Raw genomic sequence first — 63,529 nt, 5'->3', positions numbered from 1 at the left:
GATAAAATATAAGGCTGACTTCAGGTATAATAATTACCTCAATTAAATGGAAGAGATAAATAACTGTAAAATTTTAGACATTAAATTTAAAACCCAGTACTCCTGAACCTGGCCTGCCAGATGAATAAAACCAAAACATGGAGACTAATGTGAAAAAAATAAAAAAGGGGCCTGTGGTTGTGGCTCAGCAGTAGAGTGCTCACCTAGCACGTGTGAGGCCCTGGGTTCGAACCTTAGCACCACATATAAATAAATAAAATAAAGGTATTGTGTCCAACTCCAACCAAAAAATAAATATTAAAAAAAAGAAAAGAAAAAGGGCCAAGGAAAATAGCCAATATTTGGTCCTTGCCCTCTGAAGTCAGCTCGGGCCCAGAGAAAGATAGGACTTCTCTAAGGGCTTTACAATTCTGGGCCACATGACTCCCGCATCAGGGGGATCAATGGGACCCTAGAAAATAGGAAGGCAACCAGTGTACATTCTGCAAAGAGGAGGATCATTGGAGAGGGAAATGTCCCTTAATGTTTCCGAAGAAAGCCACATATGATCAGGAAGACCTTGATCTATCCTAGCAGATAGCACTAGAGAAGTTAAGAGGCTTCTTCCAAGTTCCCATCAGCTGATTGTTTTTTTTTGGAGGGGGGGGGGTTACTGGGGATTGAACTCACAGGTACTCGACCACTAAGCCACATCCCCAGCCTTATTTTGCATTTTATTTAGAGACAGGGTCTCACTGAGTTGCTTAGCACCTCAGTTTTTTGCAGATACTGGCCTTGAACTCCTGATCCTCCTGCCTTAGCCTCCCAAGCCACTGGGATTACAGGTGTGCATGACCGCACCCGGCTCAGCAGATTCTCAACAGTAGATAGGGACAAAGTCAATTTTAACCAACTTGTTCTTGAACACTTGCAAGGAGTTATAACCAAAGTACAGAGGCACATGGGCTGGCATTCATGAATAATGTGGTGCAATTGATGTAGAAGGGTTAAATATCACCTAAAAGTTTCAACTTCTGTATCAGGAAAACCACCTAACTCTATCAGAAAAACCACCTACACTGGATCATATGTTGCCAACTGCTTTGTTAATAATTAGTTCTAGCCCTATTATACAGACAGGATTCTCCACTTATGAGATTCTTTATGGGTGCCCTTCTTCCATAATAAGAGTTATATGAGAAGATCTAAAAATTGAAAAACATTTTCCCATCCCTTTAACCAAGGGATGCTATTTTGGTAAAAGAATGGAATGTCCAACCCCTAAACCTCCTCTGGAGGGGTCTATTCACTGTCATTTTATCTACCCCTACTTTTGGCCCCTTGGAGTCATTGCTGCTGGGTAAGACCAACCCCATATGTTTGGGAGTTCATTCCCAATCCAGCTGCACCAGGAAAGTTGACAATTCAAAATAAACAAGCTGCACCCTAAGGGGCCCCGAGGAAAAAAGGGGCCCTACTTTAGTCACTCTGGAAGCTGACTAATCTACACACTGCAAAAACTGGAATACTCTTATTTTCTGTATAGGTCTGTTTTCTGTCATGTACCTCCTGACATTCCTGTTTTGTCCCTGAATCCTTAACATACTGACCTGATTTGTCTCCTACCACCTGGAGGCCATAAAGTTACAAATGGTCCTCCAGAGTTACCAGTGGCTTAACTTAGAGGACATGGACAGAAGTGATGCCTCCTAAAAACATTAAAAACTCATCAAAGGAGAGAATGAGATGGCAAAACAAGACCTGGTTGTAAAATGAAATTACAAGAATGTTATTGTGAGAAACATTGCGTGGGGAAAGGGTCAGTTCCCTTCCCCTTTTGTGAGCTTTTCTCCAGGAAGCCTAATTAACCATGGGTTCCTATTCTGACTTTAGGTTGTAAATAACTGACTGAAGAGTCTGACTTTACCCTTTTTAAATGTAAACACCCCTGTGAGATGCTTTAGACAAAAAGCTAGAGATTCATCCATGCCTATGACAGCTGGTTTCTCATTGCTTTTTGCTTTTGTAAACACACTTCCCACTAGAAACCCTGAGCAAGGCCTTCTGTAATGTAGACTAGAAATTTTATGGCACAAAGTAACCTATAAATATTGTGAGAAACTGGATAAGAGTTCAGGATTTGGGGTTTGTTCTCCTCTGTGACAACTGGCATAAAATAAAGTTCGATTTCTCCTCTCTGAGTTCTGCTTGCTGCTTCTCAACTGGTCTGTTTCCCACAATAGTTTAAGGCTGAAAAATGTGTGTGTGTGTGTGTGTGTGTGTGTGTGTGTGTCCACATGCACATGCTTGTGCATATATATTTGTATCCATATATACACATTCTTATTTTTTTAGATGTTGGGGATACAGGCTTTATGCATGCTCCTCAAGGGCTTTACCACTGAGCTACATTTTTAGCTCTATGTGTTACAAATTCTGTGCTTTCTTGTGTTGAGTATTAGAAGAATCAGGCAGATGCACCAGTGCAACAGGGACAAGACTATTCTTACACTTGAGCACAGGGAGAGAGTATGTGGGGTACAGAAATCCTAGGCTACCTCAAGCAAAAGACAAAGGTGTATAGCTTTTATGGCATTTGTGTTTTATGCAGCAACCTAGTCTCCTGATATCATTGCATAAAAAATAGAATTTTTATTTGTGTCTGTGCTCTCCTTCATCATGCCTTTCCATACAATGAATGTTTCATTACCAACTTAAATCTTTGCCTTTGGTTGTGATTGTTCTATGCTAATAAAATAAAGTGAACTGTAGGTTACTTTAGTGGCTTCTCTATGCGTGGGCTTGTCCCTCACCACCTGGCATATGCCCCTTATCATCTGAGCGAGTCCTTAATATGATTTTCACAACAGAACAGAGTATTTTCTGTTCTCAGTGAGTTTTAGTGACCTTCCATTATCTGTCTTTGGCTTCTTGGTATCTCTTCTGATCACATAGTCTTAGAAGGCTGAGCTGACTTCTCAACTTCCTATCTCCAGGTATATTATCTTAAGTATATAGACTTGAAGACGGGTCACTTTTTACCTCTCAATTTTCTGGAATGCCTATTAAACCCATATGACTGAGATAAGACTGAGGTCTGGCCTTACACACACACACACACACACACACACACACACACACACAGAGAGAGAGAGAGAGAGAGGCATTTTTTCATTATCCATTCATCTGTTGATGGACATGCAAATTGTTACCATATCAGTTATTGTAAATAATGCTGCAGTGAACAAGGGGTTGCTGATGTCTTTATTAAATGATAATTTAATTTCCTTTGGGTGTATATTCTAAAAGGGGTATATGAGTCATATTGTAGGTGTTTTCAATGTGACATCAGAATGCATTACAATTCTTATTACACATATACAGCACAATTTTTCATATCTCCGGTTGTATACAAAGTATTTTCATACCAATTCGTGTCTTCATACCTGTATTTTGGATAATAATGATCGTCACATTCCACCATCATTAATAACCCCATGCCCCCTCCCTTCCCCTCCCACCCCTTTGCCCTATCTAGAGTTCATCTATTCCTTCCATGCTCCCTCTCCCTATCCCACTATGAATCAGCCTCCTTTTTTTTTTTTTTTCCAGTTGCTGATTTTATTTCCTTTGGGTGTGTGCCCAGACAAAGGATTGCTGGTCCTATAGTAAGTAGTTCTACTTTTAATTTTTAAGGATTCTCCATAGTATTTTTCATAAGGGCAGTACATCCTGCTTCAGTGTAGAAGGATCCCTTTTCTTATTCTTACCAACACTTGTTCTCTTTTTTTGTTATTTATTTATTTTTTTTATTATTAGTTGTTCAAAACATTACAAAGCTCTTGACATATTTCATACATTTGATTCAAGCAGATTATGAACTCCCATTTTTATCCCGTATACATATTGCAGATTCACATCGGTTCCACATCCACTTTTTTACATACTGCCATACTAGTGTCTGTTGTATTCTGCCGCCCTTCCTATCCTCTACTATCCTCCTTATATCAGCCTCCTTATATCAAAGAAAACATTCAGCATTTGGTTTTTGGGGGGATTGGATAACTTCACTTAGCATTATCTTCTCCAATGCCATCCATTTACCTGCAAATGCCATGATTTTATTATCTTTTATTGCTGAATAATGTTCCATTGTGTGTGTATGTATGTATGTATGTGTGTATATATATATATATATATATATATATATATATATATATATATATATAGGCATCTAGGTTGGTTCCACAGTTTAGCTATTATGAATTGTGCTGCTATAAACATTGATGTGGCTGTGTCCCTGTAGTATGCTGTTTTCAAGTCCTTTGGGTATATATAGACTGAGGAATGGGATAGCTGGGTCAAATGGTGGTTCCATTCTCAATTTTCCAAGAAATTTCCATACTGATTTCCATATTGGCTGCACCAATTTGCAGTCCCACCAGCAGTGTATGAGTATGCCATTCTGACTGGAGTGAGATGAAACCTTAAAGTGGTTTTGATTTGCATTTCTCTAATTGCTAGTGATGATGAACATTTTTTCATGTATTTGTTGATTGATTGTACATCATCTTCTGAGAAGTGTCTGTTCAGGTCCTTGGCCCATTTGTTGATTGGGTTATTTGTTCTTTTATATACCCTAGAGATTAGAGCTCTATCTGATGTGTGAGGGGTAAAGATATTTGCTCCCAAGATATAGCCTCTCTATTCACCTAACATTGTTTCCTTTTCCTGAGAAGAAACTTTTTAGTTTGAGTCATATGGTAGTTTTGTTTTAACTTTTTAAAGAAAACTCAATACTATTTTCCATTATGGCTGGAAGAATTTATATTCCAACCAGCAGGGTAAGTGTTCCCTTTTATCCACATTGTCTTGTTATTTTCATAAAAGCCATCAAAATAAGTATATATCTCATAATAGTTTTAAATTGTATTTCCCTAACAATTAGTGATGTTGTGCACATTTTCATATACCTGTTGACTCATTTTTATGCATTACTTGAGGAAAATTCTTATGTCCTTTACCAATTTTAAGTATCACATTGGTTTTGATGTTATTTGGTTGTAAGAATTTTTTTTACATTTATCTGATACCTGGTTTGAAATATAATTTCCCAGTCTGTATGTTAATTTTTTCATTTTGTTTATTGTATAATTTGCTGTGCAGAATCTTTTTAGTTGATATTGTCTCATTTATATAGTTTCTTTATTTTTCTAGTCTGAGCTTTGGTGTGACATCCAATATATCAATGACAAGGCAAAAGTCAAGGAGCTATTCCCTGTATTTGTCTTGTTGATATTTTATAGTTTCAGGCTTTATATTAGGATTTAATGCATTTTTGAATTTATTTTTATTTACGGCATATGATTATGGTTTAACTGTTTTAAATAAACTTCCCCCAGAATCATTGAAAATATTATCTTTCTCCAATTACATCATCTTGGTGAAGTTGTCAGTTAGGCAAACATATTTATTTAGATTTATTTCTGGGCCCTCTATTCTGTTCTCTTGTTGTATGTTTTATGCCAGTATCAGACTGTTTTGATTACTACAACTTTGCAATATAATTTAAAATCAGAAAGTGTGAAACCTCCAAATTGTTTCTCAATACAGCTTTGGCTATTAGGGGTTGTGTATGGTTCCAAATGAATTGTAGGAATTTTCTCTATTTTGATGAAGAATTTCATTGAAATTTTGCTAAGAATAATATTAATTTGTGCCATGCATTATAATAGATAAATTGGAAATTTTAACTACTGTTAATTCTTCTGATGCATTAACATGTGATGCATTTATATATATTTGTGTCCTGTCATGGATGTTTTTATTTTCAGGGTAAAAATTTTTATAATTTCTTACATTTATTCTGAAGCAATACTTACTATTTTGATACTACTTAAAAACACTCTTTTCTCTGATATGTGGCTCCCTAATATAAACATATATCATGAATGGAAAGTGTCAAGTTACTTCTGCCAAAACATAAAAAAAATGCAGGAATTATTGTCAACTGGTGGTACTTCACAGGTGTCATCATTTCTAAGATTGTAACTTGAAAAGTTTGTATTACTATTATTTTGATATCCAAAAAAAGTAAAAGCATTCCAGAAGTGTGGGCAATAAGTTGGGCAGATGTCATATTTAATAATTTCCTGAAATTTGGAACTGCCAACCATCAGTCATTGGGAAAATTTCCACAAAACTAACCACAAAATGAGATTTTGGGCTACTGCTGTTGTCATATGGAGGTAAAAATGAGTGTCTGAAACGACTAAAGAACATGGACATATCCCCGTGGCTCAGGAGGCTGAGGCAGGAGGATCACAAGTTCAAAACCAGCCTCAGTAATTTGGCGAGGATTAGAGCAACTTAGTGATAACTTGTATCAAAATAAAAACGAAAATAAATATAATAGGATATAAAAAAGGACTGGGGATGTAGATCAGTGGCTAAGTGTCCATGGGTTCAATCCATGGTAGAAAAAAAAAAGTCATAGATATGGAGGATCTTCTTCCAATTCTGTGAAGGATGTGCTGGGCATCCTGAATGGACTACTCCTTCCACACCAACTGTAGGTGCTAACAGAAGATTCCTAGGAGAGCAGCCTAAGAGGAGAGGGTGGGATAGGCATGTGGGGTAGACAAACGGAAGCTAGGGCAGAGATGCAGAGAGGCCCGATTCCTATTCAGCTGTGCAAAAACAAAAAAACAAACAAAAAACAAAGCTGAACCTGGTATGGTGTATGAAAATCTAAAAATATTAGGAAAGAGAAGTAAAATATGTCAGCCCTCAAGTACCTCCCTATTTTGCTTTGTTCCATGCCTCAATCATTCCTTGTTTCCACAGCCCTCAATAGCCAGAAAGCATCCCTTGAGAAGCCCCCATTGTGACAGGTCACATGGCTGCTTCTGCAGGCCTCCCGGGAGAGCATCGCACAGTCTCACAATCTCCAAATGCCAATCACTAGAAGTAGCATGTGTCTTTTCTCATGAGGATTTAGTCACAAACTGTCTTGGAGCAAGCCTGATGGATCTGCTTAAGAACAGCCAGGGTCTACGGGATGGGAGCGGAGGTGCACAGGGCCTTTCGGTCCTGGCCCTGTTGACTCATGCCTGCATCAGGAGAGAAGAAACCCAGGACACACAGCACACAACATGCAATATCACGCTTTATTGTAAAGATAAACAGCCATCTTTGGTGGGGAAAACACACATAACAACTAGCCATTTGGGAGGTTATGTTACCTGGCCTACAAGTTAACTCTGACTTCTTAGTCAGCCAGACCTGCAACCCCAGCAATGAGCGTGGACTTAAGTTGGTGACAGAAAACTACGATGTACATGAAGAGGAAGATGGCATCCAAGGGCTCCTTTCAGGACATCTGTTTGAAGGCCTCCCCTGGTATCTTTCCCTGGTTCTGGAGGGAAGGGGTCAGGATGTCAGAAGAGGCAGGTGCCCCAAGTTCCATGCCTAGGCCACATGGTCTCTACCTTCCCAATGGCCTAGAGACATCATCTTTCACCCACTTGAACCCCAGGCCTCACCTGGAGCATGGTAAAGACCTGACCCGCTCTGATGTAGTTCCACTGGTTGTCCTCCAGGCACCTGCAGTGGGACAAGAACAGGTGGTCTCCATTACTACCACAGGACAGACACGCTGGCCACAAAATGCCACCTCTTAACCTACGCTGCTCTTTTTCTGGGATGCACGTGCCAGAATGAGGACCACTGTAATGATGAAGAAAGATGTTGTGAAAACAAAAATGTCTGTCATGAACATTCATGCTCACCCAAATTCAAAGCAGAAAAATAGGGGTGTTCAAAAGCATAAAGGAGCTCGATCATACTGATAAAGGAAAGATGCTCAAGAAAATAACAAATTGAAATTCAAAGAGGAAGACTGGCCGATTGTGTCTGAATTGAGATATCAGATATACATTGCAGCACTTACTTTTTTAAGGTACACAATTCAGTGGTCATGTAGCACAGTCATAAGATTGTGCAGCCATGCCACCTACCCGATTCCAAGAGCTTTATATCACTCCCCATTTTCCCTGGCAACCACTATTCTGCTTTTTGTCTCTATGGCTTTGCCTATCCTGGACATTTCATATAAGCGGAACCATACAATATGTGGCCTTTTGTGACTGTTTTCTTCACATAGCATGATGTTGTCAGGATTCATCCTTGACATAGCATGTATCAGCACTATGTTCTTCTTAACGATTGAGTGATATTCTGCTAGATGTAGTACCATATTTACCTATGCGTTCATCAGCAAGAAGGCATCTGAGCTGTTTGTACTTTCTGGCCAATACAAACAATTCTGCTACAAACATTTGAGTAAAATTTTTTTGAATTCACGTTTTTATTGCTCATGGTATATATACTTAGGAGTGGGATTACCAGGCTAATCAGTAACTCCGTGTTTAACTATCTGAGGAACTGCCAAAATGTTTCCCCCAGAGACTGTTCCATTTTATATTCCCACCAGTATAATGGGAGATTTCCAATTTCCCCACATCTTCAGCCAAACTTGTTCACTTTCATTTTATTAATTAAAGCCATCCTAGTGGATGTGAAGAGCCAACTCATTATGGCTTTGCTTGGCATTTCCCTACTGACTAATGATGATGAGAAATTCTTCAAGGGCTCTGTGGCCATGTGTGCATCTTCTTTGGAGAAATGCCTAGTCAAGTCCTCTCCCCATTTTCCCTGGGATGTTTGTCTTTTTATGGTGGAGTTTTAAGAAACGTTCATGTGTTCTTGCCAGATGTGTGATCTGCAAAACTGTCTCTCATTCTGTCAGTTGTCTTTGCACTTTCTTGATAGAATCCAATGATGTACAAAAGCTTTTAAATTCTATGAACTCTAGGAAGTCCAATTTACCTATTCTTCTTTGTTTCCTTGAGCTTCTGCTGTGTACCTAAGAAATAGTTGCCTAATTCAAGGTCATGATGATTTATACCCATGTTTTCTTCTTTGGGTTGTATAGCTGTGGCTCTTTAAGTCCTTCATCACTTTCAGTCACTGTTTGCTTACAGTGTGACTTGGGAGTGTGGGTCAAAATTCATGGCTTTGCAAGTGGACATCCAGTCATCCTAGTGCCCCTTGTTCAAGCCTTTTTGATTTTATAACCCCATGGAACTTTTTCCAACAGCCCAGATGATAGACAATTGGACCGTAAATGTAAAGGTGCATTAGGTAGACTCTCAGTTCTTTTCCATAGAGTCATGTTTGTCTGTATGTTGGTACCACAAGGTCTTGATGGCTACAGCTTTGTAGCAGGTTTTGAAGTTGGTAAGTGTGAGTCTCCTAACATTGTTCTTTTCCTTTGAAACTATTCTGGCTATCCTGCATCTGCTGCATTTCCATATAAACATTAGGATCACCTTGTCAACTCCTGCAAAGGAGCCAATGGGGATTTTGGTAGGGGTTATGTTGAATCTGAAGATTCCTCTGGACAGCACTGGCACCTTACTGACATTACGTCTTCCACCCTGGGAACATGAGGTGTCTTTCCCCTTACTTACATCTTCTTTACTTTTTTCTTCAGCCATGCTTTGCCAAAGATTTCAGCACATGTGATTTTACTTTCTTTGATTACATTTGCTCCTAAGTGTTTTACTCCTTTTAAAAATATTTTTTTTAGTTAGTTGTAAATGATCACAATATCTTTCTTTCTTTCTTTTTATGTGGTGCCAAGGGTCGAACTCAGTGCCTCACCCATGCTGGGCAAGCACTCTACCACTGAGCTACAGGCCCAGCCTTGTTTTACCCTTTTTGATGCTATTGTAAATGGGCTTGTTTTCTTAATTTCATTTTGGATTGTTTACTGCAAGTACATAGAAATACCCATGAAATTTGTGCATTGATGCTGAATACTTGCTGAACTTGTATATTTGTTCTAGTGGCTTGTCATGATGGGTTCTTTTGGACTCTTCATATGGAAGGTGATGACATTTGAGCATTATACTATTTTTGATATACTTTAAATACTTCAGTAAAAAAGTGTGCTACCTTTTTCATGGGCCCACTTTTACTGTGCAACAAATACCCACAGGTTTTTCCCCAAAATATCCTGGGAGTTTCCATTATTCACTCCCCTGCCCCACTCACATTTATACCCAACACTCACTTCTGAGACCACTCAAGTTTCATCCCAGACTGGATGGAGAAAGCCTGCACAGTTTCTTGCTGCTCTTGGGAGAGGGTGGACATGAAGCTGGAGCAGTGTGTGGGCATGGGGATGGAGAAGGCACTTTGGATCTCACCAGGGCTGGCATCCCTCACAATCAGCTGGTCATTTACGATGCACAGGCTGGAGAGAGAAAAAAATAACAAACACTCCCTGAAACAACTGGCCAGGCAGATAACCCCACACTGCCTACCTCCTTAACCACTGCCACACAGCATCTGGATTCCTCCAATATCCCTACTGTAGCTGCCTCCCAGATTCCTAGGCTCCTACCCATAGTGCCCACCTTTGGAGACATTTTGTACCAGCTTCAGTGGTTTTGTAGATTTTTTTTGTGGGGGGGGGGGGTAGTACTGGGAATTGAACTCAGGGGTACTCAACCACTGAGCCACATCCCCAGCCCTATTTTGTATTGTTTTTGTTAGACACAGGGTCTCACTGAGTTACTTAGCACCTCGCTTTTGCTGAGGCTGGCTTTGAACTCGTGATCTTCTTGCCTCAGCCTCCCAAGCTGCTGGGATTACAGGCATGTGCTGCCACGCCCAGTGGACTTGTAGATTTAACACCAATGCATTTTCTCCTACACAGCAGCCCCAGAGCCTGGGTACTCTTGTCCCCATTTTCAGAGGAGGACAGTGAGTCTCACCGAAAGGTCAAGTAATTTGGACCAAGGACATAGTGAGTGTTGGGATCAGGAAGAGAACTGTCATTCCCAGTTAAAAGCCCTTAGTCTTAACCACTAGGCTAGACTGCTCATTGGATCTACCTGTTGGTCTTCCACTATGTGGAGAATATCCTGAGGACTCTGCCACCACATTCCTATACCACTGGTCCCAGGCTGAGAATGGTGCTCTCACCCGCCCCATAGCACTCACCTGGAATTGCTGCCAGGAGTAGCAACGAAGGTCCGGGTAAAGGCATGAACACATCCCTGAGACTTTCCTTCCACTTCAAGGACAACAAACAACACTCCCTTGGAGTTGCACATGCTTTACACATGCTCAAACAGCATCCCCCAGTCGGGCTCTTCCACTGGAGGAGGCCAGACCCAGACAATTGTTCACTTGGAGTCAGGAGGGCACGGCAGGAATGGGGAAGACAACTGGAACAATCCACTCCCAGCGATAGGGCCCCTACCACATGTTGGGCCCTGTGAAAACCTCTTCAAAAGTTCACTTGATCTTCATCTCACATCTGCCCAAGAGATGGGTTCTACTAGCCCCATTTAAAAAATGGCGAAAAAGAGAGGTCAAGTAGTTGGTCCAAGGCCACAGAGTAAGGACCTGGGAGGAGAGCCATGGAACCCCACAGCCTATGTCCCTAACACACACCGGAGCTATGGGACAGACAGGCACAGACCACGCTCAGACCAGAATGCTTTGTGGGCAGAGTGGGAGCACCGAGGGAAGAGCCCCCAGGGAAGAACAGGAAGGAAAGGCCTAGAATCAGGGAAGCTGGGAGAGTTCTGAGAGGGTGCCCACCCAGGGGAGGGAGCAGCAGGCGATCTGAGGGGGTTGTATAGACACTCACCTTCCTTGAACAAACCATTCACAGAGAAGCAGAGCATTGTTTCCTGAAAGGGGGCAATGCAGGAACTCAGGATCTGCTTAACCTCCTACCCACCTCCAGCTTTCTGGTCCCACCCCAGGGAGGAAGCAGGTGCTCACCGTCTGGAACCACATGTCCACCACAAAGGAGCTGAGGTCATGCCGAGTCTTGGGCAGCACGCAGAGGGTATCCAAGATGTCACGTTTTGTGTGCTTCAGTTGCTTCCACTGGTCTGTAGAGGACAGGAGAAGCAAAGATGAGGGGGGCTGCCACACCCTTGCCCTTGACCCCCGTGACTGACCCTTTGACACCCCCTTATGCTGCCGCTGCCCAGTCTTCCCCATCACACACTTACAGGAATTCCTGAGCTTACTCATATTCTTGCTATCCTTGATGAATTTGCACAAGCTGTTCCTAGGAGAAAAAGAGGAGCAAAGGATCGTGGTCCAGCCAGTGCCGGTGTGGCAAGGAGCTGGCATGTGTCTGCGGGGATGTGGGGGGAGTCACAGTGCCCCAGGCCAGGGTCAGAGCTGATCACAGATACTCACTGAGCTGAGTCCTTAGGATGGAAGAGAATGGTCAGAGAGAAGCATGCCTTGTTGTGGTAAGCACTGAGGAGACCCTCTCGATCTCCATGGTCATAGATCAAGTAATACCTGTGAGGGAGCAAAGAGGACAGGCTAACTCTGTGGCTGAGGGCCCACAGGAGACCAGAAAACTCCTATGTGCAGACCTGTGCTATGGTAGTCCACACTGTCCCAGGCCTTCCCTTCCTCAAGGTCTCAGGGGAACTTACTCTTGCAGGAATTGCAGAACTAGATTCTTTAGGGTCTCAGTTCCTTTAGACTCTTCCTGGAATTAAAAGGTCATTCTAGTCTCTGTGGTGGCTAAAGCCTACCCTGCAACACCCCCATCTCTTTTGGTGCTTCTTTCTCACCGTGCAGGGTTTTATTAACTTGGGGGCATCAAGGTTGACGACAATTGGTGTGGGTAACTCCTGGCCATCCTTGAGAAGGGAAGAGGAAGTCAACAGTGCAGCTCAGGGTGCTGGCACTGCAAGAGCAAGGAGTTGAACAGGCCCAAGGGGAAACAAGGTCCAGAGGCCACGTATAAATAGGCCCTGGAAAATCCATGGGTGAGATCACACTTGGTGTCTGCATCATGAGCTCTTGGAAATCTCTACCAGTATATGCACCCTGTGAGTGGGTGTGTATGGGTGTGTGCACGTGTGTTCTCCCTAGGGAAAATGTCCATGCCATGGAGAATCCATGCCCTTTAAGAAGGATGAGGGTCTGGTGCACACGTAATCTAGGCAAGGCCCACAAGGCCTGGGGCCAGCGGGGAGGTCAGGCATGTGAGTAAGGAGACAAGACCGGAAGTGCGTACTTACCAGGCGTAACAAATTGGGGAAACAATCCTGGATAGCACTGTGCAAATGAAAAATCTAATGAAGTGAGGTGACAGTGGAGGGTTGTGCACACTCTCTCCCTCTTGCTCTCTTCCCTCTCCTTTCCCCTGGGTACCTCCCATCTACACTGGCCTGACCCCCCTCCTCCAGGGCCCACCCTGCCTCCCTTACCTTCTTCCAGGTCCCCCCATGGAAGGCTCTGAAGGGAGCAGGGAATGGGGTGGGAGACCAGGGCTCTGCTACTGTGCTGGGTGTCCAGCCTTCCGTGGGGCATGGCCTGGCCAGACCAAGACCAGATCATACTCTCGCCTCCCAGGATAGGATGCTGGGTGGGGTGGGGTTTGGTGAGTGAGACAGGCAGGGGAAGGCAGGGGTATGGCCACAGAAAGGGAATAAAGGTAGGGGAGGGAGAGACGGTGATAGAGGAAGCAAAGCAAAGGGAAGGGGAAGATGCTGCCCTGGTGCTGGAGGTCAAGGTGGAAGTGAGAAGAAACCAGCTCCCCTACTGCAGCCCATTCCTTCACCTGCCCCTGGCTGGCCCTGCGGCCCCAGGCAGGAATGCAAACATGTACCTGCTGGGCTCGGGCCCACAGGATGCAGGTTCAGCCTCTGTCTCCCGTGTGGGCCCAGAGGGGGCCAGGTATGGGAAAAGGAGCTGCCCCCAGGGGAGGTGTCATTCCCAGCACCAGTAGTGAAGAATCAGGCACCAGCTCAGCATGTGACAGAGGGTCTGTGGCCCCCTCTTATGAGCACCAGGTTCCCTCATGGTGGTTCCTGTGCACCGGTGCCTGTCTGAGTCAGTGTCTTGCCCAAGGAAGCATCTTGACTTGGGCTACCAGGGCTGCTCTGAGGGACGAGGTTGGATGTGGGATGTGGAGTGGGGGAGGGAGCAGCAGTGCCCCTGAGCAGCCTGTGCTCCCGCCTCCTCCTCCTGCCCCTCCTTTGCCCTCTGCCTTCCCCTCCTGTCTTGGGAAGGCCTCTGCTTGCTGGCAGTGGCCTACCTCTGGCTCCTTGACTCAGGGAACCCAAGTTTCTCCCCAAGGAGGAAACAGTTTCCACCAATGGCCTAGAGGAACAGATGTTGTGACGGTAGCCACCCAGGGCCCGGGCCCTCACCACGGGGCATGAAATCTCTCCTTGTCAGCCTGGGATAGGAAGGGGAACCTTTTTGGAACATGAGAAGAAGGGCCACTCATAGGACAGGGGAGGGAAGCCCAGCCCCATCTTCGGAGGGCTTGCTGGAGGAGGCCAGTGCAGAGGGGCGGGAAACACACCCCAGTCCAGCTGAAAAAGGGGAGCAGGTCACAAGAAGGAAAGCAGACCTGTGGGCACAGCTGAGGGACACAGATAGAGGAGAGGGCGTGGCCTGTGATCCTTCCAGAGGGCCAAGGTTGCATCCTCCTGCAGAGGTGGACTTCAGGGGGAGCTCAGGCTCCCAAGAGGCAAAGGTCCCCAGGAAGGGTGACAGGTGTTACCAGGCATTATCTACCTTACATAAGCAGACTGGTCTGGGAAGTCACTGCACAGAGGGTTCCCTTCTAGCCACAGCTCTTCCAGCTCCATCCCTTTCAGCTTCTCCAACTCCTTGGAGGTCCTCAGCTGAGAAAGATGGGGAGGGAACCGGTTAAGGAGACCCAGGGAGAGAGGGACACCTGGGAACCTGCACCCAGACTCTGGGACCCTCACTCCAGTTGCCTTTGTCTGCCTCCTGCCAGCACCCTGCTGTGCCCTACCAGCCACCCTCAATGCAATTTTTTTTCATCTGGCTCTCTCTTCTCACCTCATTTTTGGAGAGGTTCAGGATCTTGACATGGGGGGCTTTCTCTACAATGTCAGACAGGCCATCCAGCCGGTACAGTTTGTTGTTTCGCAAGTTCAGGGACAGCAGCTTGTGGGAGGAAGCATAAGAGTGATGGGGACTTTCTAGCACCTGGTGGGCACATCTGCCCTAAATGCCATCCCTTCCACCCCTCTATCTAAATACCGGCCCTGGGCCTAAGGTCTCACCTCTGGGAAATTCCTTTCAATGATCTGCAGGGTAGCAAACATGCAGTTTCTTCGATTCAGGATCATGTCAATGTCACAGCCCATCAGGTCTTTGGGAAGCCAAGACAAGGGAATCAGAAGGGTTAAGAGGGGTCCAGCTGGATCAGTGCCAGCACAAACCCTCCCCACATATGATTGAAGAAGAAGAAGGAGGAGGAGGAGGAGGAGGAGGAGGAGGAGAGCTCAAACTATCCCAATTTGCCGCCGCCGACATGATTCTATATTTAGAAGACCCCCAAAACTCTACTGGTAGGCTCCTGGAACTCATAAACAAATTCAGCAAAGTAGCAGTGTTTAAAATCAACACGAATAAATCAATCATATTCTATACACCAAGGATATTGGCTGAAAGAGAAATCACGCATACTATCCCCGTTACAATAGCCTCAAATAAATAAATAAATAAAATGTGTGGGAATCAACCTAATAAAAGAGGTGAAAGATCCCTATAACAAAAACTACAGAATTTGCTAATGAAAGAAATTGAATTAGACCTCAGAAAATGGGAAGATCTCTCACGTTCCTGGACAGGCAGAATCAATATTATCAAAATGGCCAAAAGCATTATACAGTTTTAATGCAATTCCTATAAAGATCTCAATGACGTTCTTCACAGAAATAGAAAAACAATCATGAAATTCATTTGGAAAAACAAGAGGCCCAGAATAGCCAAAGCAATCCTTAGCATGAAAAGTGACACAGGAGGCATCACAGTAGCAGACATTAAATAATACCAAGGAGTTATAGGAATAAAAACAGTATGGTATTGTCACCAAAACAGACATGAAGACCAATGGAACAGAATAGAAGACACAGAGACACACCCACATAATACAGTTATCTCATCCTAGACAAAGGCACCATTAACTTACATTGGAGAAAGGATAGCCTCTTTAAGGAGTGGTGCTGAGAAAATGAGAAATCCATATGTAATAGAACGAAATTGAACCCCTCTCTCTCTCACCCTGCAAAAGACTCAACTCTAGGTGGATCGAGGACACAGGCATTAGACCGGAGACCCTGCAGTTACAAATAGAAAAAGTAAGCCCAAGTCTCCAACATTTCAACATGTCAGTCCTCAAGAAGACTCCAAAAGTGCAAGGAGTATAAATCAAGAATCAACAAATGGGATGGTATCAAGTGGAAAAGCTTTTTCACAGCACAGGAAACAATCAAGAACGTGTACAGAGATCCTACAGATGGGGAGAAAATCTTCACCACCAGTACCTCAGGTAAGGTGTTAATTTCCACAGTATACAAACAACTCAGAAAAGTGGCACCCCCTTTCTCCACAGAAAAGCCCTCTTCACCATGGCTGATTTTAGGACTGTCAGCAAAAGAGTCCCTGAGAAAGAGTCCAATGTAGATAAACTTCCTATTTTCATGTCGCCCTGTTTACTTGGCCACTGGGCGAGAAGATACCAGCACTCCAGGTGCTGGGCACCCCCTTACTAGTTTTCACAAACGTATCCAGTATAGTACTTTGAAGAAATGTGCAAACAAGGCCTCTGGCCTTGAGCTGGGCTTCACAGAGATGTCTACATTTTTAAGATAAGTTACAATTGGGCTCCATGGTAACAGCTGGCAGGGGGAGGAAAGAAAGGGGAGAAGAAGCTCTCCCCTTCTCAAGTGTTGTCCTTGAAGAGTTAACTTGCCCACTTGCCCAGAACAGTGAAAGAAAAAGCTGCTATTATGTGAACTTCTGCAGACTGTGAACTTCTGAGCCCCTCCCCTTACACACTGGGTATAAAACTCTGAAACTCCCTGAACTCAGGGTTCGGGGGATTAATTGATTTCAGCAAAAGCTGTGCCCTCTGAACCTGGCTGCAGCCAAATAAAACTATTTCCTGCTATATTCGGTGCCTTGCCTCATTTGTCCCTACAACATTACCACTCGAAAAATAAATAAACCAATGCATAAACGGGCAAAGGAACTGAACAAACACTTTACAGAAGAAGAAATATGAATGCTCAAAAGGTATATGAAAACGCGTCCAACATCTATAGCAATTAGAGAAATGCAAATCAAAACTACACCGAGATTCTATCTCCCTCCAGTCAGAATGGCAATTATCAAGAATGCAAGTAACTATAAATGTTAGCGAGGATGTGGGGAGAAACGTACTCTCATACATTGCTGGTGGGACTGCAGATTCGCGCAACCACTATGGAAAGCAGTACGGAGAGTCCTTAGAAACCTTGGAATGGAACCACCATGTGACTCCGTTATCACACTCCTTGGTTTATACCTAAAGGTCTTAAAATTGTTAATAGCATACTACAGTGACAAAGCCACATCCATGTTTATAGCAGCTCAACTCACAACAGCCAAGCTATGGAAGGAACCTAGGTGTCCTTCAACGGATGAATGGATAAAGAAAACATGGTATATATACACACAATGGAATATTACTCAGCCATACAGAATGAAATTATGGCATTTGCCCGTGAATGGATGGAACTGGAGAATATGATGCTAAGTGAAGTAAGCCAATCCCCCTCCCAAAACAAAGGTCAAATGTCATCTTTGATTTCTGGATGCTAACCGCAAACAAGGGAGGTTGGAAGGGGAATAACAGAAATCCCCTGGATTAGACCAAGGGAAACAAAGGGAAGGGAGTGGGGAGCAGAAAAGGAAAGACAGTAGAATTAATAGGACATAACTTCCCTAGCCTTGTATTCGTATATATAACCAAGATAACGCCACATCCTGTATGACCACAAGAGAGGCATCCTAAGTAGAATAAGTTATACTCTATGTACGTATAATCTGTAAAATGCGTTCTACTCTCATATGTATAATTTAAAAGAGCAAATAAGAAAAACCCTCCCCAAGCTGAATCCCTACCTCCTCGTCCCAGGAAAACCCCTCTGCCCTCACCTGCCCTAGAATTACTGTGGTCGGTAATACCTGGATCAAATCGGAGCTTCTGGAGGTCGAGAGCTTGCTGGGAGACATCATATCGTTTTCTCATGGTCAACTGCAGAGGCAGAGATGGAGAAAGTGGCTCTGAGGCTGTGTGGGGGCGTGGTGACAAGAATCATCGTGTCAGGAGGTGAGAGCAGGTAGGATCCGGGGAGTGGGCACATAGCATGCCTTGAATCTGCACTACCTTTAGCTGCTCTACTTGTTCTGCTGAGAACTTATTCTGCACAGAGTAGGGTACAGCAGAAGGGCTGACTAAGACCAATATCTGTGGGAAGGAGAGGTAGGGTCAACAACAGGCCCACTAATCCCAAAGACGACAACCAGCCCCTAGTCCATCCTCCCTCCCCAAGACATGGTGCAGGGACAGCCCCTAGCACACACCTTTACATCATTGTCATCGCAAATCTTGTAGCTGACATCCTTCAATGCCGAGGCCGTTCCTGCATCCTGGACAAAGAACCGGGCCCGATTTCCGATGTAATGGAACTACACAGGCAGTGAGGGCAGAAGCAATGGTATCAGATGACAATGGCCCCTGCTGAGCCAGGCCTCTCCCCCTCCCCTGTGCCCACTCAGCTGGCTTCACCATCCTCTCTTACATCGACCGGGGTGAAGGGGACACTGCAATGGCCCTGGATTGAATTCATTAGCCATGCCTTGTCATACTTTCTCCCATATGGAATCTAAGGATAAAAAGAAAGAGTCAGAGCAGAGGAGACAGCAAGGAATTAGGATGGAGGACAGACCCAGCCAAGTGCTATTTTCTTGCCTAGCATTAAAAGACTTCTAAAGCATGAGTCCATGTTTCTGCACTCAATACTGATTTCCAGAATCCCCTTTCTTTCCATTCAGCTCTCCTGCAAGTGGAGGTGTTTAACAGATGCTGTTTAATGTCATTTTCCTTCTTTCAGGCTCCAGAAGAGCCTACTTAATGCAGACCTTTCCAAGACACTCACTGTCACTTTGAACCATCTCCTCTTCACTCCATCTCGTATCTCCTTCCCCATTTCTCTCCCTCGAGTCTTTTTCTCTCTCCACAGAGTCACATGGGTAGGCTCTTCATCATGCCATTTCCCTCTCCTGTGGTCATGGTGGGCTGAATAAGGTGTGCTGGTGAAGGGGGAGAAGGTGGTTTCCATCAATGCTTAGGAAGGCTTCTACACCCCCGCCCCTCCTCCCTGATGCCAGGGTGAGAATGAGGACTGCTCTACCAGGATATGCCTCATCCACTGTTCTTCAGTTTTCCAGTGAGAGAAGAAAAGGAAGGCCACACAGAGTGGTCCAGGGGCTGCTGCCCACAACCCAGGCTGCCTGGTCACTTACTACCTGACTTGGGATTCATCATGGACATCCCTCATCCCCATGTTCCCATTATCCTCCTGGAGGCATGAAGGTGGAAGCTCATACCCAGTATGCTCATAATGAAGCTTCCTCCTGCCAGAGTTGCTCCAGGACAAACTCCCACATCTCTTCCTTCCTTGAAGGGTACTGCATTTGTCCCTGTATTCTGAAACTGGGAACAAAAACACAGGTATAAAGACACATCAATGGTCCACTTACGATGTACCGCATCTTGGGCTAACACAGGGGAAGGACAAGCAAAGTGTCAGCCTGCCCCAAGAAGCAATCACACCCCCCCCCCCAAAGCAAACTCCTCTGTCTGTTCAGATAGGAGCGCTTTATCTCACAGGTGATGCAATTAGAGGAGACACGGTGGAAGAGGAAGCAGCTCTGTTGGACCTTTTACTACATGGAGCAGGACTGAAAAGGATCAGGGGTGCATCTGCCCTTGGGTTAGGCTTCACACACATCAGGCAGCTGTCCTACCCCTGCCTTCTCTGAGGCTTCTCCGATTGCCACCAATGGCTGGGAGGCAACTTCTGTCACCTGCCCAGATCCAATCAGCCCCCAGAACTAACTGTGAACAATCAGCTAGCTGAGTGAGCTTCCTTTGCTGGTATAGTAAAAGCTTTAATGAGGGTTGGGAGGAATCCACCCTCGCCCTCAACAATACTCCGCTTGACATATTCAGAGCAAGCTTTCCTTCTGCACAGCCTGCAATGCTTTCAGCCCAGGACAGGACTCTTCCTAAACTCTATGCTTCTGTAACAAGGGTCTGAATGAGCAGCTTCAAATACAATCCCCAAATGTGTGGGGACTTTCCTGTTCTCTCTGTTATTGATTCCCAGTTTGACTCCAAATGGGCAGGGAATGTCCTCTGTATGACTTCAGTTGATGTAGATTTGTTGAGGTGTGTTCGGTGGCAGAGAAGATGCTCTCTCTGTGCAGATGGTTCAGGCACTTGAAAAAGATCCCAATTCGCCAATTAAAATTGTAATCATGGTAGAAAGGAGATCAGTAGAGCAGAGCGAGCAGATCAGAGGGAGGGAGGAGGAAAGGGAAAAGGAAGGTACTGGGGAATGAGACAGATCAAATTATGTGCATGTCCAAATATGGCATTCTGAATCCTGGCATCGGGTGATATTTGCACCAATGCACCAATGAAGATATTTCAAAAGGGTACTCTCCCGATGTTGATTACTTACATCCTGTTACTGTATCATATCACGCAGGTCTTGTATATCATACCTGCTTTGCTGCCCAGGAATGCCAGAGTATGGAGTACTGAAGGCCCCAACTCTCGCTGTAGATGTAGCTATTTCTCCATTCAGGTCCATCAGTGTTGTTTTTGTTGTTGCTGCTTTTGCTGTTTCAGGTACTTTGAGGCTCTGTGTCTCGGTACCTACATACCTAGCATCATTATTACATAGTATGTATGTAATACCCCTCTCTGTCTCTCCTTAATTGTCTTTGATCTGATTTTGAGTGTGTTGGACAATGCAGCCTGAGCCTCAAGGTGTGTGGGTGTGTGTGTGTGTGTGTGTGTGTGTGTGTATAAATACACTCATATCATTTGGATTGTATCTGACCCTGGATTTTCTCCTAGGAGTTGCTGTTGCTTTTCAATCCCCACATTCCCCACCCAGATAACGAATTCATCAGGTGGCAAGACTTGAAACATTCTTTTCTTCTTTGTTTGGGGGCAGGGATGGCATCTACAGAAATAAGATACTCTCAATTCCCTCTCCCACAGGTAGACTCACTGGGCTTATTTTACTGATGCCAGAGTTGACTGAAAACATGTACCAGCAGAAGGCAATATTAGTGCTTTGGTGGAGATGGGGATTAAGGTAGCCAGAACGTCAGAAAACAACTTGCTCTTAGGCTCTAACCATGAAGATTCCCTAGGTGTGTGAGTTATACATTTCATGATTTAATGATTCCCATTGCCTCAGGACACAGTTATGGATAGAAACTGGTCCATTCCTGAGCACTCTGCGACATCCTGATGAGGACCAGGCCTCGGGTGAACACCTCCTAGGGGCAGGAGGGAGGGGCGATCATTGCTTTCACACAGTGAAATCCACTGAGTGACCTACTCTCAGCACAGTCCTGTTCAACTTTTCAGACTCTCCCTGTTGGGGGTAAGGCACTGGAGGTGAAATTCCATGTTAGTACACCATTTGACACAGATGTTCCACTTGCCCAGCTGCAGAAGTTTGCATGTATCATGGAATATTCTTTTTCTCTCCCACTCGACAGCAAACAGATCAAGAAATTCTCTTGGCTTTATGTTTAAAATATCCCAGAGTCAGGTATGGTGCTGGATGCCTATAATCCCAGTGACTTGGGAGGATGAGGCAGGAGGACTACAAATTCCAGAGCAACCTCGGCATCTTAGGGAGATCCTGTCTCAAAATTTTAAAAAGGGCTGTGAATGCTGCCCCATTGTAGAGCAGCCCTGGGTTCAATCCCCAATATTGAAAAAAAGAAAACACAAAAATAAAGCAAAGAAAACATCATACCACATGTATATATATTTTATTTTTAATTTTTTTTGTTTTTAGTTGTTGATCAACCTTTATTTACTTATTTATATGCGGTACTGAGAATCGAACCCAGTGTCTCACACATACCAGGCAAGTGCACTACTGCTGAGCCACAATCCCTGCCCCTGTGTGTATGTATGTATGTATGTATATGTATGTATGTGTGTGTGTATGTGTATATATATATATTTTTAAAAAAATATATACATATAACATACAAACACACCCCCTAGCATCTAGTTACTTCTCACTCCCTCCATTGGTCACCATCTATCTCCTAAATTAGACTGCCTCCCATTCCATCTGGTACCTCTGATTTCATGCCTGCTCAATTATCATATGTTACCTACACAGCAGGCAGAGTGAGCTTTTTTTTTTAAAGCACATCTCAAATCATGGTATTCTTCTGCTCAAATCCTACAATAGGGGTTTGGAGACCATTAATATGATAAAGAACCACAAGTCCATGATGAGACTCGAAATAATGACAAAAAGCAACCTTACAGGTGGCATTTGGAGAATGCCATTTTCATGAAAGTTCATAATCAAATAGAAAACATTACATATTAAACATATAGAGTTCTGGCAGAGTCTGAGTCATTTTGAGAAAATGAGTTCATCAATAACAGCACTGAGAGGAAAGTATAAAAGTGAGCTTAAAAATGCCTACAGCTGCAATGTCAGGCAAGGCTCTGTGCTGTGAATCACTGGGGACAGAGGGCATGGGATAAAAAGCCACCATGGGCCCTGACAGTCAGAGATATTGAAGACAAAACACACATAGGTGCACATCCACTTACTGAATTCCCACATCTCAGCCCAGTCCCTGGCTCATGGCCCTGCTGCCATAACCAAAGGCCCTGACAGGAGTATGAGAAAGGAGGTAGAGCCTCTCTGCCTGGGTTGGCCTGTGTCCCCCTCAGGCTCCACCATATATTATCAGAGCCTACTTTTGGGAACTGCCACATGAGCACCCACTAGCTTTGAGCGACAGGAATGTATAGATGTGGCAAGCCAGCCATGGGCTCTGTGTGTGAGCTGTGAGCATCTTTAGCATACAAAGTGGACTGAACTGATGATGGAACTTTCTCTGTGCTGTGCAAGTATGTGTGCCTTTCACTTGATTTGCCTTGGAACATCACATACCACATGAGATGGCATGGCCTTCCAAGATGTCAGTCAACCTGCTTATCTGCAAGACATCACAAGCTAGACTCAATCCCCTGAATCCTGATCCCTTGCCTCATTTGAATGGCTTCTCCCTCAATAAAATTTGGTTCTAGGAGTGCTCTTTATTTTTCTTGCCTGCCTTGCCTCCTTTGTTGGAACTAGGTAGAAGAGCCATCACAGAATCCAAATAAAAAGGTATTTCTTTATCTTTGTGTGATTATTTCATGCCAGCCCAGTTCACCTGGAGTGACTCTGACTGGTTTAGTCTTGTTTGTGACAAATGGTGCCCAAACAGGGATTCCAGGTTGAATTTTAGAAATTTAGTGGGTTTGGAAAATATCTCTCATAGTTAAGCACTCAGCATTTCAAAGTATTATGGGTTAAGTTGTATAAAGTAAGTGAATTAGAAGAAAATGTGTTACGTTAAACTTACAGCATCTGGGGCTTTTTCGTCTTTAGAAAGACTGAAAAATTTCATTTTTTTGCTATTCTAGAGAACCTAATTAATTATAGAGAATCCTCTCCCATGGAAAAAGTGCTTTGATGGATTTTTTTTCGGATTTTTTATGTGAATTTTTATATTTTGAAAATTAAGTAATGATTTTTGGGTTATATGCTAGAAATCTGTGCTTGGAGAGTGAGAGAAAGGAAAGAGACTTTTGTGGTAAGCCTTGATACGTAGAATTCTTTACCTATAGAGAAGTGAATTTTATTTTTCTATTGTTTTTTTGTAAGTACTCAGTTAGTTTATACTGAACCCCCTTTACTACATTCTTGTCCTGCCAATATCAGGAGTAGCTGTGACTCAGCAGCTGTTCTGTGATGAATTCAAGGCTTTAGCCATTATTCCCTATGGTTTCTGTAACTAGATCTACCGCAAGCAATATTCTGCCCTTTAAAAAAACCTAGTTTGACAAGTGTGGTATCCCTTGAGGCCAGCCAGTGCTGGAATCTACCAAGGGGCCCATTTTGGGGGTTGAAAGAGTTTTGAGATGCTAGCAAGAGAGTGTACACTGTGGAGGGAGAATGCAGGTAGATGGTCCTTTGACTGAGAGAATGCTACCCACTTACCCTGGCTCCAGAGCTGCGGGCTACGGGAGACAGGAGCAATGATGTGCAAAGGCATGGATGAATACCAGGGTACAGCGGGATACTGATATGGCCATCCAGCCATAGGACTACCAACACTGGTATAAACTTTTTGAAGCGCCCATGAGAACGTTTGCACTGGGAAGAGGATGGGAGCACAACTGCTCTCTCCAAGGGTGATAGCCGCAACTAGCAGAGACATGGGCCAAACTGGCTTTTGCTCCCGCCCACAGGGATGGAGGCACAGCTGCAGCAGCGCAAGTGGGACCGCCGGCCCACCTATGAATCCAGAGTTCTGGAGGGCCATCCCTGGGAACATCCACGAGGCACTGCACTGGAGGAATTCCAAGCAGGACAAACACAAGCGCGGACTCAGGCACAGACAATGGCTGGGAGTCCAGCCAGGCGGCAGTGGTAGCCACTGGCTCCACCCTTGTTTCATCACCATAGTAACCACCCAGAGCCTAGCTGGGCTGATCCTGACTTCCCGCTTCTGCCTCGGGCAGGCTGGCCCACAACTGGCGAAATGCCCATGCAATGTGGTTGCAAGGAGATTTAGAATGGAGGTACGAACGGACATCTAACATGGGAGCTAGACACCACACGGAACCGCTTTCCACAGGAGAGGAAGGGTGAAGCTAACCAAAGGGTCCTTTGTTGTTCTTAGTGCAAACTGCTATGAAAGCCTAGCCAAGCCAGCCCGGGGCCACACCCAGTGACAACTAGTTCCAATAACCATGATATCCGTTTGTGGGAGCACAGACTGGACCGCACCAAAACACGGACATGTGTCACTGGGCGTGGCAAAGACTCAACCAGAACTGCTAGTAATTGGACATGTGAAATGCACAGGACCTCAGGCAAAACTTTGGATTGCACCTTGGGTCCATCCATGTCGGTCCACGGAGAAACCCTTCAGCTATGAGGCTGCCGGACAAAATGGCGAAAAATCCCGCCTTCTGTGTTTTTTCGGCCTTTCCTTTGGTCCTTCCCTCTGTCAGTCAAGCAGGGCTTCTGGTTCCGCCTCCCAATTACTAAACCAAACCTTGTATTACACAGGTTGGCCAACCAAGCTGCGGAACCTGCCTTTTCACAGTTACCTTAAGGATACACACCTATCAGAATCCTTTTTCCCTCGTGATTTTCAGTAAAAATAATTCCTTTTGAGGTACAATTTGATTTGGCAAACTTCTTTATTACAGCCCTCTACCTGACTTGTTCTTAAAGCTAAACAAGCTAATTTGTTCTCTTTATGGTAATTTTACTGAATAATACTGCATTAATGAAGGACTTCATGCAGGTGCTTCATTATATGATTTTTTAAAGGTTATGTATGGGGACACATTTGATTGCCACAAGATTAAAAACAAAAGGCCAGCAATCTGAGAAAATTTTCTCATAACCTCTTGTGGCAATCAAATATCCTTATTCTTTTTCGTTTCTAACTATGTAAATACAGACTATAGACAGTTATGTTGCACAGAAATTTTGTGACATCACATAGAGGTTAGGGTGCACTCCCAGTTAAAAGTAAGTTAAAATAGATCCAAATATTTTAAGAACCATATGGTTTCATAAGATAATACACCTTTATTCTTAATGCCTATTTTTCCAGGTATTTAATAATCTATATTCTTTTCATAAAATAATTAACATATATATCTAAATTTTTTATTTGCTTCTAATCATTTTCCTTCAACATAAAACACATAATTTATATTTCTTATACATGCATTTATTAGATTCTCTGCCTTTAGAGTTACAGATAATTAAGATAAATGTATTTTACTGTAAAATACCTATTTCAGGAGTAATTTCTAACTCTCATATTATTTTACAAACTTTTATAAGATGATAAACAAATACGATTCTGTCAACAAAAATATCCAAAGGATTTAACTATATTATCATTGAGATTTTTCTTCTTATTAAGGTACAAAAATTTGTTTAGATTTGAAGATTTACAGAAATTGTTCCAAAGTACAACCAAAAGAAAGAATTCTAGAAAGGAAAAGAAGATGCTTCTACAGAGAGGAAACACACTGGAGGTCCTAAGAAGAAGAAAGAAAGAATCTTTGGGTAAAAGAAAAGGTCTTTATATTCTAAATTTTAATAATGAGAGGATTTTCCTAAATAGGGAAATCTTTATATGATTATCTAGAAGATGATAGAGAAAATTAAGAGAATTGAAAAACAGATTTATGTGTAACCGGACTGAATATGAATATAGACTAATCAATTCTAGGATATAAGCTTAATCATATTTTTTAAAAGACAATTAAGAGACACCTATTTAAAGGATATACTTTAAGATATAGATATTTTGAAACCGTCTCTCAGGAAGAGATTGAAGATCCTTTTTAAATTGTCCATTTACATGTAACATCAAAATGAATCTATATACTGAAAAATCACAATGATTAATTAAAAAAATCTCAATTTTATATATAGCCGCAATTACTATTAACAGAGAAGGCCTTAAAAATTATCTACTAGAAAGAAAGATCAAAGGGGACCTCTCAATATAGACCAGAATAAATTCAGGGAGATTTTCAAGAGATCCAGATTCATGTATTGTAATATTTTAAAATTTATGCCAAATGTCTAACCTTATCTAGATAGATATTATGCTATTACTTAGCTAAACTATAGAATAGAGGGCCATCTGAAAAACAGTTTTAAAGGAGATTTATCTTAACCATGTCCCAATAACACAAAATAGAGACAAACCTGATAGTCTGGAGCACAGACAACTCCCCAAATTGATTAATATCCAACAGATAAACAGAATGCCTAAAAAAATAATTTTAATAAGCCTTTAAGAAAATCCTACTATTTTCATAGAGAGACTTAAAGAGACAATATAGCACCTTAAACTTATCGGGGGCCACCCATTTTCAAAAGATAAGTTTATCATCCAGTGAGCCCTAAACATTCCAAGGGATTTATGAGTTAACATAGTTCTAACCAAGTTTGAATGTTACACCATAGTTGAATGGAGACCAAATGAAGGAAAGAAAAGGCAAACATACAGACAGAAAGAGATTAAAATACTAATCTTGCCCCAAGAAAAATAAGCTTCCTGGTTAAAATTTTTACTCCTTTTCTAAGTTATAAGCAGATTTTTGAGGCCTCTAAATATTGAAGCAGGGGCATACTTCAAGCTCCTGTCAACAGCTTACCACTGAGAAAAATGACTCTGGAAATAGTTATCCCTAAAATATTAGACAGATAGCCATAAATAAATCAGCTCAACAGCCTAGAGCTTATTTCAATAAAACATTTACATGATAGACCTTTTCTCAACCTTAATGAGACAATGCCCTAACCTACATTAATATTTTTAAATTGGTAAAGTCTTGGATAATGCATGGTTGTCGGAGCTAATTTTGCTACATTGAGTGGAGTTGTTAAGGATGATCATGCAGCTGTTTCTTTATACATAAAAATTATTTTGACATAAATCCCTCAAAATGTCATTGCTTGCTCAATGTCACATAAAATTATAAATTATATTACTATCTTAGACAATACTATGACTTGTTTTTTCCTATTAATATTTGAGATGCTAACTCCCCCTACTTATGTCAATACTAAGTTTGATAACAATAATAACAGTTTTTCATAGATTATTCATTTTTCTATTTCATTTTTTACTAATGGTAAAAAACATCTTCTCTAGGCTTATTTAGCATGTGAACTTCCTGTTTTGGAGATATATATATATATATATATATATATATATACATATATACATATATATATACATATATATATATACATATTTCTCATACCCCTAGTAAAGGTCACAGTTCCTTAGTTAAAAACTTGTCATAGCCTCATCCCAAATTAAGATAATTATTTAAGTTAATCTAGAGCTAATTTCAAACAAAAATTTTATATACAACTTATTATATTTTCCATTTTTGATAATTCTGTTAAACTCAAAATCAAGTCATACAATTAATTAAAAACTGTTTCTATTTGTCATAGTCCCTTTAAATAACTTTTGTCAAAATTCAAGACCAACTAAAGATATTAAACCTGTTCTTATTATTTAAATACTTGTAATATTGTCTATAACTTAAACTAATGTCTATTATGACTTATGCCAGCCTTTATTCAATGTTAATAAATTTAAAAAGGGGGAAAACTTATAAATCTTATAAAATTAAAGATCTTATAAATATTTCAAAATTTTCTTAAATTGTAATATTGAGTCTTACTGAACATGATTCTGTAAATTAATCAGATTTCAAAGGACAGTTTAAACCTGTCATCATAAAAATGACTGAAAAACCTGGCACAGGAAGGTAAATTCCAGCTGCAGAGTTTACAGCTATGCAGCTTCACAAATTGTCAGGTAAATAAAAAATTATGATGTTCATCATAAGGTAAACAGGCTGTTTGGGAGTATCTTTTGAGAAAAAGACAGCATATGAGAAACCTAAACCATCCAATTATACTGGTCCTTAGAAATTAAGACTATATGTTTGGACAATTGTCAAAATAGATTGTTGAAATAGAATTTTTTATAAAGGCCAGTTATTTACATAAAATTTCCACCAATGTATTATTGCCGTAATCATTTTATAATAGAAATTGGCACCTTTCCTAAGTGGATGGATTGTTCAAATGTCTTGCCAGTATAACAAGGTGTCTAAAAATACTGGATATATTTGAGGCTGGTCTCCTAGAATTATGTGAGGATGCTATAACTCCTAGAAACTTTAACCCTCATGAGAATGCATCCAAAAAGATGTTTGATGTTTGACTTCTGCCTCCAGAATTTATACATTACTGATAGACCTAAAAAACTCCTTAAATGTGAGAACTAAGAGAAAGAGAGAAAGCATGATTAAATATCCTGTAACATATAAAAAATGCAACTTGCCTAATTTTATCACTATTTATAATAGAGGAAAAAGACATTGATCCTTCATCAACATTCCTTTATCCTATTGCCAGCTGGCATGTGTAGTTAGTTCAGGCTTTGAAACAGGTGCATGCCATTGAACCAGACATAGGCAAATTCTTAATTTCATGAGCCTTGAAGTGACTACTTAAAACATTATTCATTGTTACTACAATTTCAGCCTTTGTGGCTATCTCTCAAAACTTACAAAAAAGTGGGTTTTCTTAATAATTTGACTTAAATTACTTCCAAGATCCTTCATAGTCAGATAAGTGCTTACGGAAGGATTTGAACTAAGTTGAACATGCTAGGAGCCACTATAAAGAATAATGCAAATGAGCCCTCTGCTCTATGATTTTAGGAGAAGCTTAAATGACATGCTAAATATAAATGTCTGTATTACTATGACCAAACACAATGCTTCCCAATAAAATTGGGAAAAGATTAAAAATCTTCTGAGTGTTTGGCAGAGTAATAGTAATAATAACCTGGATCTTATGAAGTTAAGTAAATTACTTTAATCCTAAAAATATTGAAACTTTCTATATGATGTTATTGAAATGATATGTTTTCTACTAATTCATTTTGTGTCTCAGTAGCAGATCATGATGACCTTGGACCAAGAATCCAGTGACTAGAAGATATAATTCCCCAATTGCCTCTATATATTAAGAAAGGGGGAATATGTTGGGAGCTGCCACATAGGAGCTGAGTGCCCCCTAGCTTTGAGTGATGGGAATGTGCAGATGTACCAAGCCAGCCATGGGCTCTGTGTGTGAGCCTTGAGTATGTTAAGTGCACAAACTGGACTGGACTGAAAATGGAGCTTTGCCTGGGCTGTGCACATGTGTGCCTTTCAATTGATCTGCCTTCAATCATCACATAGCACATGAGCACATGAGATGGGCATGGCCTTCCAAGATGTCAGTCAACCTGCTTACCTGCAAGACATCACAAAACTAGCTCAACCCCCTGAAACCTGATCCCTTGCCTCATCTGAATGGCTTCTCCCCAATATAACCTGGTACAAGGCATGCTCTTTCTCTTTCTTGCCTGCCTTGCCTCCTTTGTAAGAGCTAGGTCAGAGGAGCCATCACAAAACCCAAAGAAAATGGTATGTCTCTGTCTCTGTGAGATTATTCGGGTGAGCCCAGTTCACCTGGAGTGACCCTCACTAGTTTAGTTGAGTGTCATGACAGCCTCACACACAGAAAGCACTAGTGGGTCTCCTTTATAACATCATGTATAATCTTATGCTACGTCCTGTGTCATTTTGGAATTCTGCCTGAATCTTCCCCATACTTCCTACTCCCTGCCAATACCCCCTGCCCTCCCCCATCACCCCCACCCCCACCCCCAGGAACACAGGAATTTCATCCTGCTGTGGTAAGGAAAACTGGTGCAAGAAGGAAAATAGCACTTGCCCAGTGCCAACCAACATTTTCTCAGTGTTGGGCAGACTCATTGCATTTCCTTAACCTCCTCACAGATATCCCATGAGAATTCTATACACAGTCCCTTTTGGATCATGAATATTAAGCTCACAAACATAGGGAACATTTCCCAGGATTTCTGAGCCCAACAAGAGGCAGAACTCGTATTGTGTACTCAGGACCTATTGGTGTGCTTCCACAGCCTGACAGCTCCTCAACAGCTGCACTGTTTCTCCCTTAATGGTGAACTTCCAAGCCTCAAGGAAAAAAATTCTAGGAGCTGGCCAGGGATTAGGTGTTATGCTGGTTGCTCCTGTTGGGGTGGGAACCAAGTTTCTTGGGCCAGGTGGAGACAGTGGTCTTGGCCCAGATGGGAGGAATCTATTTGGCCTTGGGGTTTGCAAATTAGGAGTCACTTTTGGCTGGGAGTGTCTGGCATACAGTAGGACCCAACTAGTATTTATTTTACCCAGGTGTGTCATGTAGATTTGGGATCATCAACAAACCACTTTTTAAGAACACAGGCCTCTCTACCACTTCTACCCACATCTACTGGTGTATACCAAAGTGGGCTTGACAACTGTTTCATAACCTGTTTGGAAACAGGCCATGCATGGAATCTTTCTTTTGCAAAACTGACATGTTTCAGTAATGTACACATAGAAATTAGAACTAAAACTATGTAGCTCCCTGTAGACTATGCTAAAACTGTATATCTGACGTCAGAGATGGCGGCTTTGGCTAACAGTGCTGACAGAAAGGAAGAAAGGCTTACCTACTGAGTTCAGCACACAGCTTTCTGGACACATGGTGTATGGAGGAAGAATATCCTGGAGTTGTAGGCACGTCTGTGGTCACTCATTTTTGTGACTGACTCGAAAGACTGCCCTTGTTACAGAGGAAGGAATGCACATGTGTGCGTCATGGGACATGTGTGAGTGTGTGGGTATGTGGGCACATGGGTCCACATGATCATATGATGTCCTTCTATACAAGGTTTTGGATAAATATGTTCCAAATCATGGTGGTATCTGCACTGTCACACAGAGCTGGAACTCACTCGTATTTTCTTTCCACGTGTTATGTATTATATATGGCCAAATTTTGTTCCTATTTCCCATTGTTATTGTCAGTGCTTTTATCTTTGATATTGGTGTTTTAATACTTGACTGGATGGCTTCTAATTAAAGTAGAAAGAATTCTTTCAAATACAGTGGGGCACAGTCCATGACTTGGCCAGGGTTAGAGCACATCCCCAATGAAGGAGGACATAGGACGCAGTTGAGAACAGTATGGGCTTCACAGTATGTCCAGGATTTGGGACCCTGCTCTACAGTTTCCTAGGAGAAGCATGTGGATATTTTTAAGCATAAGAGATGTTTCCCTAAGATTTTTATATGAAACTCACATTCCTACACATTCCTTCTCCTCTTGTGTGACTCTAATTTTCTACAATAAGCTTTGCCATCCAGTAGTCATTTTTTATCCTTTGACCTAGATATTTCGGTTTTTCGATTTATCATGTAAAATATTATCTGCCTAAATATGGCCAAATTTTGGCCCCCCTTTTCAGGCTCTTTGGCATGGAAGGATGATGGGTCCTCAGAGTGTCAGGTATTGTTGAGGGGTAGAGAACAACTGCCCTTGGACTCAAGAATAGTTAGGGAAGAAGGGATATAAATACCTGACATAGGGTGTGAAAAGGCCAAGGGATGAAGATATGTGTCAGGAAGATGAGGGTGAGTTGGCAAGATTATGGAACACACAATGAAACAGTCTCTGAGGAAGCAAATTCCTCCTGGAGATATGCACCCTCTGAAAACCTTCCTCTGTTTCCATGCATATCGTGTCTGGCTCTGTGACTTGAGGCTGAACCCCAGAGAAAGGAGTTCCCACACAGTCTGAGAAAGGAGAGTCACTGCAAGGAAACAACATTCATTGACGGGTCTTGTAGACAGAAGTCTGAGGGCCTCAGACATAGATTCCAGCCACCAACCCATCTCTGGCCTCAGGACTCAGAGTGCTCTCTATATGCCAGCATTCATTTCAGTCTCAATACAGAATAAGACATTATTGGTTACAGGCTTAGGGTCTGAGGTCCCATGGATCAGGATTTGAACCCTGGTGCTGAATTCTACGGTCTTGGGCAGGTAACTTTGGATTTAATACCTCTCTACCTCTCAAGGTTGTTATTGTTTTGTTGTTGTTGTTTGGTTTGGTTTGGTTTGGTTTGAGGATTTTTTTTGTCATCATCCTCATGGGGTTATTCTAAAAATGGAATGAGTTAATGTATGGAAATAAAAGGAGAATACCCGGAGAAATGACTGTAATCTAATAAGCACTCTAATTCAGTCGGCTATTACCAGGTCTAGTACTTCTGGTGTTAAGTGGGAGATGCATATGTGCTCCCTGCATTTGTATTTAGTCCTCCTGGCAATGAGAAGGAAAGCAGATAGGGAATGGTGCAGGTTGCCATGTCGGCCATTAATGTACTTTACAAACAGAGTTCTAGACTACATTGGCCCCTGTGGGAAAGAATCTGACATATCAATTGAGGGCATTGCACATATAGAAAATTACAAACTCCAAAATAATGTGGCCTGGAAGAAGGAGTGAGAAAGAAGGCAACGCATTGATAACATTGATCCTTTCCCAAATCATTCTTTCCCATTGACAGGTAATCTCTAGAAAGAAAGCAAACATCCAGTGTCAAGACAATCCCTGGGAAGGAAAGGTCCATCAAGCCTAGAATGGCAGTCTCTAGGAGGAAGCCATAGCATTGATCCTTCCCAAAATAAATTCTTTCCCAGTAACAGTTCAATGGGACCCTGGAAGGAAAGAAATACTGAACACTGAACCCAGACCCTCCATTCTTCTCCAAGTAAAAGTATTTCTCAGTAAAAACAAATATCAAATTCTCACAAAACTTGTTTCCTGAGTGCCCAAACTGACAAGCTCTGTCAATAATTACTTCACTTCTGAGTGCAACCTATATAATCACAGTCTCCCGCTTTGGCCAATGGCTCGTTTTCCATCAGGGAAGTGGGTCCACCAGAGGCATGACTCCACCTTTCATTAAAGGTTATGCTGATATGTGAAGTTAGCAACTGTCCTGGTCATTTTGTGCTAACAGGTGTGAAAATAAAATGCTTGGAATCTGAAACAGGTATGTGGAAGGAGTCGGTGAGGTCTTACTTTCCGATTTCCAGTCTTTGGGCAAAAAAAAAAAAAAAAAAAAAAGTATTATAATTTAAGGAAGCTCTCAGGTGTAAGTAGTAGACTCCAAGAAGCATGAAGGAATGTTCATCAAGCCACATGATTCTAAGTTCAGAGACAAATGTCAGATTTTGCCACCGTATGAGATGGTATGCTTCCTCACAAGAAAACATTTATAAATTAGCCTTTTGGTATTTGTGTGTGAACGTGAACCTCAAATGAGCAAAAGGAATGTGTGGATTGTCAACTGTGTGTATGAAGTCATGGCTATAATGCAGACTAGTTATGCTTTCATGTCTATGCATTATTTGTATCAAAGCTTGTTCATGGCCATGTCAGGGTTTTTTCAGGTGTTTGGGGAGCAGCACTATTTCTATCAACCACCATACTACATAAAAGTTGAAAATCAGGCATGAGTATCTTCTGATAAATACACTGCATCACTTTAGACAATTCACCCAACTTCTTCTGATCCTTGGTGCCTCACTTGTGAAACTCAGGGGTTAGGGATAGCCACCACCTCAATCGTGGTAAAAACATACACAACCCACAAGTTTTCCGTTAGTCACCTCTTTGTCCCCTGGCTCCATGCAGACCTAGACCTGCTTTAGATTCCTATATATTCATTTACCTATTATAGAGTTCTGTATACACAGAATCACACACAATCTCCTGCTTGTGTCTGGCTTCCTTAACTCAGCATAGGATCCATCTGTGCCCTTGACTTGTTACTGCTGAAGTGTATTCTATCACATGGAGAGACCAGAATTTGTTTACCATTTTTATTAGTTATAGATAGACACAATACCATTATTTTATTTGTTCATCCTTATGTGGTGGTGCAGATGGAACCCAATACACCTTACATGAGCTAGGCAAGCGCTATACCACTAAGGCATAACCTTGTCCCTTGTTTACCATTGATGATGTTTTACTGAAGTTGGAGAAGGAGAGAAAGTAGATCCTTAGGTTCAGCAAGCCATCCTTCTTGGGACAGTCTGTACTCTTTTATAATAGACAAACCTTCACCCTTTTTCACTCCTCTATTGTTCTCGGGAGATGTTATGTCAAGGCCAATTTCAGCCTTTGCCATTTTTCCTATTCCTCAGGGCCAATCATTGGATGGGATGAGTTTTTGCCATCCCTTCCTTGCTGACCCTGGTTTGTGTCTATCTCCTGTGGTGGTGGCCTCACTGCTGCAGGAGTGCTGGGTCCATGGATGCTTGGCTTTAATAAGTCCTTCCCCTGGCCTTGCCAGTGGTTAAGTTCCATCCCAGACCCCACCTGTGGTGGTCCATGCCTTTACAACAGTGATTTTTCATTTCCTGTTTTTTAAATTAATTTTTAAAAAATGACAGCGGAATGCATTGCAATTCTTATTAAACATATAGAGCACAATTTTTCATATCTCTGGTTGTATATAAAGTATGTTGACACCAATTCGTGTCTTCATACATGTACTTTGGATAATGATGTCTATCACATTCCACTATCCTTGTTAAATCGTGCCCCCTCCCTTTCCCTCCCACCCCTTTGGCCTATTCATTCTTACTCCTACATGAGAATTCACACTTCATGTGTTTCAGCCTATTGCACATTTATTAGGTTTGGAACATTATTATTCCAAAACACAATTATAAAAATGCTACATTAAATACAATACAAGATTGGACTCTCCCCATTTAAACTGTTCAAGTAGATGTAACCTTGATTACATGTTAGGGACACTTGGGGGAACTTGAAAGAAATCAGAGGATAAAAAGTGACAAGTAGATTATTATTTCCAGACATATGAAAGTGATTTGAATTCACCTTCATATTCAAAAAGGTAGACTACATCCAAGCCACATTTATGGGGTGCCTACGGCTGCTTTTGCTTTGTGCATGGCAGAGTTGAATTATTGCAGCAGGGACAAAATGGCCTACAAAGCCCCACATATTCACAATCCAGTCCTTTGCAGGACAAGGTCCTGGAGCTCTGGCTTAGAGAAGCATCTTCAGAGCAAGCTCACAGGAACTCTGGTAAATGGCCATGTGTCCCTTTGGCTAAGCCAACACAGATGTGCTGCAGTACCCTGTGACTTCACTTTTGGGTCTTGTGTGGCAGACCCTAGGACAAGGGCAGTAAGAGAAGTAGAGTTTCATTTTTAATTATTTCACAGATTTGTAAGTGGGCTTGTATCCTAAAGAAATCCTCCTTATCTTGCATTTATCTGTATATGAATCAAACAGAACGTAGATCATGTTCAGATGCTTCAAGAGCCAGGAAATCTTCTGATCAATCAACCACCTTCAAAGATCACTGTAGGTCAAGCCATTATGACTACCCTTCTAGCCTTGCTACCCATCACTTCACCTGGAATGTTTCACACTTCTATTTGGCCTCTGGCTCCAGGGACCCATCAGATGAACGTGACAATGGCAGGATCTAGAATGGCATCTGTGGCTTATAGATATCCGCTGCTCCAAAGCACTTCAAAGATGACAACGCTCTCCTCACCTAAGCCTTTTTCAATGGCACAGGGACAGGAGTGCCTTCAGAATCATTAACAAGCATCTGTCATGCCCACCAATGCACTGGCATCATCAATACTTTCTTTCAAGTGATCACAGCTGACAACTTCTGCGCCTGTGTCACCATGGCATGTCACAGAACTCCACTATTTCTTCCTCTAATGTGAACTGGACTCTCACCATCTTTGCACTGACTGAGGGCAGATCATCTTTCCAGATCCCCATTTCTTGCAGGGTCTTTTGCTTGCAATCAATTTTCATGTCAAGTCCTGAATTATCCAAGGTCCTAAATACCTTTGCCTATTTTTCACTTTTAAAAATACTATAAAAAATAAACTTCCTAGCTTACAGAAGCTCTGTGAGGACCAGAAAAGCAGGCCTGGATCATGCAGAGCCAAGCAAGGCCCACTCATCTATAGTACTGCTTCAGGTGAAAGACCACTGTCGCAAGCCGTTCGTGGGCTGTGGGTGGGCTTTGTCGGTATCCCAGACGACTGAATAGGAACACCTGTTGTCTGGGAACTTCAGGTGGATATTCCCTCTGTGTAAGACTGCCCAGAGACCTTGTGAATTCATCTTCTGCTCTGCCATGTCCCACACAGCACCTGAGATGGGTGTGACCTGCCAAGATGCCAATCATCCTGCTGACTGCAGGACATCACAAAGCAAGACTCCACAGTTGAAACCTGATCCCTGCCCTTAAATAAACCATTGGAGACATTTTCTTTTGCCTGGCTCCAGGTCCTGTGTGGACTGGATCTATCAGGAGCTCTGCTTTTGAAAATACATTTCTGACTCTTTGTCTTTTGGTCTTCATTAATTACTTTAGACTTTAATTTCTCAGCTGGCTTATACCTTCCTCAGCAGGAAGAACAATGCCACGATGAGATGGTGGCCATATCCCCATACACCACTGCTGCCTGCTTTCCCACAGACACATACAACAGAGACTGAGTGACTTGTACCATCACCCATGACTGATCCTGCATGTGGTTCCCACATTCTTCAGTATTCCCTCCGAGTTTTATGTTGATGCATATGTTTGATAGAACTGTGGTCTCTTTGGAGACACTGATTGCAAGGGGCTCTGGTAACTGAGTGAGAGAATGAGAGAGGGGGGAGAGTTCTCTGGCATGCCTGCATGCTCATGTGTGTTCATGTGTGCTTCTTTTCACTCTTAAGTCTCCATATGGCTTCAAAGCTTCTAAGAATGGCTTGAGTGTCCAAATAGCCACCATGTGAGACAATTTCATTGTGTATTTGCAAAGCATGATAGTGTCTGCTATGTAAATCATTTATTCACAACAAAAGTGGCATTTTCTATTTGTTGTAAATTTTTTGTGTATACTAGTCTTATGTCCAACAAGCTTGATCTCTATTTCAATTTTAATTTTATGTAGGTCCTCTTCAGTATTACATGAAGACAATCACACCGACAACTTTGCTTATTTTCCTTTTATACATACATGAGTTTATAAATATTTTTGTTGTAGTTGGACACAATACCTTTATTTATTTTTATGTGGTGTGGAGGATCGAACCCAGTGCTTTGCATGTGCTAGGTGAGCACTCTACTGCTGAGCTGAAACCCAAAGCCCCTATACATCCAATTTTTTTTAAAAAAAGAAATTGTAGTAGTAGAGAGACAGAATGCCTTTATATTAATTGTTTCATTTGTTTGTGGTGCTAAGGATCAAACCCAATGCCTCACACATGCATGGCAAGTGCTCTGCCACTGAGCTACTGCCCCAGGCCTGTGCATGCTTTTTATATGTACGTTTGAATGCAAGTTTGCAACAGATCTCTTTGCAGTGCTTCGTAGAATGTGTAGCAGCTGACTGTGCCAGGTTCACTACTATGTTGAACAGAAGTCTCCATAGGATCCATCTTTGCTTCTCCCAATTGTGAAAGGGAATGCTTCTAGCATTTCACTCGTAAGTGTGGTCCAGAATATAGTTTATTATTTTAAATACCAGTGGTCATTTTACAGAAATAATGTTCTCTTTGTGATTTGTGAAAAATTATTGTCATTATTGTGGTTTAATCCTAGTTGGTTAATTTACTGCATATTATTTTCACAGGATCTTTCCTTTCTTCAGGCATTGCTTTAATTGCATGAATTTACATTATGGACCTCTACAAAGGCTAAACAAATGTCGTGTGCTTGGGAGTAACCCCAACTCTGCCATGCTGCAATATCTAGTTTAGCTTTTGTTGGAATCTATTTGCGGCTGGGTTTTTTTTTTTTTTTTTTTTTTTTTTTTTTTTTTTTTTTTGGCATAGTACGTATGTAATTAATTGATATGGGTATTAATTCTGCCTTTACATGTTTTCCTTCTAAAGAATGCTTTTAATAATATTAAGATTTTTTTATTTCTTCACTTTGGAAAGTAGCATTTTCCCCACAATATTTCTTTTTAATCTGAAATTTCAAATGATCATCCTATCTTTTTCATATTATCTTGTCTTTATCGTCCTTTCTGTGACAGCTAGCATGACAGTTTCTGCATAGCAAGAGTGGCTCTTCTGTACTTTCTCACTAATGTTCCTCACCTGTGTGCCCACAGCTTTATCATTACCCAGTCTTTCTAAAACTCTTGACTTCTATCATTTTAGTTCAACTTTATCACAGATAACCTTGGTTATCACTGTTTTTTTTTTTTAAATTTTCTGCTGTAATGTTTGTTATTTTTATTTTTTATGACCAAGTGGAAAGACATGATGTTAAATTTTGTTAAGTAAAAGATCAAGTAAGAGGGTTTTTGTCTACCACATTATATTTTCTACAAATTTTATACCTGAATGCAGCGAATATTCAAATATCCAATACACTGAATTGCGTTGAAAGAACCTGTGGCTTGTCAATGTTTTTTGTTTTTTTTTTTTTTTTTTTTTGGTACCGAGGATTGAACTAAGGGGCACTGAAGTACTGAGCCACATCCACGGCCCTATTTTAGTATTTTATTTAGAGACAAGATCTCACCGTGTTGCTTAGTGCCTCACTGTTGCTGAGGCTGGCTTTGAACTCACGATTCTCCTATCTCAGCCTCCTGAGCCACAGGGATTACAGGCATGCCCCACCACGCCTGGCTAATATTGTTTTTGACTCATGCCATCACACCTATTCAACGCAACTGTTAGGTAATCAGATGATTAAGGAAGGGGAGACTCTGTCACTGAATAAAGGAACTTTTATTACGAATATAACTGAACTTTAGTTAGCGAAGAGGGTATGGTGTCAAACGGGGTAGAGAAGAGGATCACTTTGAAATTGTACCTGTCTGCATTCAAATCCATGCTCTGTCCCTTATGGCTTTCATGCTTTTAGTCAAATCCCGAACCTCTGTTGGCTTTCTTTCCTCTATGTGGCAGTTAGTGCTGCGGTTTGCCGAGGGATTTCATGCCCCTCTCTTTCAGGTCCTCACCTGGTAGGGCTGCACTTCCTGAATTTAAGCATTTAAGCAGGGCCATCTTCGTGACTAGCTCTGACCAAGCCCTTGTGAGCAATGTGTGCTATTTCTACATCAGAACATCTGCTTACTAGTGTGAGGCCCTCTGGATTCTCCTCCACTCTGCACAATGACAGACCACTCTCGAGATGGTGGCTACTCCATCCATTTCAGGGTGCCTCTGAGACATTCCAATAAGAATCACTCAGGCCCCAACATCTACCATCCCTTGAAGGACACACACCTGTCATGGCTATGTAATAGGAGTGAATAATAGGTCACTGAAGTTTTCAGATGCCTAGTACCACAGCATAACACAGCCCTTCCTCACTGTTATAGCTCATTTCTCAAGAAAATAACACCCTCTCAGGATTTTTCTGAGAGAGAAATGAAATAAATTACATGATAATGTTATCCCAGTGTGTGCTATATAACAGGGACTCAAAGTAATCACAGCTGAAGTTATTCAATAATAAAAATGTTATGAAAATGTGTAGATGATTTGTATCAAATGAGAGGTACTGTGCTTGTTCACCCTGAAGGTAAGACACATCCTGACTTCAAGAGTGGGACACTTCCCAGTGGCTTAGGAGGCTGAAGCAGGAGGATCATAAATTGACAACCAGCCTCAGCAACTTAGTGAGACCCTGAGTCAAAATTAAAAAAATAATAATTAAAAAGACCTGTCTATGTGGTTTCCTGGTTAAGCATCCCTGGGTTCAATTGCCAGTACCAGAAAAAAAATTGGACACTCATTTGCTATGACAGATACTACTTCTTAAAAGACTTTCATTAGTTCTGTTACTTTTTGCCACAATTTTATCAGAAGTTTGCATATTGGGGCTACCTCTGAAGAAGTAGTAAGTGAAAAGTTTCATGCAGGAGATGCTCCAAATAATGAAATAAGTTGAATTATGAGCAAAGAGTAATTTCTAAAGGAGAAAAGTTTAAAATTATTATAAACATTCATCCCATTCCTTTTAGCAAACAAAAGCAGAAGATTTTTTAAATTTACAAGATTTAGTCTGAACAGAGATTCCCAAATATTTTTTGAAGTACACAACTCTCTCAAAAGCTCTGTAGAAAAATGTTCCATTCCTATAGAAAGTAGGGAAACTCTCTCTCTCTCTCAGAGATTCATGGTACATACAAGTGAAGTATCTCAAATATTTATATTTATATACATTTACATATGTGTGTATAAATATATATTCTACAGTATGGAAATCTGTTTACCTTCATTTCTGTATGTCCCATACTTCTTAAGGGTAGAGCACATTTTTGTCGTTGTCCTTCAGCACTAGTGTTTTGCAGAACCAACTTGAAAATGCAGAAATGAGAGAAAAATAGATTATTTAAGCTATCTGTTACAATACATTACAAATGACAACCTTCTTTAACCATTTGTCAGGCATTATTTTTAAAAGCCCCATTCTGCTTAAATGTAAGCAGAATCTTGTTATTGTTCAATTTAATCCAACACCACATTGCTGATGTATCAAATGTACCGCTTATGGTTTTACTTAATATTTTTCTTAAATCTATTCACCATAATCTTCCACCTGAAGGAAAGGAGGGAGTTTTGGGGAAGGAGTCTAAGAAGCAATGCTTAGAAAACCAGGGTGAAATTCACCAGAGTAACATGGCTCTATTACTTTAAGCTATTTAGAGACCTGAAGCAGAAAAGGCTTATTAACCCCCTCCCAAGTGGGCTTTTAAAAATGGCTGGACTTCAAATTCATTGCAGGAAATAAATCCCGAATCTTTTCCTCATGGCTAACTTGGCAGTTTAGTGAAATATTAAAGCCTTTAAAAAAATTTACCCTCTCCCCCACTGACCCCGTTCTCGGCCCCCGCCTCCCTCCTAAAATTACTTATTTCCTGAGCATATGTTTCAAACATCTCCTGGGAAACTAAGTCCAAGGAACAAAAAGAATCTTTACAGAATCAACTATGAGATGGAAATTACGATTAGTTCTGGAATCATCAACTCTAAGACCTGGCATCTAGGAGGGCTCTGGTATCCATGGATACACCAGGGGGCAGAGGAGGGGAACGCGAGGTATAGATAGCAAATCCAGAGGCGTGATCACGGGCCAAGATCGGGTTGTAGCGAGGGTCTGAGGAGGGGAGCATGGTCCCATTGGGCTTCGAGAGCCCCGCCCTTGAGGGGTGACTGACAAATCCATGAACCCCGCCGACTCTGCCCTGCTACCAGTCCCCAGGCTGGCGCTTTGCCTGCCCCCACCTCTCTTCCTACCCCCAACAGTTCCCATGAGTTTAAGACCAGGGGAGGACGCACACGTGGATCAGACAGATGGACTCTCTCTCTCTCTCACACACACACACACACACACACCTGCACGCGCCATAATCAGAACTGTACAGAAGTTAAGCCACAATCGCAAAGTCCTCTCCCTACCGCTTCCCAGCCCCTCTCTTCACGACGCCCACTTGTGGCATCCACTCGACTACCCTTCAAAGCCCAATCCCAGAGTAAAATTCTCCTCCCAGCTAATGTTCCTCCTACCAGGAAAACTGTCCACCGTGACAGGATATGAAAGTTTGTGGACCGGTTGGGATTTGTGTCAGATTCTAATTAAACTTCAGCCAGAACACGCCACTGATGGCAGTTCGAAGGATCTGTGGCTTGTAATTCCGACTCCACTTGTCAGTAAGCCAAGATCCGGGCAGCCCACTTAAAGGGAAGTTCCTGGTACTTGACCTTTTGGAGGTCACGTGGGTGGGGGAACCACCTGACGCACAGGGGTGGGGCCTTCTCAGCGTTCTGTGATACAGAGGGCTGAGCATCGCGAGATCATCGCGTGGCATGTGACCACAGGGACAACAGCTATAGGCTCGCTGTGGTGCTCACGTGACTGCGAGCGATTTGCCTGCGTGTGAGAGGACTTTCAGCAATTTTGTTAGTTGTTAATGTGTGTGGTTCAATTAAAAGAATGCTGAAATTTAGCAGCCTCTTCTTATTTGCCATTGTAGAGGAAAAGTGGTCAATTGACCACCCTTATGGGTCATCAAATTAGCTGTAGGTTTTCTTGACTATGTCTTTTAACAAGTTAACAAAGATACTTTTTTCGAATTGTTTTCATAATGGATATGGAATTTTCTCAAGTGGCTTTTCTGCAACCATAAAGACATTCATTTTTTTTTCTTAAGATAAACCCTGCTTTGTGTCCTATTCTTAAATTTTACATATCACTTGATTCAATTTGCTAATAATTTTTTGAAGTTTTTTGCATCTTTGTTCAGAATGTTTATCTAAATTTTTCTCCTCTCTTCATATATTTTCTCCTGGTATCAGGGAAAGTCCAGTCTCATAAAATTAGTCGAAAAAGTGATCGCACCCTCTGTATCTTGGAAGAGATAGACGGGTATTACTTTGCCTGAGTTGTTTTTGGAATATATGTCTTACACGGTCTTTTCTAGATTTTATTGTTTGGGAAAGATTTTCCAACTATTAATTCAATCTCTTTATCATTTTAATGCTATTTAGGTTTCATGTGTGTGTGTGTGTGTGTGTGCGTGTGTGTGTGAGTTGTGGGTATCTTTCAAGGAATTGCTCCATTTCATCAAAGTTGTCAAATTTATAGATTTTTTTGTATTTTCTTTCCTACTCTTCTACTGTTTGTTGGTTTTGTAGCAAAATCTACCCTTTCTTTATTTTACATCACAGTGGGATGAAACCTTATGAAAATGAAATAATATGTGTACATTTTACACTGATTTACTATATGTTAGTAAAATAATTAGTTTACTCACTGCCATATTAAATTTGTTTCTTATTTTATAATTTCTTGATCAATATTCTAATCTTACCAGTTTAATTTTTTTCTACCTATCTTTACCATTTCCATCGTTGTGCTTCCTTTTGGTTCATTTTTCTATTACATTTTTTAGTTCTTAAGGTGAAATCTGATATTATTTTTGGTACTTTAATAACTTTATCTTTTTATTTAGATTAATTTTCATTTGATAGATAATTGTATATGTTTATAGTGTAAAATATGTTTTCCATAATGTACAATTTGTAGAATTTCCAAGCTGATTTGTGTACCTATTATTTCAAATATATATCATTACTTTGTGGTGAGAACATATGAATTGATCTCTTTTAGCTCTTTTGAAAAATACAATATATTAATATTAATTGTGGTCATCATGCCATGCAATAGATCATCAAAAGTTATTCCTCCTATTAAGTGCAAATTTTTACACTTTGACCAGTATTTTTCTTTTCTTTAACCAACCTCTGGTAATCACCCTTTTACTCTTTTCTATGATCTCAGATTTTTTAGAATTGATGTATAGATGAGATCACAGAGATTTGTCTCTCTGAGCCTGACTTATTTAAATAGCATACCAGTCTCTAGGATTGTTCATTTTGTTGCAAATATAAAAAGCTTGTTTTTTAAAGTCTGCATAGTATTCCATTTTTTTATACATAGCATATTTTAGTATAATAACCCATCTTGTGCACTTTGGTTCTTTTTTATATTTAACTATTTTGAATAAGAAAAGACAATGTGAGATTACATATTTGTTGAAAACAGGATTTTGTATTTGGAAAACCCAAAAGATGACTCCTAAAATCTGTTAAAACTGAGAAGCAAATGCAGAAATGTTGCAGAATACAAAATCAAGGTTCAAAATTCATTGGCATTTCTTTATATTGACAGTGATCTATCTGAAACTGTATTCAGGAAAAGAATGCCACTTACAATAGCACCAAAATTAATAAAATATTTAGGAGCAAATTTAAAATATCTGCATACTGAAAACTAAAATATCGATGAAAGAAATTGAAAACGGCATGAATAAATGGAAATATTTCTTGTGTTGATAGATTGGAAGAATAAATATTGTTTGTGGGAAGCCACCCATAAAATGTGTGTGAACCTTTTCATCATTGAAGCGATTGAGAGGGAAGTTCTGGTTTCTGGGAATTTACAGTGGCAATCCCACTGACAAGATGACCAGATATACATAAACTCCCACTCAGCTCTGCCCAAAAAGGTCCCAGGCGTCACTGGAGATGGGCTTGACCTGTTAGGAACTGAGCAGCCTACCCTGCCTCCACCTCTATCCTGTTTTTGTGAATAACTTTCTATTGAATCCCTTTGATTTGTTCTGATGTAAATAAAAACCAATGTGGGGGCCTTTCTTTGTTAGAAGCTGCACCTGTCTGGTCAGCTTGTCCTATCTCCACCCCCGCTCTGAAACCATATTTCTGTGTCCTATGGTTATTTAATAGTACTATTTTCTTAACCTTTATTTCTCAGCCAGCCCATCCCTTTGGAGGGGAACCTTTTCCCTCACCAACATGGGATGTGTGGGAGAATTGTTAAAATGTCCATACTACCCAAAGTGATCTACAAATTCAGTGTAATCTCTGTTAAAATTTCTTGAATCATTCCTTAAAGAAATAAAAAGAAAAAAAGTATGAAAAGTTTTATGGAACCACCAAAGACCACTAAGAGCCAACAATCAAAAAATGCTTGGGAAAAAAAAAGCAGGATGCAACGTACTACATGATTTCAAATACATTACAAGTCTATATTAATTGAAATACCATGGTACTAGCATAAAAACAGATAAATAAACCAATGTAATAAAATAGAGAAATGTAAAGCCACATATTCATGGTTGTTTGACTTTTGATAAGGTTGCCAGGAACCATAATATGGAAAGGACCATCTATTCAATAAATGATGCTGGAAAAACTTGCTGAAGAATTAAATTGGATACCAATCTCAGCCCATATAAAAGAGTCAACTAAAATAAACTTAAGTTTAAAATATAAAGCTGGAAACTAAAACTATTAAAGGAAAATATAGGATATATGTCTCATGAGATAGTGTGGTCAATGATTTCTTGGATATAACCACAAAAACATAAGGAACAAAAGCAAAACAGAAAAATTGGATTTCATGAGGTGATCCAACATGGCGGCCAGCGAGGAAGCAGCACTTTCAGTATCTCCACATTAACGGGATCAGAAAGACCCATTAAAACAGCTACAGTCTACCTACTGAGGAACTTCTAGCAAAATTCCGCTGAAAGGAGACCTGCCGGGAATTAGTAAGTTTATTAGAGGTGACAGTTTGTCCCAGACAAGTGAATCTTGGCTGGCCACGTGGGCGCAGAGGTCCAATACCGCGGCCACCGCCCGCCCGGCTCTGCAAGCGGCCCCCGGCGGCCCGGCGCGGCGCAGCGAGAAGGGTCCCTGCCCGGCCCGGCAGACGGCCCCCGCCATCCCGGCTCTCCTGGCGGCCCTGCTCGCTCTGTGAACGGCCACCCCGCTCGCCCGGCTCTTAGCCACGCGGCCGCCGCCTGCCCGGCTCTACAAGTGGCCCCCGGCGGCCCGGCGCTGCGAGAAGGGTCCCCGCCTGGCCCGGCAGACGGCCCGCGCCCTCCCGGCTCTGCTAACGGCCCCGCCCACCCGGCAAACGCCCCCCCCCCCAGACGATGTGAAGGGAATCTAACCAAGCCTTTATGAAATAGCGAACTGGGAACTAAAACCAGAGATTGTGTCAGACCAGAGACAAGCCAGTTCCACCCCTCCCTTCGGACACTCCGGCAAGGAGCCAGGGGCCCGCCATAGCAGAGAGGGGAAGTCACCAAAGTTCGGCCAAAGAGATTCCTTCCCAGCGGAATCTACTTTAGCAGGTGTGTGACTCCCACCCACATCAGATACAAACAACCGGGAAACTTCAAAATCTCTCCGTGGGCGTGACCGTAAGGGCCAAAGGACTCTCGACCCCCAACTCCCCCTACTGCCAGTGACGTGGGCGTGAATGTAGGGGCGGAGGGAAGCAGAGAAGACTCCCCACCCCCAACTCCCCCAACCGCCAACTGAGAGGGCGTGTCGGTAGGGGCGGAGGGAAACAGAGGACACTCCAGACCCCCAACTCCTCCTACCGCCAGCGGAGTGGTCGTGATTGTAGGGGCTGAGGGAAGCAGAGGGGATCCTCGACCCCCAACTCCCATTACCACCAGCGGTGACACCAATGGTCTTAGCCGCCAGATTCCGAAGGTGTGCCCACCAAAGGGGTCCGGAAAAATTAAACTATTGACTCCCAGACCACAGCTCCACAGCACTGGGGCTTAGGTGAATGACAGAGAGAGTGCTCAGTCGTTAGGGAAATAGAGCACTCGGTGGGGCTGAAAGTATAACCAAATCCTTGGGGAACCGCCTCCGGTGAGTAGGACCTGGCTCGCTGGCAGGAGGAAGGGGAGGAGGGGCCGTATAAGTGAAACGGCTCTGGACCAACAGGATTGAGAGACTCCCAGGAGCCGCCTTACAGGGATTGCTGTTGACACATTGAGGGCAAAACTCAGCCCGGAGGGCACAGCTTTGCCTATGGGAAGAGAAGAAAATGGATCTCTAAGACCTAATTTTATTTCTTATTTTATTTTATTTTTTCTCTCCCTTTTTCCCTCTTTCTCTCCCCTTCCAAGTTTCATTGTTCTTTCCATTCTCCTCTAAGCTATCTATCTCCCTCTCCTTCTTTCTTTTCAAGAGCACCTTCCTTCCCCTTCCCCCCAACTTTCATCCCAAGCATTACGTCCTCCATTTCGTGTAACTGTCTAAATGCAAATAGGTGAATGTTTCGAGGCCGTCTATAGTGCTCCTAAATAGCTTGCTACTACCAACACCCTGATCCAATTGACGGTTAGTATCCCCCTTCAGTAGAGCAATCTTCTAAAGTAGCCAAGACATACTAACCCTTATACCTTCATAGCACCTATCCTAAAGTCCTAAGAACAAAAAACAAATCACTATATGCATACAAAATCCGGAAGCCCTTTATAAATTGAATGAATCAGCTCTAAAGTACAATAAAGCCCAACATCTATAGGCATAATCTCCCACCACAAAGGAGAGACAACAGAGATAAACAAAGCCAAAACAAATGTATAGGAGAAAGCAGTTACAAAGCAGTCAAACAGAGCTGGAAAGTAATGTGAACAACATGAAAAAACAAGGGAAAAAAGGATTACAGATAATGCAGGACAACTTAAATCTACAGGAGGACCTAGAAGCATCAAAAACATGGACAGGGAAAGAAATCAAGGCATACCTAACTCAGATGGAACGGAATTTTAGAGAAGACATGAGACAGCAAGTCCAAGAATTGAAAGTATATTTTGAAAACGAACTAAACAAACAAATTCAAACTGCAAAGAATGAGCTTTACCAGGAGATAGAGATCTTAAAAAAAAAACCAAACAGTAATTTTAGAAATGCAAGAAACCATAAACCAGATTAAAAATGCTAACGAGAATATTACAAATAGACTAGATCAAGTAGAAGTCAGAACATCAGATAATGAAGACAAAGTATATCAACTTGAAAAGAATATAGTCAACACTGAAAAGATGCTTAAATCTCATGAGCAATCTATCCAAGAGATATGGGATCTCATCAAAAAACCAAATTTGAGAGTCATTGGGATAGAAGAAGGCATAGAGGTTCAAACCAAAGGAATGGACAACCTATTAAATGAAATAATCCTAGAAAACTTCCCAGAGATGAAAGATGGAATGGATTGCCAAATCCTGGAAGCCTACAGGACCCCAAACATCCAAAAGTGTAATAGACCAACTCCAAGACATATAATTATGAAGATAGCCAACATACAGAACAAGGAGAGAATATTAAAAGCTACGAGGGAAAGGAGGCAGATTACATTCAGGGGTAAACCAATTAGGTTAACGGCTGATTTTTCATCACAGACTTTGAAAGCGAGAAGATCCTGGAACAATGTATTTCAAACGCTGAAAAATAATGGATTCCAACCAAGAATACTGTATCCAGCAAAATTAAGCTTCATATTTGACAATGAAATTAAAATCTTTCACGATAAACAAAAGCTAAAAGAATTCGCAGCCAGAAAACCAGCACTGCAAAGCATTTTGGGCAAAATTCTACAAGAAGAGGAATGGAAAAATCGTGCCCAAAACCAACAGCGGGAGGTATCTCAGTAAAGGGGGAGGGAAACAACCAAAAAGTAAAAACTAGCCAAACTAAAATAAATAAATAAATAAACATGACTGGAAGTACAAATCATATTTCAATTGTAACCTTAAATGTTAATGGACTAAACTCACCAATCAAGAGACACAGGCTAGTAACCTGGATCAAAAAAACAAATCCAACAATATGCTGCCTTCAGGAGACTCATATGATAGGAAAAGACATACACAGGCTGAAGGTGAAAGGTTGGGAAAAATCATACCACTCACATGGCCCTCGGAAGTAAGCAGGAGTGGCCATACTCATATCGAATAAAATCAACTTCAAACATAAGTTAATCAAAAGGGATAAAGAAGGACACTATATCCTGTTAAAAAGAACTATCCACCAACAAGACATAACAATTATCAATTTATATGCACCAAATAATGGTGCAGCAACGTTCATAAAACAAACTCTCCTCAAGTTCAAGAGTCAAATTGACCACAACACAATAATTATGGGTGACTTCAACACACCGCTCTCGCCATTAGACAGATCCTCCAGACAAAAGCTGAATAAAGAGACTATAGAACTCAATGACACAATCAATAACCTAGACTTAACCGACATATATAGAATATATCAACCATCATCAAGTGGATACACGTTCTTCTCAGCAGCACATAGATCTTACTCAAAGATAGATCATATATTATGCCATAGGGCAACTCTTAGTAAATATAAAGAAGTGGAGATAATACCATGCACCATATCTGATCATAATGGAATGAAACTGGAAATCAATGATAAAAGAAGGAAGGAAAAATCCTGCATCACATGGAAAATAAACAATATGTTACTGATTGATCAATGGGTTACAGAAGACATAAAGGAGGAAATCAAAAAATTCTTAGAGATAAACGACAATTCAGACACAACATACCGGAATCTATGGGACACAATGAAAGCAGTTTTAAGAGGGAAATTCATTTCCTGGAGTTCATTCCTCAAAAAAAGAAAAAAACCAACAAATAAACGAACTCACACTACATCTCAAAACCCTAGAAAAGGAAGAGCAAAACAACAGCAAATATAGCAGAAGACAAGAAATAATTAAAATCAGAGCGGAAATCAACGAAATTGAAACAAAAAAAACCATTGAAAAATTTGATAAAACTAAAAGTTGGTTCTTTGAAAAAATAAATAAGATCGACAGACCCTTAGCCATGCTAATGAAGAGAAGAAGAGAGAAAACTCAAATTACTAACATACGGGATGAAAAAGGCAATATCACAACAGACACTACAGAAATACAGAAGATAATTAGAAAGTATTTTGAAACCCTATATTCTGATAAAATAGAAGACAGTGAAGACATCGATAAATTTCTTAAGTCATATGAGCTGCCCAGATTGAGTCAGGAAGACACACACAATTTAAACAGACCAATAACAAAGGAAGAGATAGAAGAAGCCATCAAAAGACTACCAACCAAGAAAAGCCCTGGACCGGATGGGTATACAGCGGAGTTTTACAAAACCTTCAAATAAGAATTAATACCAATATTTTTCAAGCTATTTCAAGAAATAGAAAAAGAAGGAGCTCTTCCAAATTCATTCTATGAGGCCTACATCACCCTGATCCCGAAACCAGACAAAGACACTTCAAAGAAAGAAAACTACAGACCAATATCTCTAATGAACATAGATGCAAAAATTCTCAATAAAATCCTGGCGAATCGAATACAAAAGCATATCAAAAAAATTGTGCACCATGATCAAGTAGGATTCATCCCTGGGATGCAAGTTTGGTTCAATATACGGAAATCAATAAATATTATTCACCACATCAATAGACTTAAAGATAAGAACCATATGATCGTCTCGATAGATGCAGAAAAAGCATTCGACAAAGTACAGCATCCTTTTATGTTCAAAACACTAGAAAAACTGGGGATAACAGGAACTTACCTCAACATTGTAAAAGCTATATATGCTAAGCCTCAGGCTAGCATCATTCTAAATGGAGAAAAACTGAAGGCATTCCCGCTAAAATCTGGAACAAGACAGGGATGCCCTCTCTCACCACTTCTATTTAATTTAGTCCTTGAAATACTAGCCAGAGCAATTAGACAGACAAAAGAAATTAAAGGCATAAAAATAGGAAAAGAAGAACTTAAAATATCACTATTTGCAGACGATATGATACAATACCTAGAAGACCCAAAAGGGTCTACAAAGAAACTACTAGAACTAATAAATGAATTCATAAAAGTTGCAGGATATAAAATCAACACGCATAAATCAAAGGCATTCCTGTATATCAGCAACAAAACTTCTGAAATGGAAATGGGGAAAACCACCCCATTCACAATATCCTCAAAAAAAATAAAATACTTGGGAATCAACCTAACAAAAGAGGTGAAAGATTTATACAATGAAAACTACAGAACCCTAAAGAGAGATATAGAAGAAGATCTTAGAAGATGGAAAAATGTACCCTGTTCATGGATAGGCAGAACCAACTTCATCAAAATGGCGATATTACCCAAAGTTCTCTACAGGTTCAACGCAATGCCAATCAAAATCCCAACGGCATTTCTGGTAGAAATAGATAAAGCTATCATGAAATTCATATGGAAAAATAAAAGACCCAGAATAGCAAAAGCAATTCTAAGCAGGAAGTGTGAATCGGGAGGTATAGCGATACCAGATTTCAAACTGTACTACAGAGCAATAGTAACAAAAACAGCATGGTACTGGTACCAAATCAGGCAGATGGACCAATGGTACAGAATAGAGGACACAGAGACCAATCCACAAAATTACAACTTTCTTATATTTGATAAAGGGGCTAAAAGCATGCAATGGAGAAAGGATAGCATCTTCAACAAATGGTGCTGGGAAAACTGGAAATCCATATGCAACAAAATGAAACTGAATCCCTTTCTCTCGCCATGCACAAAAGTTAATTCAAAATGGATCAAGGAGCTAGATATCAAATCAGAGACTCTGCACCTGATAGAAGAAAAAGTTGGCTCCAATCTACATATTGTGGGGTCGGGCTCCAAATTCCTTAATAGGATGCCCATAGCCCAAGAGTTAAATACAAGAATAAACAAATGGGACTTACTTAAACTAAAAAGTTTTTTCTCAGCAAGAGAAACAATAAGAGAGGTAAATAGGGAACCTACATCCTGGGAACAAATTTTTACTCCTCACACTTCAGATAGAGCCCTAATATCCAGAATATACAAAGAACTCAAAAAATTAAACAATAAGATAACAAACAACCCTATCAACAAATGGGCCAAGGACCTGAACAGACACTTCTCAGAGGAGGACATACAATCAATCAATAAGTACATCAAAAAATGCTCACCATCTCTAGCAGTCAGAGAAATGCAAATCAAAACCACCCTAAGATACCATCTCACTCCAGTAAGATTGGCAGCCATTATGAAGTCAAGCAACAATAAGTGCTGGCGAGGATGTGGGGAAAAGGGTACTCTTGTACACTGCTGGTGGAACTGCAAATTGGTGCGGCCAATATGGAAAGCAGTATGGAGATTCCTAGGAAAGCTGGGAATGGAACCACCATTTGACCCAGCTATCGCCCTTCTCGGTCTATTCCCTGAGGACCTTAAAAGAGCATACTATAGGGATACTGCCACATCAATGATCATAGCAGCACAATTCACAATAGCTAGACTTTGGAATCAACCTAGATGCCCTTCAATAGATGAATGGATTAAAAAACTGTGGCATTTATACACAATGGAGTATTACACAGCACTAAAAAACGACAAAATCATGGATTTTGCAGGGAAATGGATGGCATTAGAACAGATTATGCTAAGTGAAGCTAGCCAATCCTTAAAAAAGAAATGCCAAATGTCTTCTTTGATATAAAGAGAGCAATTAAGATCAGAACAGGGAAGAAGGGCATGAAGAAAAGATTAACATTAAACAGAGACGAGTTGGGGGAGAGAAAGGGAGAGAGAAGGGAAACTGTATGGAAATGGAAGGAGACCCTCATTGTTACACAAAATTACATATAAGAGTTTGTGAGGGGAAAGGGGAAAAAAGAAAACAAGGGAGAGAATTAAACAACAGCAGATGGGGTAGAGAGGGAAGATGAGAGGGAAGGGGAGGGGGGATAGTAGGGGATAGGAAAGGTAGCAGAATACAACAGTCATTAATATGGTATTATGTAAAAATGTGGATGTGTAACCGATGTGATTCTGCAACTTGTATTTGGGGTAAAAAATGGGAGTTCATAACCCACTTGAATCAAATGTATGGAAGATGATATGTCATGAGCTTTGTAATGTTTTGAACAACCAATAAAAAAAAAGTTGGATTTCATCAAACTAAACAGCTTTTAAACAGGAAAAGAAGGAGAGTGAACAGACAATTCACAGACTGGGAGGAAATGTTTGCAAATCATACATCCAATAAGGGGCTACCATACAAAATGTCTAACTAGGACTCCAATGTCTAACTAGCGAGAAAATAAATAATTATATTAAAAATATAGAAAGAAGAAAAACAAAAACAAGTAAAATATAGAAAGAAAAGAAATGGGCAAAAAACCTAAATAGACATTTCTCAAAAGAATACATATGACTGGGCTGGGGATGTGGTTTAAGTGGTAGCTCGCTCACCTGGCATGCACGAGGCACTGGGTTCGATCCTCAGCACCACATAAAAAAATAAAATAAAGATATTGTTTCTACCTAAAACTAAAAGAATAAATAAATAAAAATTAAAAAAGAATACATATGACAGATCACACACATGAAAAAAGCACACACTGACCCGTGAGGGCTGGGGTGCTCAGTGCTAGAGCATTTGCCTAGTGTGGGTGAGGCACTGGGTTTGATCCTCAGCACCACATAAAAATAAATCAATAAATAATAAAGGTTAAATTCTTAAATAAATAAATAATTTTTAAAAATCACAGTAAGATTATCACCTCACAAATATTAGAATGACTATAACAAAAATAATGAATAAGAAAAGTGTTATCAGGGATGTGAAGAAAAAGGAACACTGGTGCATTCTTGGTGAAAATGTAAATCTATGCAGCCATTATGAAAAGCATTTGTAGAGTTTGTTTAGAAAAACTAAAAATAGAAATACCAAATAAAGAACCAATCCTCTTTCTGGGTACATATATTCAAAAGAAATATACATAAATCTGTATGCTGAAGACTTTTCTGTACACTCATGATTATTGCAGGAGTATTCAAAAACACTTTCATATTTATCACAGCCAAGAAACGGAAAAAACCTTAATATTCAGATTTTAAGAGTTCTTCAAATATTCTAGCTAATAGGCATTTGCTGGATATCTAGTTTGCAATTGCTCTCTCCCAGTCTGTAAGTTGACTTTTCATGGATGGTTCTAATTTTTATGAAGTTCAATTAATTAATTTTTCCTTTTATAAATTGTGCTTTGTGCATCCTGTTTATGACCCAAATTAAAAAATGAAACAAAAAGAAAAGACCAGAGAAGAACTTTCATTTATGCCTTGGCCTGATCCCAAAGCCCAGAGTATGCCCCAGGGAATTAATAAAACAATACCCTGGCTCCAAACCAATCTTCCAACACAGAGAATTGGTTGTATTTTCAAATTTACAATTTTAAACAAAAAGTTACAAGGGTGAAAACATGACCCATGAAAAGAATAAAATAAATTTACAAAATTATCCCTCAGGAAATGCAGATAGTAGATTTATGGGACCAAGACATTAAAACGATGTCTTAAATATCTTCAAAGAGCTAAGAAGAAATTTAGACAAAATAGTAATAAAGGAAAAAAGAAAATGATTCATGAACAAAATGATAATGTCAATGAATAGATAGAAATTTTAAAAAGATAGCAACAGTATTCTTGAGACAAAAATGTTACAATGGAATTGAAAAATTCCAGCAGATGCGATCAATAGCAAATTTGAACAGGCAGAAGAAATAATCATCAAACTTGAAAATGCAGTATTTGCAATTCCATTTGTGAGGAGAAGAAATAAAACAATGAAGAACAGTGGACAGAGCCCAAGTGACTACCAGGACTACACCACTAAGTGGATAAATTATATGCATTAAAAGGATATCAGAAGTAGGAAAGAGAAAATGGAAAGGAGAAGTTATATGAAGAAATAATGGTCAAAATCATTCAAAGTGTTCTTTTCAATCACAATAGAAGAAATTTGAAAATCAATAATACGTGGAAAATACAAAAAATATATGTATTTTCCACATTCCATAATGTAGTTAAAAATATTTTTATTAGTTTTTGATGAATTTTTAAATTTTATTCATTTATTGGTATGTGGTGCTGAGAATTGAACCTAGTGCCTCACACATGCTAGGCAAGTACTCCACCACTGAGCCATGACCTCAGCCCCCATAATGCACTTTTAAAGATATAATAGGCCAAAGAAGAAATCACAAGGAAACATAGAAACTGCTTTGAGTATTATAAAATTAAAACACTGCTTTTCAAAAACAAACTGGATGTAACAAAATCAGTATTAAGAAGATTTATAGCTCTATGTGTTGACTGGAAAGAAGAAATATTTCTAATTAACAATCTAGTTTTATAGCTTAAAAAACTAGAAAAACAAGAACAAATCAAGCCAAGACTAGCATAAAGAAAGAAATCATAAAAATTATCACAGAGATAAGTAAAAGGAACAATTGGAACACAATAAAGAAAATAAAATTGTTATTTTCTTTGAAAAGATCAATAAAAAACAAAAACAAACCTCATGCTACTAAGCTTTTATCCCTGTGACCAAAATACCTGACATGAACAATTAAAGGAGAAAATATTCATTTTGCCTCATGGTTATAGAGGTTTCAGTTCATTATCAGCTGACTCCATTGCATGGTGATGGACAATATCATGGTAGAGAGGGTGTGGTGGTGCATAGCTGCTCATTTCATGGTGGCGTGGAAGGAGAGAAAAAGAAAGGGGCCAAGGACAAGATAAAACCCCCAAAGACTCTCTCCTTTAACTAGGTCCCACCTCCTATATTGTCCACCATCTCCCAATTATGTAGTCAAATTATCAATCCACTGATGAGGTCAGAGCCCTCATGATCCAATCACTTACCAAAAGCCCCACCTCTGAATGTTGATGAATTGGGGACCAAACCTTCAACACATGAAACAGTGGGGGACATTTAATATCCAAACTATAATAAACTTTGAGCTAGATTGGCTAGGAAAATAGAAGATTCAAATTACTAAAGTAATAAATGAAATTGAGGCTATCAGTATCTTTTGTAGAACTAAAAAGGATGATAAGAATGTACCATAGTAGTCAGCTTTCTATCACTATGACAAAATATTTGAGATGATCACCTTCTAAGGAGAAAAGGTTTATTTTGGCTCATGGTTTCAGAGGTTTCAGACCTCTTTCACTTGGACTTCTTGCTTTAAATCTGTGGCAGTACAGCACATCATAGTGGGAGCATGCGGTGGAGGAGGGCTTTTCACCTCACAGGAGCCAAGAAGTAAGAAAGAGAAAAGGTCCAGGGTCCCAGTATCCCCTTCAAAGTCATTTTTGCAGCGGTCTAATTTCCTCCCACTAGATCCCACATCTAATAGGTTTTAACACCTCCCAATGATACCACAGGCTAGCTACAGAGCCTTTAACACATGATCTTTCAGGGAACATTTCTGATACAAACCATAGCAAGTAGTTTGAATAAATGTGTACCCCAAATTGGAAAGCCTATATTTATTGGACAAATTCCTAGAAAACATTCTACCAATATTAATCATGAATAAACAAAAATGGATTCATAACTAATAAGCCCATTGAATCAGAAACCAAAGCTTTCCAACAAAGAAAATCCCCGGAGAATAAAACTGACCAAATTATTATAGGTGCATGGATAGATATATCACAATGAAATCCACTATTTTGTCTAATTATTATGTACCCATAAAAAAAGGAAAAAAGAAAACCCCTGGAACAGACGATTTCACTGGGAAATCTACAAAATGGTGAAAAAGAATGAACAACAATCCTTCCCAAACTTTTTAAAAAACCTGAAGAGGAAAGATACTTCCTAATTCATTTCATGAGGTTAGCATTACTCTACTACTCAAGGTAGGCAAGAATACTTCAAGAAAAGAGAATCACAGACCACCATCTTTTATAAATTTTGGTGCAAAAAATCCTAAACAAAATATTAGTGGGTGAGAGCTGGGATTGTGGCTCAGTGGCAGAGTGCTTGCCTAGCATGTGTGAGGTACTGGGTTCAATTCTTAGCACCACATATAAATAAATGAATAAAATAAAAGTCCATCAACAACTAAAAATATTTTTAAAAGCTATAAAAATACTAGGGGGAGAAAAACAATATCACACTGAAAAGATTATATACCATTGGAATAATATTCATAATAGTCATTATTTTTATGGGACTTATTCCCAGTATGCAAGAATCACTCTATCATTGTAATGAACCACATTAATAGAAGACAAAACACCATGTGAATATCTCCATTGATGCAGACAAAAAAACTTGACAAAATGTTGACATCCTTTCATGACAAAATACTCAACAAACTAGTAACAGATGGAAATTACCACGAAACCTGCATTTAACACCATACTAAATTGTGAAACTCCAATTTTTTTTTTGTATTTTCTTAGATAGAACAGGATAAAGATGAGCACTTTTGCCACTTTTATTAGGCATAGCATTGGAAGTACTAGCCAGTACAATCAGAAAAGAGAAAGAAGGTAAAAGCATCCAAATTTGGAAAGTAGAGTGTGATTATCCCTCTTTGAAGATAACATGATATCACATATAGAAACCCCTTAAGATTCCATAAATGAACTTGTAGAAGTAATGAACAAATGCAGCAAAAGTTGTAAGATAAAATATCAACAAGCAAAACCATTTGTACTTTATGCACTAAAATAAATTATTTAAAAAGAAATGAAGAAAACAATTACTTTTGCAAAGATAATGATTACTTTGGGGTGCAGCTATAGCTCAGTGGTAGAACACTTGTGTAGCATGTGTGAGGTACTGGGGTCAATCCTCAGCACCACATAAAAAATAAATAAATAAAATAAAGGTATTAAGTCCACCTACAACTAAAATAATTTTTTAAAATGGCTACTTTTATAAAAAAAAAACTTCAGAAAAAATCAATCAAGGAAGTTAAAGATTTTATACTGAATATGTCAAAACATTTGCTGAAAGGAATTAAAGAAAGCATAAATAAAGAAAAGGTATTCTGTGTTCATGGATTACAAAAATTATTGTCAAGATATCAATACTAGCCAAAGTAGTTATCTACAAAGAGCCCATTAAAAAATGGGCAAAGGAGGGCTGGGGTAGTGGCTCAGTGGTAAAACACTTGCCTCACATATATGAGGCATTGAGTTTGATCCTAAGTACCACATAAAAATCAATAAAATAAAGTTTTGTGTCCATCTACAACTAAAAATATTTTTTTAAAAAATGGGAAAAAGGAGTTGAACAAACCTTTCTCCAAAGAAGATATACAGATGTCCTATAGGCATACAAACAGGTGCTCACCAAGTGCAGTGGCACATGCCTTTAATCCCAGCTGCTTGGGAGGCTGAGGCAGGAGGATTGCAAGTCCAAAACTATCCTCAGCAAAAGTGAGGCACTAAGCAACTCAGTGAGACCCTGTCTCTAAATAAAATACAAAATAGGCGTGGGGATGTGGCTCAGTGGTTGAGTGCCCCTGAATTCAATCTCTGGTACCAAAAAAAAATCAACATTTATAATCACTGGGGAAATTTTAATCAAAACTATAATGACATACTACTTCACATACATTAGGATGCCTGTTATCTTAAAAACGAAAAAAAAAGTATTGACAAGAATGTAGAGAAATTGCTACACTTATGCCTACTGATGGGACTTTAATTTTATTTTTTGTAGTTGTAGATGAACAGCATGCTTTTATTTGTTTATTTTTATGTGGTGCTGAGGATTTAACCCAGTGCCTCACACATGCTAAGCAAGCACTCTGCCACAGAGCTACAGCCCCAGCCCCTGATGGGAATTTAAAAGGGTGCATTCACTATAGAAAAAAATGTGACTATTAGTAAAAAAAAATTAAACATAGAAACACCATATGGCCCAGTAATTCTACTTCTAGGTATATACTCAAATGTATTAAAAGGAGGGACTTGAACCAATATTTGCACACCAATATTCATAGCAGCATTATTCATAATAGTCAAAAGACAGCAATCACCCCATTTTCTCTGTTTAGATTAATAGATAAACTAAATATGGCATACACACACACAGTGGAATGCTGTCATGTCTTAAAAGGAATGAAATTCTGATATTATGCTATATAAATAAATCTTGAAACATTATGATAAGAGAAATAAGACAAAATGAAAAATATATTATTCCTTTCATATGAAATAGTATAATAAAATTAATAGACAAAGTAGATAGTGTTTATTAGGGATGGGAAGGAGGGGAAGTATAACATCTGTAGTCCAATTGTGTTAGGTATGGGGTAAGTTGCTGTGAGACCAAAGTAGACACCCAGAGATGAAATGTAAGACATAAAGTTTATGAGAAAATGTTATGGGGAAGATCTTCTGGTGATGGGTTAGACAGGTGTTCTGTCAGAAAGTCCAGTGGTAAAGGGCTAGACAGGTAAATCACCATTTAACAGGACAATTCTAGTGCTTCATCAGAAAATAGTGCCTTCATTGCCTCCACAATGCTTGGTCTAGTGACAGCTGGCTGGGCAGGCACTTCACTCTCCATGGTACTCTGATCTGTATCAGTTACCATTGGGACAGGGATTTATTATTTAGATTATAAAAGAGTGACATTATTCGTTTCCTCAGTTCATTTTGTTCCTTTTACTATCAGCATCCCAAAGAGTATTTGCCCTGATGTATGAATAATAAAGCAGTTTCTACAGATATCACTTGTCTTCCTTATTGGGAGTATATTTGAGATAGTCAGTGTCCTTCAAGATAGTATTTATCTGGACAGTCTAGTCTGGGCCTCCTTTCATTATTCCTGTAACTTATCTAGGTTCCTGGGAATGAAAAGAGCTTTTGAGGAACATGGTATTTTATAGTCCTCCTTTTTTGTAAAGATGACATAGTAAGTTATTGTTTAATAGGCACAAAGTTTCAGTTTGGGATAATGAAAATGTTAAGAGATGGATAGTCCTAATGGTTTCATAACAATGTTAATGTTCTTAAGGCCATTGAATTGTATGCTAACAAATAGTTTAAATTATAAATTTTCTTATGTTCTACTTTACCACATAAAAAATATTTGAGTCCTCTCCTTTTCGAGGTTGTACAGAACACTCAATTTTTTTATTAAAAAGGCTGAGATTATGCAGACATCCATGGAGAAGATAGTACAAGTCTGATCCACCCATGACACCTGCTCTGGTCCACTCAGTACCTGCTTCCTCCCTCACCTAGCTGTCTTAGTGCTGCTGTGGCATGTGCTTAGATACAAGAGGTATCAGAAGCCAGGCCTAGGATCCTGGATATGGAGTTGTCTCTAAGTCCTGGCTGTTCCATCATTTGCCCATTTTTTTTTTCTTTCTTTCTCTTTTCTTTTTTTTTGGTGCTGGGCATCAAACCAGCCTTGTGCCTGCTAAACCTGAGGTCAACCACTAAGCTACACCCTCAGGCCCATTTCCAACATCTTTTAAAACCACAAAGCCTTAGCAGTGGGTCATGAGAGTACAAATGAAACTGCAGAGACCCTAAAGCCTGGCTCTCACCTATCTGGTGAAAACTGGGTATGATTTTTTTTTTTTTTTTTTAATGATCAGTGCTAGATACCCTTTTTTATTTAAAAAAAAGACAAATAAAGAGCCTTTGGGGAAAAAAGAGAATGAGATTATGGATGACAAAGAGAAACAAATGAATGGCATTGAAGGAAAAATAAGAGTAGCACTCCACCAGTTAAGAAAGGCTTTGCGTTTATTTTTATTTCCAACTTGTGTGCAGTGGCCACATTTCAACATATGAGCTTGATTTTGGTCCACCCACAAATTTAATATACTCCTTGTTGACACCACCTAATTTAACTTTGGGGCTTCTTAACTCAGCAGCCATAGTCATGTTACTTTTTTTTTGGCGGGGGGGGGGGGGGCAAGGATTGAATTCAGGGGCACTCGACCACTGAGCCATATCCCCAACTCTTTTTTGTATTTCATTTAGAGACAAGGTCTCACTGAGTTGCTTAGCACCTCACTTTTGCTGAAGCTGGCTTTGAACTTGTGATCCTCCTACCTCAGCCTCCTGAGCACCTGGGATTACAGGCATGTGCCACCACGCCTGACCATGTTGCCTTTCTGTTGGGATTGCAGGGCACCATGCTGCCCCATTATCATAGCATTCCTTCCTCCTTTCCCCTAGAGGACAGTGAGTAGCAAGCAAAGAATCATTCATTGCAGTAGGACAGTAGAAACCCTTAATCACTGCCATTTACCACTTTGGATAAGAACATTAACTACTGGATCCTGCGGAGCCTTCTCAGATCTCCTAACCCAGGAAAATAACGCTTTCCTTATCATCTTTCATAGATCAAGGTTTTTGTCAACATCCCATCTTTACCATCAAAGCTATCAAAAATATCAAGGATGTGTGATTTTATTCTACTTGTAAGTCATCTGCTATAGTCTCATACTGAATCATTCTGGCAGAAAACATGAGACTTCTGGGTCAGAAAGAATTTTATCACTCTCAGTGCAGCAGGCAGAATGAGATTTATATTTGTGCTATTTCCTTTTGTTCCCCACTCCCTCAAGTCCTAGACAAGTGATTTTGAATGTCTCAGGAGAAAGCTGTGCATGGTGGGTTTGCATCATAGATGAGGAACCCTGAGTTTAGGGGACCTCAATCTTATAATGGGACTATTAGCAATCATACCTACCTTTTCCCCAAAGGGAGGCATGGATTTCATTATGCACACACCAAACAAATCTGCCTTCTTCCTCGGAAGAAAACACTGTCTCTTCTAAGATGGTTGACTAAGAAGTAAATATGCCCTAATACAGAAAATATGCATAAATGTTAAACACTCCTCCTAATATCATTAATGTTTGCTTGCATTACAGCTTGGAGTAATTTTTATTCAAGAGTTGAGCCAGGTTTTGTTTTGTTGTCTATATGACTATTTTCCACGTACCGCAGGCTTCAAATTCTTCTGTTACCTTGTTCTTAGTGTGGTGGGTTGGCCCAAAAGCTTTTATTTTTCAATGTCCCTGATCCATCCTCTGCTTTCAGTCATCTCTGCATTTCTGTACCATAGGCAGAATCTCCTTCCTCACTTTCACATCTCTCCCATGTAAATATCTGCTTTTTATGTAGTGCTTTTTCCCATGATATTGGTGGGCTGGACTTTTCTCCATTCTCTTTATCCAGGCTCAACCTTCAACAAGCTTTATGTATCTAGGTTTCTAGGGGTCTTTTTTGAATTCCTGCTTTTCTGCCATGTGGAAGCCAAACTCTTGACTTAGTTTTCTGATTGTGTGGGTAGTAATAGATCTCTAATGTTACTCCTAAAGGATATGAGGCCATGACTCTTTTTTTTAATTTTAAAGAGAGAGAGAGGGAGGGAGACAGGGAGGGAGAGAGAGAGAGAGAGAATTTTTATTTATTTTTTTAAGCTATCGGCAGACACAACATCTTTGTATGTGGTGCTGAGGATCGAACCCGGGCCACACGCATGCGAGGCGAGTGCGCTACCGCTTGAGCCACAACCCCAGCCCAAGGCCATGACTCTTTGACACTCTCCTCATGGTAGTTTTTTTTTTTTTGCCTTATACAGTTTGCATGCAACGCATGTTTACATGTGACTTGTAGATGATAAAGTTCACTCAGTATTTTTGATTCATATCAGAGAAGCATAATGGCAGGGGTTAAGGATTCATGTTTTTTATGTAACAGTGACTTAGCCCTTTCTGCAGTCTTACACTGCTCCTAATCTCTCTGTGAAGCAACTAGTATGGGTCCCTGGCAAAAAGTCTAAAAGTTAAGTGTAAACTTTGTGTTTGGTGTTTCCAGGATTTTACACTGTGACAGTAGCCTATACTTGATCTTTATCAATTCATTAAAATACTCAGTTAATTCTTCTAACCCATAAATATGGTAGCTAGTCCTCCTCCTTTAGTGGTATGCCACTGGTCTGTTCATCCAGTTTATCCCTGGAGATGCCTGACCCTCCTTGGAATTCAGTGTACTAGGTAGCCCTCTAATGACATTAGCTCTCTGATAGGTTCAAGTAAAATTATGGACATGCAAGGTTTTTTGGCTTTTTCTCCAAGATAAAAAAAATACATATATGCTCTTTCCAGGTTACTATACAGTAACCTTAGATAACAGTGGGATTCTTTACTCTGAAGCTTTTATTCTTGAGGCCCTCATTTTACTCTTATTATTCTAAAGGGCAATACATTCTACATTCCTAATGAAATATGCTTTTGCAATGAGTCCTAAAGAATCAGGCCTGCTGCAGGAAACAAAATTAATTTCTGCTCTTTTGTCAATCTGCATTATCATGACAAATAGTAATAGAGGAACTTTGTTGTAAATAATAGCAACAAATTCTTTGAATATCTTATGATATCCTTAACAATTATTTTTAGTCATCCCATAGCTGACAATTCAATTCAGTGATTCTTCCAGTCTGCTAAAAACAAAGACTTAGAAGCCACCAGCCTTGCAATAGAAATGTATAAACATGTCATTTATATTT

General features: G+C 40.4%; 1 protein-coding gene across 2 annotated transcripts; it reads right to left on the bottom strand.

The window, feature by feature from the left end:
• Positions 1-7,172: 7,172 nt before the first annotated feature.
• Positions 7,173-41,094, bottom strand: LOC139703375 (nuclear RNA export factor 2-like). Of its 2 annotated transcripts, none has more exons than XM_071606894.1 (21): positions 41,021-41,094; positions 19,516-19,621; positions 19,065-19,218; positions 18,708-18,791; positions 18,490-18,594; positions 18,293-18,373; positions 18,091-18,160; positions 15,141-15,229; positions 14,914-15,021; positions 14,623-14,732; positions 13,116-13,152; positions 12,663-12,731; positions 12,522-12,577; positions 12,274-12,381; positions 12,081-12,139; positions 11,845-11,957; positions 11,708-11,750; positions 11,053-11,125; positions 10,118-10,300; positions 7,524-7,584; positions 7,173-7,396 (listed from the first exon to the last, which is right to left on the bottom strand). In XM_071606894.1, the coding sequence occupies exons 1-21, from the start codon at positions 41,061-41,063 to the stop codon at positions 7,352-7,354; spliced, it is 1,797 nt and encodes a 598-aa protein (XP_071462995.1). In that variant the 5' UTR covers positions 41,064-41,094; the 3' UTR covers positions 7,173-7,351. The 2 variants fall into 2 exon arrangements, with proteins under 2 accessions (XP_071462995.1, XP_071462996.1); XM_071606895.1 differs by having other exon boundaries at positions 12,099-12,139.
• Positions 41,095-63,529: the final 22,435 nt, after the last annotated feature.

The sequence above is a fragment of the Marmota flaviventris genome, chromosome X, assembly GCF_047511675.1.
Source record: "Marmota flaviventris isolate mMarFla1 chromosome X, mMarFla1.hap1, whole genome shotgun sequence".
Taxonomy (NCBI): domain Eukaryota; kingdom Metazoa; phylum Chordata; class Mammalia; order Rodentia; family Sciuridae; genus Marmota; species Marmota flaviventris.
This window is presented reverse-complemented; position numbering and strand designations above follow the sequence as displayed.

Coding starts and splice junctions, on each gene's coding strand:
- LOC139703375 (XM_071606894.1), bottom strand. CDS start 41,063: ATGTGCTCTACCCTTAAGAAGTATGGGACATACAGAAATGAAG. Junction 15,022..15,140: donor TTGAAAGGAATTTCCCAGAG/GTGAGACCTTAG, acceptor TCCTCCCACAAG/CTGCTGTCCCTGAACTTGCG. Junction 11,958..12,080: donor GAGTAAGCTCAGGAATTCCT/GTAAGTGTGTGA, acceptor TGTCCTCTACAG/ACCAGTGGAAGCAACTGAAG.